This window comes from Dermochelys coriacea, chromosome 1 (assembly GCF_009764565.3).
Source record: "Dermochelys coriacea isolate rDerCor1 chromosome 1, rDerCor1.pri.v4, whole genome shotgun sequence".
NCBI classification, from domain to species: domain Eukaryota; kingdom Metazoa; phylum Chordata; order Testudines; family Dermochelyidae; genus Dermochelys; species Dermochelys coriacea.
Genome location: NC_050068.2, coordinates 154809716 through 154870663, shown reverse-complemented (window position 1 = coordinate 154870663; position 60948 = coordinate 154809716). Strand labels below are relative to the sequence as shown.

Sequence of the window (60948 nt, the reverse complement as noted above, 5' to 3'; positions counted from 1 at the left end):
CCAGATTTGTAAGAGGTGGTGTATTCAAGCAGAAATGTCTTTCTGTTCCTGTAACTCAAACATGACATCAGAAGATTTTCCCCCTCTCCCCCTAGGGGTGCACTTAATACACATGAAGGGCCTGATGCTCACTTCTATTCTGGTTGTTTTACATTGCTCCAGTGGCCTAAAGCAGCTAGAGAACTGGCTTAATTGTCTACAGGTGGATTCCTCTGATGTAAGGGGAATCCTTGAGTAGCATAGAGATGGCACAGCAGCCTTTGAGCTGCTCTAACTTGCACCAGAGACCAGCTGGTCCCAGAACTCAAAGGTTGCAAAAGTTGTGTACAGCTACCCTTTTCCTCCTCGATTTACCCAGGCTGTACTGAGTGCACCTTGGACACAGCTCTGATTTAGGGCCTGAGATGCCAGTCCAGCTCTCCTGCTTCCAACAATTTGCTGCTTTGCACTTACAGTTTCTGTTTGTTCTAATTTTATAGGTAGATATTTTAGATACGCAGGAAGGCTGTGAGAACTAGCTCCCAAGAAGTAGGGAGGCGGGGTCACTGTTCTGGTCATCTGAGCTCTCAGCCTTGCCGGGTTTTTGTGTGTGAGCTGGTAAGATGATATTGTCAATTAGCCAGGACATGGTACTTTTATTTCTGTGTTAGACTCAGCTGTGCTGTGTTTTTATAAAGAAGTGGGTCTGCAAGAACTGTTTAGTCACAGCTGCTGTAGCTGTGACTAGCATATAAAGAACAGGCTCTTTTGAATTCTAGGTGCTGCCTTTTATTATTCAGCTGGACAGCACAGGTTTAGTCAATATTTTTGACCAAGCTGACTATGCTTGAGCTATAATCCAAGGAAATAGGTCCCAAGGTGAGGGTCTGACCATCCAGGTCCAAGCCGAGCAACAGCAATAATTAAATCCATTGCTTCACTTTCAATACTATTCTGAATGGAAGCCACAGTAACACATTATGAGTGAATCAGCTGAGGTCACCGTCTGTATTTTAAGAAAATAAAGGACACCTGTATGAAAACTACAGGCCAAAGCTTATATTTAAGGGAGAGCATCCCACATGCTTTATGCTTGATAAAAATAATATAAAATGCAAAATTATACATCTGCATGCCAGTGTAGTCTCATTTGCATGCTTACTGCTGGGATACTAGACAGAGTGCACCCCATAGCACCAAATAAGGGAATCCCATTAAAACAGAGTATGGGTGGTCATTTTAAGACATGGATGACCTTGTCAATGACTCAGTAAATTGGAGGTTTACCCTGTTTGAAACTACCTGCCAGTATCATCATGTTCTCTTACCCATTAAGAAAAAAACTCCAGCTTTTGATGACCTTTCTCTCTTACTCTGCCTTTGTTAGATGTGGGTAGGAAAACATGAAGTAGAACAGAAACTAGAAGAGAGAAGGGCTATGAATAACAAAGCAGAATGGCGGATACAACCAAAGGCAGGAAAGCCAAGCTAAATAGCATAAAGTTGAGGAGCTGTGTGCAAAAAAACCCACCCACCCACCAACCAATCAACCAACCAAAAAATCACAGGCAGTTACATTCACGTGCCCTTCTTATTTTCCACTAAATTGAAACTTGGCTTTTGCAGGCAGAAGACAATCATTTTTGCATCAAGTATTTACAAAGTCAAAAGCTTGTAATTCTGTACAGCTGAACAGAGGAGAAATGGGGAAAAAATACCACACAAAACCAAAGTTGATTCCTGTTGCTCTCACTTGTATATTTTTGCTGCTGTTATATAGCTTTATTTATTTTGTCCTCTCCTCCAGGATCCAGGTAATGGAAAATGACAGCAGCAACAGAAATACTCCAGACCACACACACTTTATTCCTGGCATGGTTTCCTGGCTGCTACTACTTACATGGTAGTGTCTCGAACATAGGAATCAGGAGCCTTGAGCTCTAGCCTTTGGTCTGCCACTGACCTGCTGGGTGACTTAGGGCAAGTTGCTCCATCTTTGTTTCTTCTTTCTAAATGTGGGTACATCCCCACTATGGCCAGAGGTGTGATTGCAGCATGTGTGGCCGTATGTGAGCTAGTGGTGATCTAGCTAGCACAAGTACCAATAGCAGTGAAGCTGGAGTAGCATAGACTTCAGTGTGGGATAGCCACCCACATAAGTATCCAGGGTCAGGGGTGGGTTTGTCTGAAGTAGAACAGAAACTAGAAGAGAGAAGTGCTATGAATAACAGAGCAGAATGGCAGATACAACCAAAGGCAGGAAAGCCAAGAAGCCCATGCTGAAGCAGCTTCTCTGCTATTGGTACTCATGCTACCTAGATTAAATCTAGTTCATGTGCGTCTGTGCAACCCACACATTTGCATGTGTTGCAATCACGCCTCTGACGTACAGATATGCCCACTGGCATTTTTGAAAGCTCTCCAGGGCAGGGACTGTTTCTCTCAATGTGTTCATACAGTGCCTAGCTCACTGAGGCTCTGAAGTAAAAGGGTTTATGATAAGGATGAATTTGACCCTTTGGGAAGTGTCACCCACCCATCCCAGTTGTTATTATTAAAATATATAAAATAATAAAGTGAAATTAAAAGTTAGAGAGCACAACCTGGAAAACAGTAATAAAATTTGGAAAAATAATAGATAAAAATATTTAAACACAAATAGTTAACAAGATGCTAATAAACAATTCAATACGTTTGTGTTTATCAATCTATAGTATTTGGGGTGAACTTAGCCATATGTCTTTACTGTGCAATGGAAATCAAACAATATAAGATGGATATGATGATTTGGGGAAATCTATGTACAGTTTATGACTTCTGTTTGAGATTACGAATGCTCTGTATATGTCTTTATGAAGCTGCAAACTCCAATTTGATCGTAAGGCTGGTCTTTGCTTTCCTGCATCCTTTATCTCCATCTTGGACTAAAATGCCAAGGTTTGGTGGCACAGGGCTAACAATAGAAGGTCATTCAACTTTGATGATCATCCATTTAAATGGAGTATCTTGGACAAAAAGAGCTGGCTGCCATGCAGGGAAAAGCAATTTTTCAAGTCTCAAGTTGTCTAGGGGTGGTGACTAAGCAACAGGTCCCCTGTTAGGGGATTTTGATTACCTGACAAGGCTGATCAGGGAGTCAGCTGACAAGGGGGCTGGTGGTTATAAAATTATGGGGTTCTCACCAGCCATTTTACTTTTTACAAAAAGCTTGAACAGGCAAGAGATGGAGAAAAGACCAGAGACATGCCGTGTGCTGGAGGAGAAGCCATGTGCAGGAGAGCAGGAAGGATCCTGAACTCTGTAAAAAGAAAAGGAGTACTTGTGGCACCTTAGAGACTAACAACTTTATTTGAGCATAAGCTTTCGTGAACTACAGTTCACTTCATCCACCACATGCATCTGATGAAGTGAGCTGTAGCTCACAAAAGCTTATGCTCAAATAAATTTGTTAGTCGCTAAGGTGCCACAAGTCCTCCTTTTCTTTTTGTGAATACAGACTAACACGGCTGCTACTCTGAACTCTGTAGAGGACTCAAACTGAAGTCCAAAGAATATGTCAGAATGGTGAGGAAACTGAGGCAGGGAAATGCATGTAGGTGTTTTTATGATGTTTGTCTGGCTACTTATATCTTCTGTGCTATTTGAGGAAAGAGTAATGTGTTTAGAAACCTTTGTAAAGCCTATAGGTGTGTCTGCTTGCGTCACATATTATGTGTCCCTGAAGAGCTAAATTGTAATCTTAGACTATCCATAAAGTTGGAGCTGTGGAAAAGGGTGTGCTTAAGCCACTGGGGAATCTGAGGGGTCAGCACGGGTCCAGGGGATTGTGGGGCTCTGCTTCTGTGAAGGGGTTACAGACAGTCCCTGCTTAGGAAATGTGGCAGAGAGATCAAGGAGAGAGAGACAATACTGCAGCCTCCTCAGACCCAGGGAAGCTTATGAGCACATGAGGCTAGTGAATTGATACCCAAACACAGCAGCCTGGTGAGGGTCAAGCAGAGAGCTGTGTGTGACAGGTGGCTATCCCTTGTACAGGGGTGCTGTTTTCCCCTCCAGGCTTTAATTAGGGCTGAATTTTAATTACCGTCTGAGCTCTGTCAGGTGTAACCCAACAACCAGAGGTTCAAACCTCTGAGCACAGGCTAATTTCTGAACCCTTTGTGCCAAATAAAAGTGAAGTTTAGAGCAATAGCTTGGAACTTGGAAGCCATAGGTCCCATGCTGTGCCACAGACTGCCTGTGAGACTTCCAGAAAGTCACTTCGCCTCTTGGGCCTTCGATGCCCCACCTATAAAATGGGGCTAATAGCCCTTTCCTACCCCACAGGGGTGTAGTGAGGATAAATACATTAAAAGTTGTGAGGGTCTCAGGTCCTGTGGTTATGGTCTCTGAGACAGACAATAAAAGAGATGTTAGAGGGCTGCTGCACACATTCTTCTCTTTGTATTGTCTGGATATTTTGACTACTTTTCTTTGTTGTTTGTTTTATGTCATTGATAATATGTAGCTTTTTCTTCTCGCATTTGTTCCCTCAATCTGTGCTTCCTCTGACCTCTGTTTCACTTCAACACATCAAATATCAGTCTTTCCCCTTGAGTTCCCTCCCCCATACTTTTAAATGGGATTTTAACCCTAACTGTTCCCTCTTTGGAGATTTTATTTCCTCCTTTTCTCTCTTTCACTAGCCCTTATTTTCCTGCGGTGAGCCCATAGCATTCCCCACCTTTACAGGAGTCCGGGGGCTTGTTCCATTGTCTGCCACAGGGGGCTGAACCAGGTGGTATGTGGTCCGAGCTAAGCGCTGATGCAGAGGGACACTTGGCCTTTGCGACTGAGGCAGCTCAGTCTTCTACAAAGATAACCCTCATGCCGGCCATTCTGAGGGGTCTAGTGCAGGGCTTAGTGCAGTCGCTCCATGCTGGTAACTTGATACTGTACTTGTCCTTATAGACCGCACACCAGGGGACCATCTGTGAGGACAACTGTTCAGTGTTTCCTTGGGCTTTCCCAGTGGGCTAGAACATTGTCTCCTTTCTTTTAATCAGGACATTATGTCCCTAGAGAACTGCAGGTCACTCCTGTTACCCGTGCATCCCCCGAGTCAGTACAATAACAACCTCATTCCACCCCCTCCTTGTTGCAGTGCTTCCTGGGCCAGGGAGTGTTCTGGGGTGGCCTGAGGGAAAGGCATTGGAGGGAGTGTGGCTGTTATGAGGCCCTGCACTAGCAATGGGATGCAAAGTAGGGCAGCTCTAAGGCTGCTGTAGTCTGTGCTGTGGGACCAGCTAGCACCTGGCAGTCCCTGACTAGAGGAGGCACAATCCATTTCCCTCCTGTTGTCGTACTGATGCTTGCATTAGAGCAGGGATGAATCTGGCTCAATCTGTCCAGGGGTTTGGGCCTGCAAGATGCTGAGCACTCCAGCTAAATCCAGTGTAGACCGTAAGCACATGCTTATCTTTAAGCATCCATTGACTTCCTAGCCTTAAAGTCAAGCATGTGCTTAAGTACATTACTGAAATGGGCCAGGATGCTCAGCAAGAGCCCCCGGTGAGCGGAGAGTTGCACAGGTGGGGCAGTGCAAGGAAGCCCAGTGTTGCTACTGCTTGCCTGTGCTTATCTACTCCTCTTGGCAAACTGACAGCCCTGAAGAGTGAGGGCCTCTTTTGACACATCTTTCATGAGTGTTAAAATCATGTGTCAAAACAGCAACAAGACATAACTTAATATGCATGGCCAACTTCTGCTAAAAGGCTCTCAATGGAAGGAAGTGCTTCCCCTTTTGTTTTAACAGTAGTACTTGAACGATGGGAATGGCTCCATTTGAGCCCAGGCAGAGATGATGATAAACTTCATCCTATTTTATCTTAAAATTGGTTTCAGAAAGAACTTGACTGTTTATATTAAAACCAAATGTTTAAACAGTAAAGTTGTTCTGATTGTCAAAAGGGTATTTTACCAGTTTCCCTTCTGCTTTATAATCTCTGCCAGAACCACAACTGCTGTCCTTTTTCAGCAGCAGCATGGTGCCTCAAGGCAGCAAGAGATTCTAAAATGCCAATTTTAATCAAACACTTTTATTTAAATACCATTTACAGTCTCCACAGTAATGAGGAGCACTTTTCACTGTGCGGTTTTGGAGCATTCACTGGGCGATGTTCAATTATTCAGGACAAATTCAGCTGAATTTTTCCATCACTGTAGCACTGAAGTACATTGCAAGCATTGCCTGTGTTTAGCCGGAAAAAATAGAGAAGAAAAATGTCCACCACTAATAATACTAGTGTCTCTTTGCTTTAGTCCCACTTTAGCTATGGATATTGTTGGATTATTTCCCTTCACTTCCAATATGTGCATAAAAGCTGTCTTAGAAGCAAAACGTAGAAATCAATTTCAAATGAACACAGACAGATGTCCTATATACACAAACAGGTGAATGTATTTGACTGGCTAGATATATAATGTATTAAGTCAGTGAAATATTCAACCCCTGGTGCAACTTAGAGCAGCTCAGGGGTGCTTTAATATGCCTATCTGCAGGGCCATTCCTGCAGCCAGGGATTGCCAAAGTGTGGCACCACTCAGGCCATCTTCCCTTCTCCTGGCCGTGCCCCTGACATGTTGCCCCTGTGAGGCGTGGTGGCATAGGATTTCTTCACTGCTTCTGTACTAACTCTGCATTGCTGGAGGATTCCCCAGTGCATGGGAATCCTCAGCTGGCCATTGCTGGAGTGGTGTAAAGAAGACTTAAAGAGGTGGCCATTTGTCTGGCAAATAACATGGGTAGCTGCTGTTTTTCCTTCGTTGAACTAAGCAGAATTGAATTCCCAAATGCTCCATTTTAAAATACTTTCTGCAGGGAGACTGGCACAAACTCTCTTTGAATAGAAGTTTGGCACTGCCACTGAGAACATAAGAACGGCCATACTGGGTCAGACCAAACGTCCATCTAGCCCAGTATCCTGTCTTCCAACAGTGCCAGGTGCCCCAGAGGGAATGAACAGGTAATCATCAAGTGATCCATCTCCTGTTGCTCATTCCCAGCTTCTGGCAAACAGAGGCTAGGGACACCATCCCTGCCCATCAGCCACTGATGGATCTATCCGCCATAAACTTCTCTAGTTCTTTGAGTATATTAAAAATCCAACATTTCCAAGGGGCTTTCCTGCTGGTATTATTGTGTCCTTCCCCAACAATTAAATTCAAGAGAGAATGTGTGCACATAACAAGTGGGTAAGGAAGTTGAAGATGAAAACTCTCCAGATCATCTTATAAATAATTGCTGGCTTCTGAGAAAATGGTGCAGCCTGAATGATTCTCATGCAGTGGCTTTTAGTGAAGATGTAAATAGTTTGGTGCTCTCTACTGGTTGAAGTACAGTAACTCCTCGCTTAAAGTTATAGTTATGTTCCTGAAAAATGCGACTTTAAGTGAAACAATGTTAAGCGAATCCAATTTCCCCATAAGAATTAATGTAAATGGGGGGGTTAAGTTCCAGGGAAATTTTTTTCACCAGACAAAAGACATATATATACACACACACACACACACAATAAATTTTAAACAAACAATTTAATACTGGTACACAATGATGAAGTTTGCGAAGCTTGGTTGAGGTGGTGAAGTCAGAGGGTGGGATATTTCCCAGGGAATGCCTAACAGCTAAATGATAAACTAGCAATCATCTGAGCCCTCAAGGGTTAACCCATTGTTGTTAATGTAGCCTCACACTTTACAAGGCCACATGAATGGAGACAACATGTGAAGGTGTTTAACCATCAGAGGAGTGAAGTTTTGGAATAGCCTTCCAAGGGAAGCAGTGGGGGCAAAAGATCTATCTGGCTTTAAGATTCTACTCGATAAGTTTATGGAGGAGATGGTATGATGGGATAATGGGATTTTGGTAAGTAATTGATCTTTAAATATTCAGGGTAAATAGGCCAAATCCCCTGAGATGGGATATTAGATGGATGGGATCTGAGTTACTATAGAAAATTCTTTCCTGGGTATCTGGCTGGTGAATCTTGCCCATATGCTCAGGGTTTAGCTGATTGCCATATTTGGGGTCGGGAAGGAATTTTCCTCCAGGGCAGATTGGAGAGGCCCTGGAGGTTTTTAGCCTTCCTCTGTAGCATGGGGCATGGTTGACTTGAGGGAGGCTTCTCTGCTCCTTGAAGTCTTTGAACCATGATTTAAGGACTTCAATAGCTCAGACATGGGTGAGGTTTTTCATAGGACTGGGTGGGTGAGATTCTGTGGCCTGCGCTGTGCGGGAGGTCGGACTAGATGATCAGAATGGTCTCTTCTGACCTTAGTATCTATGAATCTATGACTCTGTGTGTGTGTGTGTGTGTGAGAGAGAGATGCACATTGCCCCTTTAAGTACGCTGACACCACTCTAAGTACACTGCCTTTTAAGTAGATCAGCAAGTTGAGACAGAAGCTGCTGCCAGAAGCTCCCTCTGTCCTGAGCTGTGATGTCGTCCCCCCCGCTCAATGGAAATGGGGTAAGCGGGGTGCAGGAGTAGGGGGAAACCCTGACATTAGCTCCCCTCCCTCCCACCCATGCACAGCTAGCAGGAGGCTCCCGGGAGCAGCTCCAAGGCAGAGGGCAGGAGCAGCACAGGGCAGTGGGGGGAGGGACAGCTGAACTGCCTGGCAATTGATAGCCTGCTGGGCGGCTGCAGCACAGGGAACTTAGGGAGCTGATAGGGGGCTGTCGGCCCACCCTGGTTCCAAGCCCCCACCAGCTAGCTCCAACGGGTTGCTCTTCCTGCAAGCAGTGGACAAAGCAGGTGGCTGCCGAACGACGTTATAAGGGAGCATTGCGCAACTTTAAACGAGCATGTTCCCTAATTGATCAGCAGCGTAACAATGAAACAATGTTAACTGGGATGATGTTAAGTGAGCAGTTACTGTACCTTTCTGCCTGTGGTAGTTGTGATCATCTGAGTGCTGGCACTAACTGTGCCCAGTTTTTATTGGAAGGGGACTGGTGACAAGCTGTCTCAGTGAAAAGTCCTTTGCTTTGCAAGTAGCATCCTGCCTTGGTTCACCAGAGCCTACACTGAGTTTACTCCAGAATGAACTCCATTCATGTGTTCTTTAAGGCACAGAGGGTGAGTAAAGGGAGGGGTTAGGAGAGAGGTCACATGGGTTGAGAAGACTTCTCTTTCTGGGTCTGGTGATTAAGATCAATTGGATGTGTTTCGGTTTTATTGTATGTGATGTATCGCGAGCTTTAACACAGATGCAGATGGCAAAGTCTAAAATAAGCAGAACACTGGGCAAACAAAAAATGATGCAAGTGAAAGAATCTGAAGAAAGCTTTACAAAATGGATCCTTTTATCAAGATTTGAGAACTATTGAAAGGCACATTTCACTACTGTTGAATTACAATGGAATTCCTGGACTTGCATACAATATCCACATTCTTAAAAGCAGTTCATAACAATGGCACATTTTGAAATGTATATATTCCATTTAAGTTAATAACAGTGATTATTTGGTTAATATTTTTGGAGAACACACCACACCAACTATAGCCCAGCACCTGCAGAAAACAAGTTGTAAACACCACATTAATTTAATCAGTAGACACACTCCAGCTTCTCTGAGCTCATCATTTAGCACAAGAGAACTGCAGAAAGCAGTAGAGTGGTTTTAGGCATCTTACTGTAGAAGAAGACAGCCTTGATTCAGTTTTGCCAAGAGCTGCAGATTAATGTTCATTCAGGGCCTGTATCTGTTCCCCTGGATATCAGTGGCTTCCGTGATGTCAGGATCAGGCCTTAAGCACTATTAAATCATTCTGTTTGTATTCTAAATTAACATGCTGAAAAGTGTCTATTTGGAAAACAAACACTCTAAAGTTCCAAGTGCAAGAAGCATTCTTGGAATTAGCAATAAATGGCTCCTGTACAACAGTGGGATGGCCAGAAGCATCCAATTAATGGCATTTACAAGGCAGTAATTCCAGCCCCACATGTATTTCCCCTGAAAGTAAGAAGGCAGTACAGATTATATGTGAAGGGAAACAGCAAATTAATAGGAAGCCAGGAAACTGCTGACTGTGAAAATAATGTCTTTAGTATCCTAGGTCAGTTGGTCTATAACGTTGCTAATTCACTTCTGTCAATTTTAATATTAGGCCAAGCAGCATTACATGTGTATGGGACAGAAGGTAACAGATCCATAATGTGTCCACATAATCCACAGCAAATGGACAACTGAGATACAGATCTCCACCGTTAGACAAGTGTGGCCATTTGTTCGATAACATACAGTCAAAAAGTTCATGTATTCCTTTTTTCTGGCTGTATTGAACTGGGGGGTGGGAGTGGAATGCTAATTATCTTCATTCAGCTCATGGCTAAGTTCTGTATCTCTATGTAAAATTACTCAAATATGTTTTTAATTAATTAATTGTTGCTACTGTAAATCAGATTGGCTTGTCAGTCTTATGTGCAGCAGGGATTTTATAGAAGAGCCCTCCTACCTACTCAGCCTCTGCACAGAGATGGATTTAAAAACAAAGATATATATTAGTTTCACATTAAAAACAAAACAAAACAGCAAATGGAAGAAAATATATTATCCAAGGGCATCTTGCCCTTTGCAAAGTTTCTGCTCTGGATTGTCCTCTTCAGATATTAGGAAATATATGCAATTGATTTTATGCTGTCAATCAAGACAAATTAATGTAGAAGGAAACTAGAAATACCACTTCTTTCACCACAATAGATCTTTTTGTTGTTGAACTGACACTGATTGGAATGGTTTTGGTGTGTTAATGCAGGTGTTCAAAAGAACATCTAAAGAAGGTCTCTTGCCCTTTCCAGCCTTCCGTGTGACTCCTCTCCAAAGATAACCCTTGGATTGGGAAGGGGAAAACAGCACGTGTGCAATTTCTCATGGACACTCTTTAATTTTGAGCTTGCAGCCCCTTTTTGTAGGCAAACAGCCCAATGGCAGTCACTGAAGTGAAGAAAGTGGAAAATCCAATGAGCTTCAGCAGTCCTGGTACAGATGGCAAGTTTCTCTCCCAAAAGGTAGTAGTGATTGGCTGGGCTGGGACATCCTGGATGACAAAACACTCAGTATTAATGCAGGGTCACCTCTGCCATGAGAGGGAGAGTACAGAGCTCACGAATGTATCATAGGCTTCCCTTTCTTTTTAACTAAATGGGGGGCGGGAGGAGGTTTCAAAACACCTTCTGTTGTAACTTGGTCACAATATGGAAAAGGCTGAGAACCACGGATATAAATCAGACAACAGGTTAGGCAAGAAGGGTGGCCTTGTGGTTAAGGACCTAGACTGGGAGTCAGCAGAATCAGGTTCATTTCCTGGCTATTCCAAGACTCCCTGTAGTACCCTGAGCAATGAAATCATTCTCTCTGGGCCTTAGTTCCCCATCTGCAAAATAGCAAACAATATTTCCCTCCCTCACAGGGGTGTTGGGAAGATGAATTCATTCGTAATGTTAGGTGATCAGAAGCACTCATATGGCCCCATCGCTAGAAGAACTTAGCTAGGGCTAGCCACCAGAACACTGTGTTTAGCTATTGCTCTATAAATACATAGTATATAAAGCTTGCCTCTGACTCTGGTTCAGGCATCCAGATTTCACTCTTTGAGATCTTTCCCATCTTGAATAATATCTGGAAGAAAAATGAACATTCATGTTTTATTTAATAATCATAGGCTGGTAATATTAAGTAACGAAGAAAATGAAAAACTTTTTTTTTTCCATAAGCCTAAAGTCAGAGCAACTTGTGCAGCTTTCCCACTCGAGACAGTTGTCATAGGTTTCATCCCACCAGGCGTAGGCAAAAAGGTTACCTGACAATCTATTACCCAACCTGAGAAATATTAAAGGAAGTTTAATCTTGTGTCACTCATGAGATTGAACATCTACTGGCAGTGATGCTGGTTGGATTGCCAATCACAGAGACAGGGGTGTAAATTTGTGCCTCTGAAGGTTCTCAATTGTGGAGTTATCCCTTGGCTTTTTGGGGAGTACAAAAATCAGTGTTTCTAAAACAACAAAAAAATCAAAGGGCTGTAACAAGGGCAGAGGTTTGCAAGGGCATAAAATGTCTGCAGCACAAATAGTTAATGTCTCTGTAGCTACCACTGTTGTGGTGTGTAGAGGGAAAGAGAAGGAGGGGTGATCTGAAACACTTTTGATTATTAAAATAATATACTATCATATCAAATGGAAGCCCTGGACCCAATTCTCAGTCCCACTAAGCCTCCTTTACACTGCTCTGCCAGAGTAAAGGAACAGTGGGGAGTAAAAAATATAATCTGTGCCCACTTGCAGGTCCTTTTACCCTGGGTAAATCCACACTGCTGCTGTAAGCCAGCCTTCCAGTCTGGAGAGACAGACTCATGCTAGCTCTGCTCTAGCTATCACACTAAAAATAGCAGTGAGGACAGTGCGACAGGGATGGTGGCCTGGGCTCACTAGCTGAGCCCAGACCCAGGAGGTCAGGCGGACTGGGGACTCGAGTGGCTAGTCTGTGCTGCCATCCATGCTGCAGCGTCCACACTGCTATTGTTAGTGCGCTAGCTCAAGCAGAGTTAGCATGAGTCCATCTGTCTGGGCTTGGAGCAAGCCTCCCAGCTGCTGTGCAGACATACCCAGTCTGACTGAAAAGCAAGCCCTGTATGTGCTATTTGCTTGCCCCCCCCCCCCTTTTTTTTTTTTTTTTTAAACAGACTGTTCGTTGCTCATGATGGATCGACAGAACTTAGCTACATGCTCTCTGTCAGAGAGAAGCAGAAGGGAGTGATCACTTGTACTAGAAAGGTCAGATTTTAAGGGTCCATAACTGGAAATAATAGCTAGTGCAAGAAATACATAATGAGCTAAAACAAATAATGGACTCTGAGGGAAGTTGCATGGGTAGATCTGAGGACAGAAGTGGGCTTGAAGTGTTTATTTTTTAGGCATAGGATACATTGCACAGGCTTGGATTTAATAGTTCAGTGATGAATTTGATAACATTCAGATTTGTCTGAGACTTCAACGTGTAATGCCTCAAAGGATTCGTTAATATACAGAATATAGTTAAACTTTGGCTCGTGGTGTTTTGGAATCTTGCCACTGTTCATTCCAGGAGCCCTCTTTCATTAGTACAGTTACAGTAGCTAATGCACCCAGGGTATGTCTACACTTTGAGCTGGGCATATGATTCCCAACTCAAGGAAACCCACTTGTGCTAGCTGTGTGAGGGAGTAGGCTAAAAATCAAATGTAGCTGCAACAGTGGGAGTGGTGGGAGGGGCTGCTAGCCCTGAATACGTACCTAGGGTCTCCGAGCGGCACATACTTGGGGCGGCCCTGTCACTCATGCCAGGACAGCTACATTCTATTTTTAGTGATTAGCCCCATGACAGCTAGTGTGGATATGTCTCCTCTGGCTGGGAATCACAGCCCCAGCTCCAAATGCAGACATACTTCACGTCAGATACCAAGATCGAAACCTCCATGAAACATCTGGCCTCTTTTGGTCTTCAATAGCCATGATCAAGGAAAAGCGGTTATCCATACCTCTCTTGCTGCTCTCTCTCCTGCCTGCACAGCCCCCTCCATGTACCCACTCCATTGGGTAGCAGTCTCCGTGCCCGCAAAGTAGATCTTGCCGAGGGGCTGGCGAATGGTCCTTTAAAACAAATGTAAGATGTCAAAGGCCACTAACAGAAGGCTGATGATCATTTTAAAAGCAATTATTGTCCTTGACACTAGAACTTAAGTTTCTCAAGAATTCCTAAAGGGCTGGTATGGAAAGGGAAAGAAATACATTAGGTCTTCCCTTAGGTTAGCATCTTACCTGCTGCTATTTACAACATGTTAACATTAGTCAAGTCACAGAAAATCAGAGAAAATCAAGACACAAACTGATATCTCAGAAGATGTCTCATTTTAGTGCTTGGATAGGGAACAATCCTAAGAGGCACCAGCAATGCACTGTGGTTAAATGGATTTATTTCCCCTGTATGGCTGCTTTGCTTTTATTCTTCCATTACAACTGGATATGAATGATGCCTTTGTGGGGATGGGTTGCTCTTATATTTTGAGATTCAGCAGAACTTTCCCATTTGTATGGCTGCATGCTAAAGGGGAAGAGAGAGAGAAGGGAAAGCTGCATCTCCCCCTTTAGGACCCTGCGCTGCTATAGTTCAGATGCTAGCTGCACAAACTCCATAAGCTTCCTGGGCAACACAGCCACAGCAATTTAATTTCCTTTTCATCGAGGGAGAGTCTCTAGTGGTCACAGAGAAAATACTGGGTTAGACTTTAAACAGCTGCCAGAAACTAGCTCGGCCTCTGGGCAAAGCCATAAACCTCACCCATCACTCCATGGCACTCAGGCTAATAAAATATAGCACCTACATGCTCAGGGGATCCCCAGCATCCTGAAACATGGACAGGATATTCCCCAGACAACTGGCAGCCAGCTTGAGAAAAATCTTAAAAGAGCAACAGTGTGCCCCTGCCAAGGATGTATGGGTTGAGTTGTTCCCATTATGGAAGGAAGGAGTATCATGTTCGCCGCAAGTACTTCAGTAATATAACTAGACTTCTAATCTCTAGTAGCTGAAGTGGGACATATGAACAAAGCAATTTTCCTATGCTCCTAGTTAGGTGTAAGAACTTTATGTCGTTTGTGGGTTTATATATATTATATATAAATAAGAATTTTACTTATTTGTTACTTCCCTATGACTAACTGAATTAGCTCTGCCTGAGCCTGACCTTGCAGGTATTGAGTTAATGGCAACTCTCCCACTGACTTCAGTGGTCACAGCATCACTCTTCTAGAAAGCACTGAAGGAACATATTAAACATTTTAAGCAGCAAAAATGGTCAGTGACCTAGTGGGAGGAGGTCTTGTATTGCTGACATAGGTCCAGAACACAGTGTGTTCTGTTTCACTGAAGATTGTGGGTGAAATCCTGGTTCCACTGTAGTCAACAGCAAAACTCACGTTGACTTCAGTGGGGACAGGATTTCACCCTACGCTGTATGTTCAATGTGTTTTGAATAGAAAGAATATTGTAACAATTACAAAGAAGTTACTTAAAAAAAAAAAGCACAATGTTATCTAGTTTACCTTCCATATTGAGACATAATGCCTGGTGGGAAGTAGGCTGTATAACATCCCCCTGAATACTGTTCTTCACTCCAGTTCTTTTCTTCATAATGCACTGGCTGTAATAGTTAACAAGACATGAAAGAAAGAACAAGCCCTTAGCTAGGATATTGGAAATAAAATAAGTAAATATTTGGCTTTTAGGAAACAAAACTAGATTTTTTTTTTTTTTACAATGCTGATACAGGACTCACACTGCATGCTGTTAATACTATCCAACAGCACAAAATGAGCAGGTTTGTACTTCTATGGAGCATTGATCTCCCATATAATATAGACAACTTTGACAATTCTTATCCTCTTTTCTGGTATAGAGTCAGAGTTCTTGTCTCCCGCTAGTGTTTGGGGTTCACCAGCAGCTGGGGAAGTGGGTATCATATGGCGTAACCTGTATTGCTTTTGAGAACTAAAATGTAAATGTTGTCCTTGCTTCACCATTAGGAAGAAACAAGTAGCACTACTACAATGTAAATGAAAGAACAGGCCATGGTTTCTCACATATAAAGCCTCTTCTGAGCCCATCACTTTGGCATACAGCTCACAGATTTTTCTCTTCCTAAACACAAATATAAACAGCGATCAGAAAACAAGTGAAAGAACCTCATTCTTTGCTGCTGTTCTTAACATTAAAATCTGTTTCAATATACGGGAAAGTTATTTTTGCACGTGCAACAGATTCCAAGTTCATACTCTTAGGCCAAATTTTCAAACACTGATGCCCAAGTACTAAATCCTGATATCACATTTGGGAGGCTCATGTTGGACTGAGTGCCAATAAATTAATGTTTGCACAGTTATCTGAGGATGCAGGGTCAAATTATTCTCAGGTTCACTGGTATAAGTCTGGAATAACTCCAATGAAGTCAATGGAATCACTCCAGGTTTACAACACGGTAGCTGAGAGCTTATTTTGACCTGTAAAATGCTCAATGGTATTTTTTTTATTATGAATAACAAAATAAGCTTCAAACTGGAATCTTTTTTCATATATGGTTGTGGAAATAGTATTGTTGTAGACACGAATGTTTATACATGTATGTAAATAATAATAAGTGTTAGAATATTTTTGTCTGGCCCATAGGGGAAGGACACCAAAGGTTATGTATCTCAGCACTCCCTTCATGTCATTAATGCAAGCATTTTGAAATCTTTGCAGTAACAAGCAGTTGTCGCAGACCAAAACAGTATCCCAGGACTCTCTATGAAAGACAATGTGCTAGTGATAACATGAAAAAGCAGATAGCATGTGGACCCTTTAAAATATCCTTAAAATGGATTCCCTGGGTGCTGTGCCTGCTTACTCAAGCTGAGTTTGGCCCCTGGCGTTTAGGAAATACTATTATCTGTAGTTGCTCTATGGGTATATAAAATTACTTGGTGAAGCATCCTAAAGAACAACTCTTTGAAATTTGTAAGTTCTTACCTCTCTTCTTTGCTGACACGTGCAAGTCTATAGGCCTTTCTTGTAAGGATAAAACTAAAGACAAGAGGACATAAGTATTGTGCAGTGTCAATACACAGACTGATTTACAAAGCACAGGTATAAAGTCTTTGGTTTAGAAGACTTTACCATGAGTGAGGCACACACACTCCTGGTAAATCTCATTCTTTTACAAGATAAATAGCTTAATCATCACAGAATACATTTATCCATATTCAATAGCTTCTTGCATTATATCCAGAAATGATCAGCTTGTACAGAGATCACAGAGCGCAGGAGTAAAGTGCTCCTTGCAGGAAGCTAACAGAACTGATTACCACGTGCTGTGCTAGCTGAAGCTTCCTAATGGGTTGAAGGTGTAGCCCCAGGTACAGCATAGTACAGCAATTCAATCTGAAGGTAACAGAGGCAAGGAGTACTGACAAGGGAGAGTCTGGGGGAGATCTCAGAAAGGGGCCGAGCCCTTTGAAAGCAACTCCATCTACCCCTGCTAGGATCTGCACAGAGGTCAATAGTACCCTATGGTAATTGGTATCAAAGAGAGCTCACAGTTCTAGAAGAATCAATTGACACCCCTATGGTGGAATGTTCAAAATTGCTCAGCATTGGCCCAATTCTCCTCCCACTGAAGTGAGCGGTACAATGCCCATTGACTTCAGTGGGAACAGAATTAGGCAATACCCTGACCTTCCTCCAGTGTGTGGAGATAATCAACCAATACAAGACGTGCAGCCTCTCTTTCCATATCTAGTTCTAAATCCGAATTGGCTAAGATCAAGACCGGAGTTTCCTTGAACTGGGCTTTAGTTTTCTTGTCCCTCTAAATTCCCAGGTAGCTGCCCCTCCTACAAGGCCAATAACATTTTATTAAAAGATCCATGATTAGGTCAGCTGCAGGACAATTGCAGGAGAGTGAGGCTACAGTATACACAACATATATTTTTATGACAAGCAGTTTAGAAGGCTAGTCACATTCCTATCAGTAATTGCTCTAAGATGTTTTCAGCTAGAGTCAAATTGATTCCTGGAATAATTCCATTTACCTCAGATGAATTTGGCTCCTGGAATCCTTCGTAAAGTTGTGCATATTAGCAAAGAGATGATTCCAACATTGATTTTAGTAGCAAGAAAAAATATTTATATTCCTGTTGTTGACAGTAACTTGAGAGGAATGTTAGGGGGTTTCATGGTGTTCAGAACAAGGACATTTAAAAACTTTAGGTCCATAATGTTACACAATTCAATAGGAGTGTTCGGCTCTCTCTGTATGGTACTGTACATGCAATTATTTGGGATATATACACAAGTGTTTTTTCAGCTTGTTTGGAAGGTTCGCCTTGGATTTAAAATGGAAATCTTTAGTAAACTTTTTTTTTAATTTATATTCACTTAATTCACTCTTTTCAAAAGCCACTAAGTGCTGTTACACATATTCCAGCTCTCCTTCCAAAACAAAATGCTAAATACTTGGCAGTTTCTCCGGAATTCCAAATCTGTCACTAAGCAGCTGCGCTTTGACCAAATTACAAGATGCTGTGAGTCCTTCATCTCTCTTCAATGCATTGCAGATTCAAGACAAACAATGGCTTCTGTCAACTGCATTTTCATCATTCAGCATGGCCAAAAGAAAAGCCCCAGTGTAGCCAGAGCAAGATGCTTGGTAAATTTGAGTAAGAGAGGTTTAATTTCTATAGACCCAATTCAGCAAAACCCTTAAATGTGTGCTTAACTTCAAACATAGGAATAGGCACATTGGACAATGTACCTCCCTTCCCACCAGCCTCCTCACAGCTGGTGAAAAGCCTCGCTCCAAGGAATCCAAAGGCTTGAAGGGGCTGCATAACTACTTTATCCTACACAAGAGGATGCCCAAAGACTGCAGCTGGCCCAGTGTGCCTTTCATGCATCCTCACAATGAATGAGTATCACCTATAGTGATTTGCATGCTTTCTAACCCCCTCCGTAAGTCCTTTAAAAAGCATCTAAAAATCTAGGAATATGGACTAGGGGCTCCTTACCCTATAATGGCAGGCACAGATCCATCAGGTTTGGAATCATCTAAGGTTATTGAAATTGGAGCTTCTTCGTCCTCAATAAGCATGCAGCCACAGTAATCTGACAGGAGAAAGGAAACAGATATAATAACTGCTGGGTGTTATTCACTGGTAGTAATGAAAAAAATTCAATAAAAAATAAATGCAGAGCTGTTCTTCATTCACTGATAATACCTAGAAATCTGGAACCTCCTTCTAGCATTCTCTTTCTCCCTGGCAGTACAGTTTCCCAAACTGCGTGTATACACATATCCTAATTTATTTTTAAATGGGGATTTTGTTGCTTTGCATGAATTTATTTGTGACTCACAGAAAATTATGGAGACTTACTCTTATCAAACAACAGAAACTGCAAAAAAAATTCAGACTTAGTAGAAATATATTTTATTTGTTCCTCAAGTAGCTTGCCCAAAACACCACCAGAACCCTATTCTTGGCAAGCCTACTCAGTGGAGACTCAATCTTGTACTCCTTGTGGAATTCTCAATGGGGATTACACAGAAGTAGGGTAGAAACAGCAGGGGTAGGACAGGAAACCCTGTAGTGGACAACAGTGGAATGACTTGGTGGCTAGTTGAAGAGATATAAATCCTCATAACATAAAAAAAAATCCACCTGTTTAATGCAACGGTGGCTGTTCTGATATTGGAAATGAAGTATCCTCACACACAGTTCTGGAAACTTTTTTTTTTTGCCCATTCTCCAGCACTTAAAGATGATAAACCCATGGCTTTAAAGTTAGTGTAGCACTAAACTCCCAAGTTCTTCATTTTTCCCCGGAGTTTATACCCACATACCCATCTTCTTCCAGAAGGCCTCTTTATAGTACATCATGCATTTAATGACAGAACCCATAGGAAGACGGTGAATTAACTGGTTTCTCTCTGATGGTAGTTCTGGGTTGAAATGGATCTTTGTAGTCAGGCCTGGAGGGATGGCACTAATCACATAACTGCCCTGAAACACAAGGAATTGATACAACACACACACATACACACACACATCTTCAATCTTAGATATGAACAGAAATATTATTTTCCTTTATTTAAGATAACCTTTGTGACACTATAATATAAAATAGCACAATAAAACAAAGCAGAGAGAAGGTAGACCTATGTCAGGAGCCACTTAACAATACACTAATATGAGACCCAGTCATAAATAAATCAGTAAAGCAGATTTCAAAGACTTTCAGGGCAGTTTGAGAAGCAGAGACACACAAATGTGTGGTGCTGATTACATTTGGCTAAGAGCTGCAGCGGACATTTCCCCCCCCCACACACACACTCTAAATGCAAATTACTATTATTTTGATTGAATTACCTCATATCTCTCATGATTTAGAGTCTCCACGATGACATTATCACGTGACTGATCAATGCAAACTACAGGCCTCTCCAATTTGACTCTGCCTTTGAGGAGTTCCATTATCCTTTCTGTAATCTGACCAGAACCCCCAACAAACTTCCGCTCCTGGAAAAAAAAAACCCACCAAGAAATCATCTTCAGAGTAGAGTCTATCATAAATTCTGTTAACACATGAGAAGATCAGGGTCAGATTTTCAAGTACACAGAGCGCACAAACAAGGCCAGATTTTCAAGAGTTGTTTTGAGTTAACTAATCAAGTCATACAAGTACACTTTTTACTACACTTATATTTAGTTTGAACTACACTTGCTTTGTATGTTTGAAGGACACTCATACATTCAATAATAAGTGACCATGGAAACCAAAATGGCAACTATTACAACAGCAGCAAAAAAACCTATGTTGAAGGGATGTGAGGAGGGAAGTTAACTAAATTGTCCTGATTTAACTTAAGGCCTAGATTGATTAGATGCCACATTGTTCAGAGCTCCCAGAGATCATAATTTGACACTTTCAAACACATATTGAACTCTTGTACTGTGTAAACTGATTATTCATCTTTTCATTAACTGCAGAGAACTTGTTAAGTTTGTGCAATGGAAAAGGACCACCACACTTGTTCATTATGGTCTCAAGAAAGGAAACATTTATGACATTCTGTACCTGCCCCCCATTGGTTACGGAAAATATCCTGGTTGTCCCCCCACACAGCTTCACGTACCACAGGAACCAGAGAGCAGAGACCTCATGTGGCTCAGAGGTGACATTGATGTTCACAAAGAGAGCAGCAAACTCTCTGGCAGTTCTGTATACAAAACAAAAGCAAAGACAATGGGGTTAGGAAGTAGATATTAGAGCTGGGTAAAAGTTTTTGGATAATTAGTACATTTACCAAAAATGCATTTTTCAGGGCCCTGAAACAAAATCAGGTTGAACTTAAATAGTTTCAGCTGAAAAACACGGGGGAAGTGTTTTTTTTTTTTTCAAATATCAAAATGTTTTGGTTTTGACATTTTGTTTTGAAACTGCACTTTCAAAATGAAATATGATTTCAAAACAATATTTAAAATATTTCACTGCACCTGAACAAAATGTCTGTGTTTTTTTGTTTTGGTGAGAAAAACCATAACGATTCTGTTTTGGTTCAAAACAGGTTTTGTTGTTAGCCATTGAACTTAAATTCAATTAGTCACTAAGCTCTAATAAATATTACTTTGCTGTTGGCTATTATTAGTTTTTCATTATGATCTTTGAACAAGATTATTTCCCGAAAGCGCACAGATCATTTTTGCTCAATTCAATTTTTTTGGCCTGTAGAAAGGACTATTTGAATATGTTTATAAGAACCTCCCTACCATTTACCCATTCTTATTTACCCTGCTTCTTAACTAGTTTCCCAGTTGCCACTACTGCCACAAAACAAATATTTTCCTCAACAGGAGATGCATTTGATAGCCAGTTAGTGGAGGTCTTCTGCCTTTCTCCTCCATGGGGAGCTCATCAAGTACACCACTCCCACGGTTTAATACAACCCCGGTAGCTTAAGGAGTACATTTCCAAGGCCACTTCTTACTCTCCCACATGTCACTGCAATAAATTTTATTGCCTCGTCAAATTTAAGTACTACAATGTACAGCAATGGCAGCAATCATAGTAAATATATATACAGAGGGCCAAATTCCCTGCTGGTGTAACTCCACTGAACACAACAGTGTTACACCACCAGAGAATTAGGCCCAGAGTATTCACTTATATTTCACTTGTGATTTGTTAATTAGCATACTAAGTTAGATCATTTATGAAAGACAGTCAAAGTGGTTCCAGATAAAGTTTCATTAACAGAGAGAATCTCTATTCATCTGCTGAGGTAACCAACTTAGCAAGCTATCTCTGGTGGAATATGTAACTTGTAAACTTTTACAGTCCTATCTTACTTTGGCTCTGAGGGTAGATTTAATTTACTTAGGCATGTGCTTTACTTGCCTTTGCAAGTTATTGGTGTGGCTCTGAAAGTACCCAGCATGCAGAAAGATCAGTTTCCTACTTATAATACTACCATTCTGAGCAGTGGCTCAGAAACTTTGATTGGTTTGAAGGAAATAAAGCAGAGAGAGTTTTGAGTTTTTGAACATATCTCAGCTCAACATCCTTATTAAAATTACAAGAATCAGCAATAGAATCAGTTTTGTTCACATTGCACAGAAGCACTGTAACATACAGTTTATTATAAATCTAATACTGCTTATACATCTGTGAGTTATTGACTTAGAAGAAAGTCCATTTAGTGTAGAAAGGATTTCACAATTATTTTTCACAATTACTTTTATAGACTACAACAGTTATTCTCAATCTATTACCATCGTGGGCTACATAAGCAGCTCTCTATGTGTTATGTGGGCCGCATCCACACGTGTATATATATTACCTGTATGGCCCTGAGCATGTTACATGGGCCACAGCTGTGTGCTGATTGGATTCCAGGTTGATAACCACTGGACTACATGCAAGGGCAGACAAGTGGCTTATAAAATTAATTGTATGGAAAATATCATGCAATAATGATCAGGACAGAAACCTAGTGGCCATATTCTGTAAGACTCAGAGCAGGAGAAGGATTTGGAGAAGCACAATACCTTGAGGGAGAAAGTAGTCTGAAATCTTTGATATAGTGCTAAAAACTAGTAAGAAAGAAAAGGCAAACAGTGCTAAGCTGCCTAAATAAAAGGTACTGTACTAAATATAGAGGTGGAAGCTATTCTAGTACAGTGTAAGGGAATGGCACAGCAAAGTGGGATAGGTTTAATACAGTATACCTGGTTCTGTTTGCCTCATTATAGGGCGGATGCTATGAAATGAGGAAGGAAGAGCAGACCACAACTGGAGCTGTTGACTCCCCATCCAGGCAGTGGTGTTTTTACTCAGATAGCACCTGGAACGTGCATGGCACTTTACAGGCAAGGAAAAGACAATGCCCATTGCCACAAAAGCTTACAATCTAAGACCCTGGTGCTGCCAGGTACCGAACATTGGGAGTTGAGGCGCTCAGCTCCTTGCATGTTCAACTCTCTTAACCTGCCCTCATAGACCAACTGCTGTAAAACCCATATATCATTTTTATTTATTTATGATGTTTGGGCTTGCTCTAATTAGTCAATTTTTTATACACCGCACCACCAAAAACTTCTCTAGTTTTGGTCTCACTAATGCTGAGCAAAAACAAACAAACAATCACTTAACTTGTTTTACATGGGTACTTCTGTTGAGATAATCCAGTATCACATTTGCTGCCTTTGTGACAGCACAGCACTGTTAATGCATTCAATTTATCATCCACTATACCTTTATAACCTTCCCTCTTCCTACTGTCTATCCAATTATCCTCTATTCTTTGCTGGAGCATTCAATTATTCTTCATACATTAGTCACCTTGCCTCTGTCCTTATTGAATCTCATTTCAGTGATTTCAGAAACATCTAATTTGTCAGGCTCATTCTATATTTTTAACTCTCTCCTCATAAGTGATTACAATCCCTTTTCCCTTTGCATCATCTGCAAAATTGAAGTCTGACCTGACCCACTTGAAGTCAATAGGAGCATGATCAAGACCTCAGTAAATGCACTTTACACCCCATCATATAACGTGCCAAGGAAGCTAGAGGATTTTAAAGCAAATAAAATGTTATCTACTTGGTCCAGCAAATTTTGTCGGTGAGCTCTTTCATTGTCATTTTGTCCCATTCTGCAGCATGTGGGGCCGCCCAGGGTGCATCAGCAGGGATCTACAAATGAAGGCAAAATATTAAACTTAGTGCATTGTATATTACTACCTAGTCATATTTAGTTTGCAGTCCCAGGCCTGCTAATATAGTGGGTCAAATTTGCTCCCACCTACTGGTACACTGGTGTAAATCTGGACTCTTCTCTGTTTCATCAATAGATACACTCATGCAAACCCAAAGTAAAACTGAGGGCAGAATCTGGCCTTATGCACACTGTAAAACTGAACTACACATTTAATGCTGATCTGCTGCCTACAAGTCTCAACACAGGAATGCATTACTGATTATTTGAATCGTGTCAAAAAAAAAAAAAAAAGGTATTATCAGAGATTTCTGGGAGAAAGCATGTAGTGTACATACATCATAATGCAAAACCTTACACAAGTGAGTAACTTGTCCTTGTGTGAGTGAAGTTACTGAGACGTGTAAGTCTTTGCCAGATTGGCCCTCAGTTCAGTATCAAAGTTATGGAACAGTTGACAGATACCTGAAAGTTTGGAATCCTCTACAGGGATTTTTTTTGTACAGTGGATGGTCAAGAATGTTAAAAGTTCCATTTCTGAAGCATTTACAAATTTTGGTTTTAAAAATAATGTCACTCTGAACTAGCCTGTAGTCCATCTTACGTAGCTGCCCACGAACATCAATATCATCATAACAGTAAGCGCCCCCGCAACTCCTGTCCTGTCCTTCCTGGATCTTCAGCAGGGGTAAGCAAGTGCTAAGCACATCCGCTGCTTTGCCCCATCCTTGAGCACGTTGGCAGAATCTTGACTTTGCCTCTTTCCCAATACACTGGACAGCACAGCTGCGCCACCACAGGAGGTAACACTCACCTACTGGTCTGGATTAGTATCTTATTGCTATTCTCCCCAAGCAAGGCAGAAATCTTACCTCTGTGAAGTACAGTGCTTTTCCTGGGGCCCTGCAGCTATATCTTTTATAAAGGGTAGACTGTCTAAACACAATCTAGTCCTCCATGGTCCACGGTTTGACATTTTTAAAAGTCCTTTAGTAAAATAGCACATTTTAGGCTCCAATCTTTAGCCATAAAATCATTTCTACCCTTTCAGTGTACGTGCCCTGATATCGTTCAGTGTTTGTGGTTGTTGTCTGACACTCCATATTGGAATTCTGAAAGGGTTTTCTGAACCTTCATATAAAAAAGCCTATTCCCTATGACACCAAGACTGATGGTGTAATCTCATGATAGATTTATACGCAGTCCGCATTTACATCATACCTCTTTCCCCATTTCATTCATTGTCCTCCACAGATTGTTATAATCCAGGTAAATTATGGGATTCCATATGGGAGGGAATGCATCCCGGAATGGGTAGGACTTCCCCTGAAATGCACAAACAAAGATAACCAACTGAGATACAACAGAAAATGGATCAAGGCTTCACGGCAGCACAAATTAAACAGAAACTGCAATTACCAAAGCAATATTATAATTAACTTTCAATCCAAAAAGTCTTTGTAAATGAATCCTGAGCAAATTTCTGCTGTGGGAAATGCTAATCAACAAGTAGGCCAGGTGACAAACTGTTAAGAAAACCAAGTTGTCTTAATAGGATCCAAAAATTCAGTTTTTGTAGCATCTGGTTTTAGATAATAGAGCAGATTTCAGCCATGTCTGAGGGCTTGTATACACAAAAATAATCTGGAATAAGGTAGGGTGTGACTTTAAAATAGATTAGCGATTTCTGATTAACTCCATGTATGGATGCTCTTATTCCAGAATAAGAATGTCTTAATGCACAAAATATCCACACACAGGAAATAGCTATTCTGGAATAACTCCTCAGGAAGACAAGTCCTAAATGTTAAGTATTCCTTGCTGCTAAGCCTGTTACTGATGGTTGAAACTGAGACAATTTGGTGGCTCACACTGAATAAGCAACCAAAAGTTTGGATAAACTCTAAATAAGCGTCAGAACTATCTGAATATCTTTGACTGCAGTTACCGATTATCAGTCACTAGGCATAGAAACTTGGCCATATTCCTTTGTGATATGATGCATCCTGAGACAACACTAGCATCAAAAAAATTCTATACTAAAAACAAACCAATAAAAAAAACTCTCCAGATGTTTTTGGCTTCAGAAAATAATTCTTGTTATGAATACATACAAAAATGGATCTGCCAGGAAACTGCTACAGCTATACAGGCTACTTCCGATGACCTTGGGAAATAATTAAAAAGAAAGTAATCCAATGACATACATTTGAACAGCTGGTTCTCTTGACAGCTCTTATCTGAATGAGGAGCTGGATCAACAGTCAACATTTTTTCCTCACCAAATCATTCTGAACCTGCTCCTATTGAAATCAATGTCAAAATTCCCATTGACTGTGTGTTGTATGTGTGTGCCCTATTAATTCTCTTCTGACTGGCTTTCTACAAAGATCCTAACACCAAAACCCCACAAAAGGGCATTTCACCATCCGAGTTGGTGAGACTAGTAAAGAAGGCAAACCTCAAGATTTAGGGTCAAATTATGGCTGTTCTAGTGCAGATGTGCTGAGATGAGAGGATAAAGGAGGCAGCTATAGTACTGCACCGGGAGGGTGGGTGGCGTCTCCTGGCATAGCCAGTAGTATTTGATCCCTCAGTAAGGTGTAGCCATGATCTTTCTATCTCCACACAATGACCTGAGGCCAAAGGGCTGCTCTGGGATGGGATGGGGAATGTGGGCTATACCTTTGTCCCAATTGTAGCAAGAGCTGGTAGTGAACGTGCTCTCACAGCAAATCTAGGAGGTATAGTGCCAGCTCCTGGCCCAGCTAAGTATAATGCCTTGAGCCACTGTCACCTCCTCCCACTCTCAGTGCAGCTTAGGCTCCCAAAGTCCTTAAGGGTTTTTTTTTTTGTTTGTTTGTTTTTCAAATTATGTTGAGCACTTGAAACAGGGTACTCCCTCTGGGTACTGGGTACTTGTTTGGCTACAAAAGAACTCTGAGCTATTCTCAACCGTCCGGGCCACAGTTTCTCTCCCATCTTTTTTAGGAGATGGTGGGGTGGGAATTGCTGCCCATAATCTCTTCTTCACATCCCTCCAATGTGGCTGCAGTATGTGCACTTGCTGCTACTAGAATAGAATGAATGCTCCCATGAACCAGCTGCAAGGTAGTTATTCAGATCAAGACAAACTGCTTCCTCCTTCACTTTGGGCAGCAGCTCTAAAGTGGAATTTGGAAGAGAACAAGCTGTGCTGTAGGATGGAGCAGATATGAATGGATGGATGTTGAATCATGATATACTGGCTAGCACAGCCGAAGTCCTAGCTTGGTAAACTGATACTATTCATAATGGATAAATGCTATAGGAAGGAGCAAATTATTTGTTTTTTTTTAAATCTTTCTTACTGCTTTGTTTAAAAAAATCATATTCTGTATTTATGGAGCTTAACTATTATCAATCGGGACTCCAGATGCCTCTGAAATATCAGCACACACTCTATCATAAAACAAAGCAAATGCCACTGAAAGACAAAGGGCATGGTCTAAGTTCACCATCTCATTGCCTTAAAGATTAATTATTACTGAGGCTACAAAGCCAGGTGTTGCAATGCAGAGGTGACAGTGAGGGAATGGGCAAAAATAAACTCTCCCTTCAGAATGAATGACAATATGAAAACTTCCCACAGCTCTATCTCCTGCATGAATAGAAGATGGAACAAACCTCACCCAACTGTTAGCTACAGAAAGCCAAGATAGATACAAGGAGGTACTTTCTCTTTCAAAGAAGCTCAGTTTCTTTTTACTGTGTAATAAAGACCCTTCTTCACACAACCTGGCAATATGGATACTGAACTTCCATTGGGAATGGACTAGCTAACACACAACACCTCACATTTTAAGCCTATTTTACTCAATCCCAGAAAGTGTTTATTTTTTTTTAAAAAGTGGCAGAGTCACTTTTGTGAATGTAGGTTCAAAATAAATCCCTCCCATCCCTTCCCTCCCTTATTCAAACCAAGCCACTCCTTTATCAGTGCCCACAGCAAGAACCAGATAATAATAGCTGACAGTAACTCTACAGGCCTTCTTCCAAAGCAGCTCTGCCAATGTTAGCTATTGATTCAATTGAATTAGGCAGCAAAATGCTCAGATACTCCAAAAACTCCACTCTGATTTACTGCAGTTGGAACTCCAAATATGACAGACGGAATCTGCACGCTCTCTAGCCATACAGCCTGCGTCTACACAAGCGTTCTCCTGCACATTTCCCACTGCTGCACTAGCCCCAGTTCAGCTCCACTGCTAATGCAGACCGGCTGCCAATATTTTAACCATTATGTAATCTAAGCCTACTCGGAGCAAGTTTAGAAATGTTTAGTGTGACTTCTGACACTCATTCCTTCTTTTATTATTTACTATTATTGGTATTGCAGTATAGCGCCTAGGAGCCCCAGTCTCAGACCAGGACCCATTGTGCTAGTTACTATACAAACACAGAACAAAAGAGCTTACAATCCAAATATTGAAATTATTGTGCTTTTATTTGTTTTCTTTTGTTAAATTGAGGCAATAGCACTGGCTTGGTATGTAACAGCTTTCGGAAACTGACTGGAATTTTAACGGTATTTGGAGGGCCAAATCCTGGGCCCTAAAAAGACAATGACAAAATTTCTATTGACATTGGTGGACTGAGCATTAGGTCTTGGGTGAGGTGTTCAATCAGCAGCTCTGAAGACTAAATTTCTTCTGCTGACCTACAGCATTGAAAGCCTGAGCAGGGAGGACCAGCTGCACCAGCACAACTAATACCTAGACAGAGCTCTGGCACAGGAGGAATGCTTCCATGCCCTTTCATGCCCCACCCTAGATGTAACAAACTGGCTTTCTAAAGAAAGTAGCAGAAAGGATCACTGGGGTCCCTTTATTTACTTCCTTTCACTTTGCTAAACTCTAGCGATTCTAACCACAGGGCTGGATCTTTCCCTCAGAATTACCACACCTCTGCCTTTCTTTGTGGGGGACAAGGGAGTATGTGTGGTGCTGGTGACTTCTACAACAATAACCTTCTTGGCTAGCCTGGATCCTGTGGAGAGACCTCAGTGAAGTCTGGGATCTGTAAATGGCAAAATGATGTGCTGTGTACAGAAGGGGGAAGAGTCAAGCGGGATGCATCTTTTACTCCCCTCAAACCAATGAATTAGAACAGTGGACAATTAATACAGCGTGAGGCTGCATTAATGTCTATGTAGTTCTTCTGTGCCAGGGAAAGCAACTTCAGGAGGAGTGGGATCCTGGAGGAAGCAGCAACTGGGGAAGTCCTTGACTACATGGCTCCAATGGAGCCACACTGCCAGGGAGATGATGGGGCTGAGATTAGAGGTCCCCAAATCTAGCATGCAGACACAGGACCTCCATGCAGATAGCCTGGGCCTGCTGGAGACCTCAGGAGATCTGTGGAGCATGCGGAGCAGGGAAGCTGCTACTTCAACGCAAAGGACTGATACAAGGAAAGCTCCAAGGGGGAAATCATTGATCTATTTATGCAGATGCTTATCCTGGTGCCCATCATTGTAGTTTCTGACCATCTTCCATCCCCATGCCACCTTCTTGCATGGGTGTTTCCAGGGGAGGGGGAAATCCAGGCCAAGTGGTTATTGGCCCAAGAGTTTATATAACTCTCTTTAAAAATTGCCACATCCCAAGCAGGGCATCAGTGGCGTCTTTGTTCTTTAGAGAGGGGTTCATTGTGGTGACCAAGGGTTGAAGTTATCTCATTTTTATGCTAGTTGTAATGTTCTGGGTGGATTACCTTGAACTACTGTTTCCTTAACTGAAAAGCAAATAACCTCCTGGCTTGGTTCCTGTGCTAATAGCCAGGCTGCATGACCAACCCACAGAGTTTATTTAATTTTTCTTTCCCCAGGGTGTTGAGTACTTTCCTACAGACTTTAATCCTGTTGCCTGCCTGACTTAGTTACCTCACACCAAACAAAAGAAAACAATCTGATGCTCCAAAGCTCAGTGCTTAGCAAAAGCAATTTGGAGAGAAGGCTTCTGTTAGAGCTGCACTGTGCACGTACAGGGCTAAACGGTGGCATTTAGCCCAAGGGAGGATGCACTTCGGAGCCATCCCACCCCAAGCAAAGTTCAGGGAGATGCAATCCCACCCTGAGCTTCAAGATGTGCAAGGGAAGTGCATAGTTGCACCCACCTTGAGGATGGCACAGCCTTCTCCTCTCTGCTGATCTGGGGGAGGGAGGGCAGAGGTGTGTGTGTGTGTGTGTGTGTGTGTGTGTGTGTGTGTGTGTGTGTGTGTGTGTGTGTGTGTGTGTGTGTGTGTGTGTGTGTGTGTGTGTGTGTGTGTGTGTGTGTTGAAACCTGTCTCTTCTCCCAGGCCTCCTTTGGGGCACTGTGCACCACGGTGGTACCTAGAAGAAGCAGCCCCTGTGTTCCCCTGAATGCAGGGACTGAGCTGCCACCCATGATATCCCCAGCTACACTGCTATTTTTCATGTGCTAGCTTGAGCAAAGCTAGTGTGTGTCTGCGTACCTGAGCTGGGAAGCATGCTCCCAGCTGCAGTATAGATGTACCCTTAGTGTGGAAGAAGTCATTCTATATAAGACACCATGCTTTATATGCAAACGATTGCCATTTGCCAGAAGTTCATATGCTTTGAAAATGCTGAGTGAATGCAGCACAACCAAAATTAAAAAAAAAAAGAAAAAAATCCCTGATCTACCTATTGATTTTGTATATCAGTGTGAATGCTGCAGACAGACACAAATAGGCCACACATTTTGTTAGAGGAGCTTCATTTAACGCCACAGCAAGGTACCAACAGCTATGATTTCTAGAGGCTTCTGTTCAACTGACATGAAAGTGAAAATGGAGGATAATGGGACTTTCAATGAAAGTAATATATCAGACAGAAAAAAAACCAAACCCACTGTCAACCAGATCTGTGAAGGAAGAATAAGTCCTCCCTTCCCCCCTCATTCCTAAAACACTCTTACTGGGCGGGGTGGGGGGAATAAATAAAGAACAAAGAACAGTCTTACTGGAGAGATAGCCTAGTAGCTAAGCAAAATCTACATGCCAAAACCAAATATATTTAGTGTTTCAGAATATGAACTAGCTTTTGATTCATGTTGGTTGACATGAACTCCAAGTGGAGTTCTTTTTATAGAAAAAGGGAGACAAAAAATGTGAAAAGACAGACAACAGGTTTGGATTTGGATTTTTTAGGTACACAATGGCTGCAAAGGAAATCCATCTACCAGTGAAAGCTCATGGTTCTTTAAAAGCAGAGCTTTGGAGCTGTGCTCTGGCTCCGCTTCAGCTCCAGGCAAAAACCTGCAGCTCCACTGCTCTGGAGCTGCTCCGTGCTCCAGCTCCAGGCTCCACTCCAAAGCCCTGTTTAGAAGTGCAATTAGTATAATACACTTTAAAAATCCCTTCCCCAGAAAGAAGTTCACAGAATGTCTTGGAGTACTCTAAATCTCTTTAGTTGATTCCTAGCTAAATTCCCTTGCTTCTAAATTAAATGATTCTAAGCGGTATCCTAGAGCAAAGCCTCCTGACTCATGTGGGAAACTGCCGAACAAAAAAATCTCTGTGAATCTGTGGTGGGGAATGAATTGTTGAAACTGTCACAGCGAAGTCTAAAGCTGGCTTGGGCTTCCTGAACAATCTGTCCATTCCCCTCTCTGACCTCAGCACAGTTGGAATGTGAACTTCAGAGACAAGCACTTGGAAATGGAGCTCCCTGTTTTACCACAGCTAAACGAACTATGACAAGCCTTAGCTGAGAGAAATACTATATTATAGTTAAACAGAAATGTTTTAAATCTTGCCCCTGAGTGCTTTCCATTCAAATGTGGACCTTGGTAGCAAATCCACAACTTACAATCAACCTGGTAATTTACATAGTAAATATTTTCCAGATGAATAAAAGAATTTCATGCCCATAATTCCATGCATCAAATAGTCTGCTGACTAACTCTACATTTTCTGGGAAGTACTATTGTTGTTTAGATTTCAGTAGCATCTAGAATGCTAGGCATGCTTCCACCCATGAAGACAACCGCTACCCTGAAGGGCTCATAATTTAAGAAGCCAAGAAACATATGAATGGGAGGGAGAAGGATAAAACATACAAGCAATTTTATACATATTATAGCCTTGAATGCCCCTTAATGTAGTCAATATTAAGTAGCTAACTTCTTGCATGCATCACAGTAGAAATGGATCTTGAGAATGGATTAAAAGGGAGATAGTGTAGTTGCCATCTGAGAACGTGATATAACACAAAATCACAAGGAAAAGAAGAAAGAAAGAGAGTAATGGAGATCCGAGGGAAAGAAAGCAAGCAGTTGAGGGTTGGAATTCGTGGGAGAGAGAGAGAGAAAATAGATCATGCTGTCAGGTTCTGTCCTAGTGTTTATATGCCTCCCATAAAGGGGGATATCTAAGATTGATATGTCTACTCTTGGAGTACGAGGAGGAGACATACCTGCACTAGCAGTCATTGAGCTTGTGCACTAAAAATAGAATGTAACCACCACAGTGCAAGTGGCAGGAGGGCTAGCCACCCCAATTACATACGTGTCAGACACCCCTAGTATGTACTCGTGGTAACTAGCCCATCTTGCTGCTCTCACAGCCATGGCTACGTTCTATAGTTAGCATGCTAGTTTGATCAGAGCTAGCACAAGTATGTCTCCTTGAGCTGGGAATCGCACTCCCAGCTCCAAGTGTAGATGAACCCAATGTTACATGAGACAAAAAGTGATGGGTGGGATCTTTGTGCTATAGTGCAACACGGAATGATGATACACTGAAGAAGGATGAGGAGAAAGGGGAACAGCTGACAGAGAAAGAAGGCAGCTTCTGATTGTTTTGCCTTCCAGCCCCTGGAATAGCAATCCTACTGGAGAAAGAGAGGCATTATTTATTTAGCACTTATGGAAGTCAGCATGTTAAAACCTTAATCTGCTTTCTGTTGCTCTGTTCTGAGATTTCAGAAGCCCCACATACAGAAGAAAGGTAGCTCAGCAGGATTGCAAGGCCAAATCCAGGACTAGTTCACGGCATGTAGGATAGTTGACAAGCTTGTAATTTTGCTTGTTATTCAGGAACACACTTCTACATCAAAGAAAGCTTATGGAAAAAGCACGGTCATTAGCTAAAGCACACATAATGAAACTTGGGACAAAGAAATGTGGATCTACACTATCAAAATGGATTTAGGGTATGAATTCATGTATCCTATTAGAGGCTTTTAGCACACAGGAGAGGCAGAGTCATTTAAGAAGCAAAGGGGCCCATATTTGAGTTTAAATTAAATACAGTACACTAGATGTTCAAATAGTGCAAACCAGCATAGTTTGATTGAAGTCAGTGGAGCTTTAACAATTTACAGAGGCTGAAAATCTAGTTAATTTATTTTGTAAGCACTGTAACAGAAGTAGAGCTGCTATGTAATAACCTAAGAATATTGAGATGTAATACTACTATAAATACTGTAGGAACTGATACCTAATAATCTAAGAATGTTGAGATGACAATTTTAGGAACACGATATGTGATCTGTTCAGTGAGGGGAAGTTATTGTGTAACTGGATTAAGACTTTCCTGTATGAATGTACTGATCTAGCTTAAGTGGGGACTGGGTGAAAAACAAATAGGAAGAAGACAATAGCCCAGATATGGACACCCCAGCACACATTTGCAAGGCAATGGGCAAAATTATCTACTTCAAGGATTTTTAATCCTGTATCCAACAAAACTGCAAGCCTTTTTCTGCCAAGACTAGGAACGAATAGATCAAAGGGCTACAAATTGTTGGGGATTGGTCCTGCTTTGAGCAGGAGGGTGGACTAGATGATCTCTGAGGTCCCTTCCAACCCTGATATTCTATGATTCTATGAAACAGTTAAAAGATGACTTAGTCTCTGGGACACGGGGTGACCACAAAGACTAAGCAGCTTTTAAAGGAGACTCCCCGTGAAGCAGGGGCAAAGAAATGGTTTGTGAGTTAAGAGAACAAATTATGCAAACCCTAGAGGTCTCAGGGGGGCCTTTAGGAAGCTTAGAACCACCAGCGTCCCCATGTGAAAGATGGTAAATGCCTAACAGGCTAGACATACATGCAGTATGTTTTCTAGTTTTTAAGATCTGTTTTCTCTTAAATGCTTTGGTTCTAAATAGGTAATATTTTGCTTTAAGGAATGCCTTGTCATTGTTTACTACTACTACCCGGAGGGAGCAGAACTGCAAGGTCTGAGCCTAAGTCAGGCCTGCTGAATTAATCATGGTGCATCATTGGGGACTGCAGCTGAGGCCTGGTCGAGAATGAAGGAATCACATGATTCCATCCCAAGAGAGAGGTGATGGCTAAAGGCTTGAGACCTGAGAGGAGGTGAGTGCACTGAGATCAGAAGGGGTCAGAGGTGCAGTTAGCCTTGTTACTGTGACAAGTATGTTATATCCGGTATTATCCTTATCCTACATGTTCTTTATAGGATTTTATTTATATAACAATGTTAGGCAAATCATTTACATGCAAGTATTTTCATAAATGGCATATTTTGAGAGTTAGAAAAATAAAACGTGTTTTAAAAATAATTTAAACTACAAACTGTTTTTGTGCTTCTATGATTGGGTCTTCCTGGTATTTTATATCAGAAACTCTGTTTCTCAAGGCCCACTTCCAATTTTCAGCTGTTCAGTGTTTTTCTTCAGCGAGGAAAAAACAACATTCCATAAAACTGCTGTTTGTTCAATGAAAATGGCCACTTGCCCAAGCAGCAGGCAGCTTGCAGAACTGATCAGCTATTATCTTGGTGTCACTTCATTTAAAGGGAAGAATGTATGGAGAATTTTAAAGAAATAAAAAAGCAGGTAGTGTGGTCAAGCAGGCATGGGAACTGTCATTTTATTTAGATGTGGACATAGCTAAAAATGTAAATTGTTGCCAGAGAAGTAGCTCTTTGTTTGGCATTTACTCCTTGTGGCGCTCTTTGGGGCTCAAAACCTATATGGGTGTCCCCCCCCTCACTTTTTACAAGGTTATATTAGAAAATAAAAAAATTAAAGAGCAAAGAACTTTCAAGTAAAGCTGCTTACAGCTTCTATAAATGCTTCTGATTAGAGTCATAGGAGTTTTCGAAAGCAGGATGCAAAAGATTGGTCAGCCATCCAGAAATACTGAAGCTCTACAAAGCATATTTTCAAAAATAATTAGGTACCAAATTTGTGCTGTCTTAAAACTGTAACAGTTTGACTGAATCATGTGTGCTGGAAGGACTGCAAAAGTGGGGAGGAAACACGGGGTCACAATGCCACTCAAATTTGTCCTGGCCACCCCACTATCATGACAATAAAGGAGGGGTGCTGCCGTTACTACACCCATCTTCAGTCAGGAGCCAAAAGGGGTTGGTGGAGCTCCCGAGTCCTTTCTGAGTTCAGGTTCTCAAAAGTGGGGGGGGGCTGGTTCCCCCTTGTTTAAAGGGGGAGGGTGGAATGGCCATTTGCTCCCCCCAGCACCTGTGGACTGAATACATTAAAAAAGAAAATCTTTGTTTCAATTGCCAATAAATCAAAATGGAAAAGCAGTATCTACTACAGATAAATGCATACTGAACTACCAAAGAGGCACTTTACACAGGACTCTCTTCACAAATGCCAGTACTTTTCAAAAGTTCAACATTCTCATTAGCTGTCTGTGCAGAAAAGAAGATTTAAATCTTACCTTCACATAATGGATAAGACGCTCTTCTATATTGACTTTATAGGTCTCTATACCCAGTTCCTTGGCCAATCGGAGGATTCGGTTTTGTGTAGGCCCTATATATGCTCCACCTACATCTACATAATTAACTTGCTTGTTCTGTCAAAAGAAAAATTGCAAGAATCAGAAAGGCTAGAGGATGGCCTGCAGCAGAAAGCTCTAGGAACTGGAAGGTGGTCTTAGATATTGCAAAATCTCTACAACGACCTTGGTCCTACACCCATTGTGGTCAATGACAAAACTCTCATTGACTCAAGCAGGTATAGGGTTGAGTCCTTTAACAACAGAATTCAAGAGGCTCTATTGTCTCACTGTTCATTTCCTGATAGAGCAAAGAAAGTTAGTGCTGGATTCTCCACTGGGGTCTAAGTTACGTAGTTATTTACACTTGTGCAAAACTGGTGCAAAGTGAGTGTCAAACACTGCTAGATGCATCCGATGAAGTGAGCTGTAGCTCATGAAAGCTTATGCTCAAATAAATTTGTTAGTCTCTAAGGTGCCACAAGTACTCCTTTTCTTTTTGCGGAAACAGACTAGCATGGCTGCTACTCTGAAAACTGCTAGATTAGATTTCTCCACGCCTTAACGCAGTCATGCCCAAATGTCAATGAGTAGACGAGGTGCAAAGCAGTGCAGAACCAAGCACACAGTTCTGATAAAGGAGGGTTATGAGAGACATGGAAGACTATTACACATGGTAATACTATCATGACAGTTTGATAATTATTTTCAATATTTCAATATAGTTTTCCCTATTGTCTTTTTAATCATTTGAGGTCCTTAGCATACAAGATGCAATGTTAGAATCTAAATAAATGGCATTTAAAAAAAAAAATCTGTCCCTACCTTTTCAGAATCCATATTGTACTGTGTTTCTGTACTGAAAGAGAGGCCCCCCACAATCCCTGCAGAAGGTTTCCTCTATTAATATTTACAAACTGAAAATAGATCTGGTAGCAAAGCTTGCCATTTCTATCTAGGTACTTATATGGCCCCTAGTTCTGCTGTGTCTGAGCACCTCACTAGGAGTATTTGAAAACAATAATCCCTTCTCCAGCACCATGGGACTGGAATATAATACAGTGTGAACATATAACATTGCTGCATTAGTGCCTGGCAGTGAAGGAGCTCCATGCAGAACTTTGAACAGCATCAGATACACTTGGGAAGAAAGCAAAAAGCAAGAGACATATACTATTGTTAGCAGGCTGATTTCCCAAGACAATAATTATGTTCGATTTTGTTTATAGCAAGTGTTTTAAATCAAGTATTTTTAATGACACAGAAGGATGTTGTTTATGTGCTGGGGTTTGAAGTACAATGGTTGCTACTGAATATTAATATTTATCCCCAGTTACCACAGAGTGGTGTCTGACATAATTAAGCATCTCTCTATATTTAGATTGAGAAATAGCTGCAATATTTGTACATCACAATGTGGTATCTCAGGTAAATGCTTATTTTGTTAATGGCAGCCAATGTAGTTGGAAAACAAAAGTACAGTACGTTATTGTAATAGTTTTGTTACAGACAGCCTTATGGGAAATGGCATTAAAAGAAACCTCTGAGCTGTAATGACAGAGCCTTATGTCATATTAATATTCAAGAGCCTTGATTGCTTCTTGTCACAGATCTGTGAAAGTTTTCAGTCTTCTACTGGATTGTACCCATGTAGAAAGAGTGGCCATTTGTCCTCAAACACCATCTTTGGTCCTTCCAAACATACATCTTTCTACAATATGATCCTGGCGGTGTACGGCATCTATAGCAACCCTGTATTTTCTGACATCATAACAATACCCAAAAAGAACTAGCTATTATCATATTGGTCTGGCAACTTCCTTCCACCGGCACATGTATATAAAGTAATAATGATTTGGACTCTCCTCTGCAATGGACCGAAGTCTAACTTGTATCTGAAGGAGGAAGGGAATAGTTTCAAATACAGTGTCTGATATACGTTAAGCACACTGGCAACCACTGTACATGCCACGTAATCCAAATGAGATATAGTTTTTAATAAGCAACCTTTACATTTATACCCATTTTAAAGATCCACATTATTCAGAACCTCTTCCCATCCTTAGCCCTATGCACCCACAAAATCAAGTGTTACTGCTGTCAAAAAGCACTTACCCTAACTGTGAAAGTCCTTCCTCCAACTCTGTCACGGGCCTCTAGAACCACAACACTAAGCCCAGATTCAGCCAGCAGCTTGGCTGCTGACATACCTACAGGAAAAAGAGAAACCATCATTTTAAAGTGTAAGATTTATACAGAACAAGAAGAGCTTTTTAAAAACAACAACACCGTGTGGTCAGAACTTTCCATGCTGTCTCTAGAAGCCGTGATAAAATTTAACTCCCTATTAAATGTGAAATGCAATTTCACTACAGAATTATCTGGTTAACATTAACTTTGAGTTCTCTGTGTAAAAAACACTGGGACAGATAAAATCCCAAAGACTCAAGCTTCATTCTCCAAGGTTTTAAAACGTATTAAGATTTTAGACAACAAAATATCAGCTATTCAGTGCAGGGACTGTTTCTTTCTATGTGTTTGTACAGTGCCTGAAGAGATAGGCCGCCAGTGTTGATTGTAGCCACTAGGTACTACAAATAATATATGATAATGATATATAGAATGACATCTCAGGAAAGCAGCCTTTCCTATTTCTTCTCTCTCCCATCAACTCTCTGTCTCACTCCCTGCCACTACCCCCGTCCACAGTCAGAAGTACAGTATATTTGATGTAGGGATTTATTTTAATGCAGCAGGGGTTGGCTCCGGCAATCAAATTGGCTGAATGTGGATGCTTCGCAAGATAAATTATTCTCTCTTCCAGATGATCTAATTATGAGAGCGTATGATGGAGATCAGAGACACAGAAAAACCAATAGGATGGCAATCCTCTTTACTTTTATTAATGTGAACCAAGATTGTAAAAAACAATCACAAGTTTGTCATTAACTCATTGTTCCTTAGGCCAATTTGGCATAGAGCAGCTTCTTTGTTTTGTTTTGTTTTGTTTTGTTTTGAAGTATCGGAAAGACAGTCTTAGCTTTCCAATAAGATACCCTGCAGTAAGAAACAGTAATTTAATATTCATGCTGACCATACTCCTTAGAGATGTGATTTAAAAACCACTATTTTCCACACACGCACGCACGCACACACACACACCCCCCAAAAGGCCAGATCATATATCATTCTAATGCTATGGACAGCATAACTGTGTGTTTGCATTTGTTCTGAAGACAAAATGGAGTAATCCCTGTAGCCCTTGTCCAGATGATCCTTTATTACATAGGTAGGAAAAACATTCATAAGAAAAAAAAAATCATTCTCAGAAACCGAGAAAGTTAAAATGCTCTGTTGCACAAATGAAATACGTGATTATGTGCAGCTGTGCTGGTAGAAGCTTGAAATACTGTACTGAAAAAAAGAATTGCTAGTGAGAAGCTTGCAAAAGTGTCTAACTGTTTTGGAGCCTCACTTAGGTGTCTCCAGTTTTTACCTTTACATTCCACTTTCCATTTTCACCACACAGTTTCTCATTACTGCTCATAATTTGGTACATTTGAGAAAATGATGAGAAATGCTAGCCCATTAAAGAGGATACAATAAATGTTGTTGCTCAAATGTATCAAGAAAGTGGTGATATCTGAGTTAAGGAGGAGAAAGAATATTCCCTTCTAGTGCTTCCATTGTATTGTCTCTAAATGTCAGCTGTGCTGTGAGGTTCACTGACCCATAAGGTTCCTTGCTCCCCCTGTCGGTGTCAAAATTATGCAGGTTTAGCTCAGTATAAAGGGAAAGAAAAAAGGGAGACCCTACATAGGTGACAGCTGAATAAAAGGTATCATAGAACTAAACTATACCTTTAATGCACAGCTCTGCAATAGGAGCAGCACAGAGACACTGCCTCAGAGGGAGCACTGAGAGGGATCTCAGAGATACAGATGTCTCCTTGAGCAGCTTGGAGTATGCCTACTGCTAATACCCCTTAACCTGGCATAGCACACTGCACTAGTTCTACACTATCAGCAGGGGGAGGGAGGGGGAAGACCTGTGGGATGCTATGCTTGGCCCTGTATGTAAATTGTGTACACTCTAGCCCATAATGACATTCCAACAAGACAGGGTGCACAATAGGGAAATGGGCACAGTGTTTCAGAGTCTGATTCTCCAAGCCTTATTCACGCTGGGTAGCACCTTCCTTGCACACAAACAGCCTTGTAGACTTCAGTGGAAGCACTCCCATGACTAAGGTACTAGGCTTCCTTCCTTTTGAGCCCTGTAGTAGCTGGTGGCCAGCACTGTGGGAAACACATGCTGCACCTTTTCCAGGAGGATAGTAGTTACTGCATCAGCGTGTTCTCCCACCACCCTTGCAGGGATTCTCTCTGCTTCTCTCCGCCACAAACAGAATGCCTCCAGCAGCTGGTGCTGGAACAGTGCACCACTGCACTCTCTACCCCCGCTAAAGATAGCTGAGACTATCAAAGCCACAACAGACCATAATTTGGACCATGTTTTTCTATACACCACTTTTTGGGGGGTGCCAAGTTTAGAAATTAGTGGTGCATTAGCTGGTCTAGTAAGCCTGCCAAGAACGTGCCTTGTTTATTGTCTCAAGCTGTAGAAGTCCATTTGTTATTAAATCAGGATAAACAAGGCAAGACAATTTGTACAGATTCCACAGGGGTTTCCATGGCAACCTGAAATCAAGCTCCATCCATTTGAAGACACTACAAGAAAACTGTATTCCAGTTGATTTTTGTCATGCTACTGGAGGCCCTAAATGACTTCTGTCACTGTCTTCATTTCAGAAGAAATAGCAATAATATGAACCAAAGCAGTTATCAGATGTGAAACACAAGATGTACAGTGTGCACTAAACAGTAAAAATAGATAAGAGGAAGATAAATTAATGTCAGCCTGCAGAACACAAACCAAGTCTAACTGGTGAAAAATACAGCTGCTTAGAAAGTATACAGCTGTCAAGTAACAGTATTTGGCTTGCAGATAGAAGTCCAGAAAAAGCTATTTGCAAGCACAATAAAATTAACCAGGGCGTTTAGCTCAAAGGGTTGGAAGAATGATCTATTAGATAGGGTATAAGACTCAGACTCAAGAGATCCGAGTTCAATCCTGGCTTAGCAAGAGACTCCCTGTGTGTGTTTGGGCAAGTTGCTTAGTTTACTGCACTTTGTGCTTCCGCTCTCTGTCTGTAAAATGGAGGTAATATTTGGATTGTTGTGATGATAAAAATTCATTAATGACTGCAAAGTGCTCAGATGCTATTCTGATGAGGTCCATGTAAGTAGACTATTCAGTGTAGCTCTCTAAGGAAGTATTCATTTTATCTGAAATTTGTATTAGACTGCCAAAATCAGTATATATTGTGGACATTCCTTTAATAAAAAGAAATGGCGTACTTGTGGCACCTTAGAGACTAACCAATTTATTAGAGCATAAGCTTCAGCCCCACTCCTGCTGAAGCCCCAAGCCCCAGCAGGTGTGCCCTGCAGGACTGAAGCCCCAAGACCCCCTCCCTGCTGGAAAGAAGCCCCTATCCCACCACCCCACTGCAAGGTAGAGGTCCTGAGCTCTCCCCTCTGCCCCAAGTCTGGTAGGTCAAGAAGTGGGGGGTGCATGGGAGGCTTGCAAGTTGCACTTTAATGGTAAAAGAGCTGCATGTGGCTCACGAGCCAGTTTGGCCATCCCTGTAATAGGCTGAGAAGCAAAGTCTTGTCTCAGTCATGAATCTCTTTCTTTCCAATAGCAGTGAAATGGCTTATTGCTGTATGTCCCTGTGTCAGACTATTCGCAGCCTAGCTTCTCTGCAACCTCTATGACTGTGAGATTACATCTTGGGAAATCTTTTTAGAAACATTAAGGCAACGCAAGAAGTTAAACTACTGTACTGGGGTGAGGGGCATATAGTTATAGATGTAAATTTTCAAATAATACTAATGATTTTAGGTGCCAGACTTGAGGAACTTCAAACAAAGTGTGGTTTTCAGAAAATGCTGAGCACCCAACCCTCCCAAATCAGATCCCTTTAAGGCTTCCCAAGCTGGGAACCTAAAAATTAAGACACTCAAAATAAATTTTTTCTACTGCATGCATCCGATGAAGTGAGCTGTAGCTCATGAAAGCTTATGCTCAAATAAATGTGTTAGTCTGTAAAGTGCCACAAGTCCTCCTCGTTCTTTTTGCGGATACAGACTAACACGGCTGCTATTCTGAAACCAAAATCAATAGTCACTTTTCAAAATTAAGGCTATCTTTTTGTTTTTTAAATACACAGAGATCAATATCTTTCACCTGTCACCTCTTTGTCTGTTCATTTGTTTACTATAGGCAACAAAGAGACCAGCTTAAAAAAAAACCACTGTAGGCTATTACTTCTTAAAGTATTATGGCAATTCACATATTCTACAAAAAATTAGCTACTAACCCATTATAGCAGTAGTTTGGCTGAGTCTGAATGAGTAATTAAAGAAAAAAAAAACACTCTTTAGGGGGTTGTCTGCAATTTTTCCTCACCTTAAGGTGTGAATATTTTTCTTTTTTTATTCTCCTAAGATTTATCAGTTAGTAGTAAAGTAAGGCAATTACCAATAAGTCTTTATTACATTAAAGTTCTACTATAACAACATGCTATTGCTGTGATTACTTTTACTGCTTAATGATGGGAAATCTAATTATTTCCACACACAATTGAGAAATTAAATCTGGCAATGGTCACCTGAAACTCAGCTCTCATTAGTCTAACAGAAATCTTTGCCAAGTAAATGTGGATGTGCCAATATGAGCTGCAACACATTTCCACCATATCCTCAGGGAGAAACTCTCTTCTCTCTTCCCACTCCCATTTCCCTTTTAATGGAAATTTGTTAGGTACCACAAATATAAGTTTAAGTGTGTTGTACCTGATTTTCTTCTCAGTTACACTGGTGTAATTTGAGAGTTACTTCACTGACATCAGTGTAGTTACATAGGGTATAAAGGATTGCAAATGAGAGGAGAATCAGGCCTATTTTTCCTTTTCAGACTGTAAAAGGATCCAACTGAGATCACTGAAGAAAAATAACAAACAAGAAAGAAATTAATAAATACATTCATTTCAACCACTACCTTTTTTCACATGACAGCAAAGACATTTAGTAGCTGAAAAAATGCTAACTACCACAACTAGGCTAAGTTCATTTCCTCTTTTCAATCTCCCTTCACCCAGAATGCTACTAGCTTTCTATTTGTATAAAACTTTACTTGTTCTTCCTTATATCCACTGACAGTTTAGGCAATATTAAGGACGAGGGTTCATTTAGTTTGTAATTTTAAGATCACTGGTTTCTATGTTTGTCAGTGTTAGTTTTCTTGATCAACTCATTTCTCTCAATCAAAAAATCCACTCTCTGAAATTGATTCATGGCATAGTTTTCAGAACAATGCAGAATAAGTGATCTCCATTTCAGGATACACTTTAACTGGAGGCACTCTACTCCAATAAGATTCAATAGCACTATTGTCTGAACCATTTAAATAGATGAAGACCCTACTTTGAGTTGGGCAAAGACAGTTTCCCTATGGGCATCATTAGAAAAATCTCATGATGAAAATGAAAATTCTATTCCTACGATGCCTTCTTTCTCACATGCTCATCCACTGTCATTTAAAGTCCAAATCTCCTTACACTAAATACAGTATGTTCCCTCAGTTTATTCATTTCTGTTTGTTTTGGTGCTAATACAAAAAAGTTAGTATGGAGACATGGAGTTGAAATAAAAGTGTTATTAGCTAAAAAATATATTGAATCTCCACAATGTGGCTTGTGGGATCTTCTAGGGTATTTTGTGGATTTTCTAGACACCTTGCTAAATGTCTTTCTGAACACACACAGTCAATTCTGCATATTAAATGCTACCCTTCAGATGAGTATTTATCCAAAAAACTATTATTGCAACATTATGGTTGAGATCTTAGTTGCACAAAAGTCATGCAAGTCAGAATCCAAGCACTCAAAATAATGTGTCCTTGACTGTATGGATTATTCTATGGTATTTGGGGAATATTTCATAAACACTGGATACTTAATATACTGGGTGGGATAAATAATACACAGAGGATTCCTCAGATATATAGTTAACAGGAATATATCTTCCTATGTGGGAATTTAAATAACTTTCAGCTAACACAAAGGTGAAGTCCAAAATCCAGAACTCAGGAACATGACATAGGTTTGTGCAACTCTGTTAGGGACTTTGAGTCCATTAAGCAATAAATCCAGCTCACCCATATGCATAAATTTAAATCAATCATATGACAGATCTAATGGGTGCAATAATCTTCATTTAATAAGTAATCCAAGATATTTCAAGTTACGAATGCTGGTCGTATGTATTCTCTCTTTTACATCATTGTTTTAGAACAGTGGTTCTCAACCTTTCCAAACTAATGTACACCTTTCAGGAGGCTGATTTGTCTTGAGTACCCCCAAGTTGCACCTTGCTTACAAAAATCAGACATAAAAATACAAAAGTGTCACAGCACATTATTGCTTACTCTCTCATTTTTACCATATAATTATAAAATAAATTGATTGGAATATAAATATTGTACTTATATTTCAGTATGGTACTTGAACATGTTTTTCACTTGTGAGCCTTGTCTGAAGCCCAAGCCCCAGATGGTGGGGCTGAAGCATGTAATTTAGCTTCATGAGGCCACCTTTGGTGTGTGGAGCCAAGCAATTGTCCTGCTTGCCACTCCCTAATGCTGGCCCTGCACTTGCGAGCCCCCCCAAACCTATCCCAGGATTGTTGTAAAACCCTGATCTAGATGAGTTGAGTACCCCCTGGAAGACCTCTGCATATCCCTAGTTGAGAAACACTGTTTTAGAACAGTGTGTTAGAGAATGCAATTGAATGAAAACTGCTGTATGAAGAACATTTGGGGACATTTCTTTGTCTCCTGTACAAAAAAAACATATCAATGACATTTTCACCAAGGAGTGTATTTATCCTAACTGAGAAGCACGCCACATGTCACAAAATGCTATAACCAATATGCACCCATTAAATACTATTACTGGGCTTTGCGTAATTTGTGATTACAGCAGTTCTGAATGAGACATGAAAAATGGGAGGCAAATATTAATAGCACTTCTGCCCATACTGAATAGATGCAATATGTTGGGTATATCCATTTGATTCTGCAGTTTCTGCACTATGTTTTTATTTTTCCCATAATGATAATCAGATTGCTAACTGAACACCATCAGAACTAATTTAGGGTGATTATCACCTCTGAACTATGGGCACTTCTTTGGTGTCTAAATACAGATTTAAGTGCCTAACTTTAGGGACCCACATTTTAAAATGTTCACCAGTGACTATCAGGATCTATATTATGTTTAGGAAAAATTTCTAGGAGCATGAGCTGAACTGGACAGCTACAGCAAAGAACACGGTAGATGAAAAAAAAAAAACCCACAGAAGTAGCATGCATCTGGTAATATGAGTTAAATATTATGGGCCAAATTCTGTGTAAATCCAGGAGTAACTCCAAAGAAGTCAGTGAAGTTAATACTCATTTGAACAGGTGTCACCAAGAGCATTTCAAAATGTCTTTATAAATGGAGAAATCAGAACCACAACGTACAAGTTGAGACCATTTTCCTATAGGGAACTAGTGCTTAGAACTATATCAACTTTATAAAGAAAGTCATACCTTCAACTGTACATAATAAGGTTTTTAATTCCATCAAAGGATTCTGGAGATGAGCTAAACTTTGAGAAAGATACTTGAATGGCCCATGTTACCAGAACAACAATCAGGCATTGCATAGGTCAGCCCTGGTTTGTTTGGTTTTTTTTTGCAATCTTTAGTATTTTTGTTTAAGAAATATGCAAACACTTTTTTCCTATTGGAGGACATTGTATGTAATTTCATTTAACAACAATTAAATATTCCTGTGTGTGAATTAATACACCATATTTGGGGTACTTGAAGGAAGCTGGATTATTTTACTACAAACAAAAATTTAATTTTCATGAACGTTTCTCAATTCTGGTTGAAATTGTTACTGTATTTGTACTAATACTGCTGTCACCCCTTCACATAATATCTGAAAACTCAAGTACTTTATTAGGCATATTAGCCAGGCTTAAAGGATTTATGCAAAGCCAACGCAAACATTCTAAAACAGTGTTTAATTCTGATCTCTGGCATTCCTGTGCAGCTCTCACTAAAGTAAATGGGAGTCATTCACAGGTACATGGAGCAAGAATTTTCTTTATTGTATAAAAGTATTTGTTCAGAATACTGTAGCAGGTGAAATGTGAAAAGCCCAGAATTTCTGAGGGACCCAGGTTTCAAGCAAGGACATCTTTTCTCAAAGAAAAAAACCCCCGTTTTAACTGTCACACTGTAATTTGGAAAGATCAATGTTAATCAAGAAAATATAAACTACATCTGTGCTGCAACCATGTAAAAATAATGTTTGTGTCACCGTTGAATGACAGATTGAATTGAACCCATCCTAAACCTTGGCCTACACATGTGAAAACAATAACATTAAACAAGAGCGATCTAGTTCACACATACACCCATTTTCTTACTGGCAAGACAGCAGTAACAAAGTGCAAGAGCAAGATATGCATTAAGAAACATCTGAAATGACAATAAGGACACCTTCTACTTCTCTTGTAACTTCTCAGATGTAAAAGACAAACTCTCCCCATGCCTACGATTCTAGTCTGTTTCAAAAACAAGAAAACCAAGCCAAAACTTTTATCTCCTGGCCCCATTCAGTTTCATTGTACAGTGGCTGATGTGATTAGGCCCTATGATGGTGTCCCCTGAATAGATATGTGGGCACAGTTGGCAACAGGCTTTGTTGCAAGGATAGGTATCAAGTGTTCTTAAAACTACAATACCCACCTGCTGAAGTGAAGAAACAGATTGACTAGCCAGAAGAGTACCCAGAAGTTACCTACTACAGGACAGGCCCAACAAAGAAAATAACAGAACGCTACTAGCCATCACCTTCAGCCCCCAACTAAAACCCCTCCAACGCATCATCGAGAATCTACAACCTATCCTGAAGGATGACCCATCACTCTCACAGATCTTGGGAGACAGGCCAGTCCTTGCTTACAGACAGCCCCCCAACCTGAAGCAAATACTCACCAGCAACCATACACCACACAACAGAACCACTAACCCAGGAACCTATCCTTGCAACAAAGCCCGTTGCCAACTCTGTCCACATATCTATTCAGGGGACACCATCATAGGGCCTAATCACATCAGCCACACTATCAGAGGCTCGTTCACCTGCACATCTACCAATGTGATATCTGCCATCATGTGCCAGCAATGCCCCTCTGCCATATACATTGGTCAAACTGGACAGTCTCTACGTAAAAGAATAAATGGACACAAATCAGACATCAAGAATTATAACATTCAAAAACCAGTCGGAGAACACTTCAATCTCTTTAGTCACTCGATTACAGACCTAAAGGTGGCCATTCTTCAACAAAAAACCTTCAAAAAACAGACTCCAAGGAGAGACTGCTGAATTGGAATTAATTTGCAAACTGGAGACAATTAACTTAGGCTTGAATAAAGACTGGGAGTGGACGGGTCATTACACAAAGTAAAACTATTTCCCCATGTTTATTCCCCCCCCCCCCACCATTCCTCAGACGTTCTTGTCAACTGCTGGAAATGGCCCATCTTGATTACCACTACAAAAGGTTCCCCTGCCCCCGCTCCCCTGCTGGTAATAGCTCACCTTACCTGATCACTCTTGTTACAGTGTGTATGGCAACACCCATTGTTTCATGTTCTCTGTGTATATACACATTTCCCCACTGTATTTTCCACTGAATGCATCCGATGAAGTGAGCTGTAGCTCACAAAAGCTTATGCTCAAATACATTTGTTAGTCTCTAAGGTGCCACAAGTCCTCCTTTTCTTTTTGCGGATACAGAGTAACACGGCTGCTACTCTGAAACCTGTCACATGCACTGTGGCAATCTCCCAAACAGCAGCGTGATAGTAGTGTCAACTGACACTGTTCTGTTTCTGAAGAAAGGGGACAACACGGTTAATGCTGCTGAGAGGGGAATGGTTGAGACTGTAAAGAAGGAACTATGAGCCCAAAATGAGAAGTGGAGAGAAAATGTATAAAGCATCCTGCTCAGACTACCTATTATCGGAGATACTTACGCAAAATAGGTCACAAGAGTGCTTTACCCTACACTCCTTAGAAGATCAGTTAAGTAAAGGGAGGCCTAACCTGGGCTGATTGTTGCAACGGACACCTATGCAATAGATCAGTATCAATAGAGTTCAGGAGGGAAAACATAACTGCAGACATTGCAACAGTTATAGCTGTTGCAGTTTCCTTGCTACCCGACTCGCCGGACTGCGATGGGGCAAGGCTTTGTCACCCCTTGCCTTGGGCTGGGGGGCAGCCCATTTCAGTTGGCGAACAAAACTCAAGACCGCCCGCAGTGCAGCTGCACTTTTTGCTTCTCCGCTGCGCCACGTCTGAATCAGGGTCAAGGGGGCCTGTGATGATTTTGCCTCGGGTTTGCACTTTCGCGGGGGTTCAACAAGGGCACCCCTCAGGCACACAACCCGTTGCCAGCCCCAGGGCGTGGAACTCAGAGGCGGCGGGGGGGGGGGAAATACAGCCCCCCTCCTCTGCAAAGGATGAGCTACAAAGGCAGCGAGCCCCCAGCCGTGACACGCCAGGGGCTGCACTGACCTGAGATGCCGCCCCCCACAACGATCACGTCGCATTTCTCGCTCATGGCGCTGCCTCGGCTCCCGGGCTCGGCGCGGCGCGTCTGAGGCTCCCGGAGCAGCTGCCGCTCGCGCCTCCCTCGCTGCCCGCCGGAGTCTGACAGCGGCGCCCCCGGCCCCGCCCCGCCCCGCCCCGCCAATCAGGGCTCCCGCCGGGGCGCGCGCCCCGCTGCGTGTCAATCCGGTCCTGGGGAAAGCGGGCCCCGCCCCCCCCGGCCTGTCGCGGGAAGGGGGGACGCCGGCGGCCAGTCTCGCGCCCTCTTCTGCCCTGCGGGGCGCGGCTCGGGGCTCCTGGGGAGAAACGTTCCCCCGGGAGCGCCCTCAGAGCAGCAGCAGCGCCTGTGAACTCCTCAGCCCCGCAGGCCGGGCTGCATTACCCAGTGGGCAGACTAAGCCCCTGCTTAGGGCACCAGCAAAGCAGCGAGCACCAAAAAAAAAAAAAAAGATTTTTTTTTTTAAATTTGAAGTTTGATATTTCCAAAAAAAGCATCAAAGTAGCCGTGATGGGAAAAATCAGAACTTTGTTAGACTTCCTTACGCTCCACTCCACCCTCTTCCCCCCTTTTTATGGCTTATCCCCACCTAAACCAGGGGGGCAGCCTACTAACGTAGATCGACATAATGCGAGGAAATCAGATCCTGTCATGTATTGCAATCAATTTATGTGTTATTACTGATATATTCTTCTGAGTATAGCTGAAGACCCATCACAAAAGGGAGAAACTATACAAGAGGCAGAAAACACTGCAAACAAGATGCAAGGACTAGAGTCTGTTGACCATGTGGAATGAAATTTTACAACACTTTTACCACCCAAGTCAAGCTCTCCAAGAAAAAGAATTGGATTTGAAAACATGTGCAGACCTCTGTCAATCATTAGCAGACCACTTACACACTTTGAGAAATGATTTTGAAAGATTTGAAGACGTATCAAACGTTATCTTGCCTGATACAAACTACAAAGAAGCCCAGTCCCGCAAGCGAATCAGGAAAAAACAAGCAAATGACAGCAGTGCAACAGAAACAGCGTTCGCAAAAAGAAAAGGAGGACTTGTGGCACCTTAGAGACTAACAAATTTATTAGAGCATAAGCTTTCGTGAGCTACAGCTCACTTCATCGGGTGCCACAAGTCCTCCTTTTCTTTTTGCGAATACAGACTAACACGGCTGCTACTCAGAAACAGCATTGAATCCTAGAGACAAATTTCATGTATCTACTTACTACACTATGATACACTTGAAGCTCATATGAAGAGGAGAGGTGAAGTGTACAAAGAAGTATCAAGGAGATTTTCTTTTCTAAACAATATGGATTCATCTGATGAACAATATTCACAAGGTTCCCAAAAGCTAGTTGACTCATACCCTGTTGACTTGAACATGAATCTCTGTGGAGAAATACAGCAGTTCCACTATTATATGCACGCAAAATTTAATGAAACAGGAAAAATGAAATTCAGTCGCATTGATCTTCATAACACAATATTGAAAGACAGAATACAATGTGTATTTCCAAAAGTAGAGATCGCGCTATGTATTTTTCTATTGATGATTACAAACTGCTCCGCAGAACACTCTTTCTCAGCTGAAAAGAATAAAAAACCCTCAGAGAACAACAATGTGTCAGGACAGACTTGATTCACTTTCCCTATTGTGTATGGAAGCAGACATGCTTTGTCGAGTCAGCTTCGATGAACTTATCCAGAATTTTGCAATCAGAAAATCTAGAAAGAAGCTATTTTAATTTCAGCATACATGCAAGTTGTGTCATTTCAAAAAATAAAATTTTATTTTACGGTATAGTATTGTTTTTATTTTGAATTACATATGGGGGGCACCATAATCTTTTCTGTGCTTAGGGACCCTAAAGGTCTTAATCTGGTCCTGCTCTCAGGAGATTCCCAATCACTGCATAGCCTAAGGACCTAGACCAGGGGTGGCCAAACTTACTGACTCTCCCAACCGCATATGACAATCTTCAGAAGTTCTAGAGCTGGGAGGCACCTGCCAGGGCTCTGGGCTCACGTGCCGCCACCCCAGATTTTTTCCAAGGTTTGCTGGCCCTGCTTGGTTACGTGGTGCCGCTGAGCCCCCTCCCTGCACAGCAGCTGCTGGAGCCCACAAACTGGAAGCTACAACCATGGGGAGAGGCAGCAGCAAACAGCTGAGAGCTGCAGGGAGAGCTGCCGCTTTTGTTGCTGCCTCTCCCCAGGGAGCTAAGGCAGCAGCAGCACTTCCCTGCAGCTTGCCAGTGCCTCGCCCTGCGGTGCTAACACCTGGGAGCTGGAGGGAGGGGCTGCTGAGGGTAAAGGGGGCATGTCTGGGGGTGGAGGGTGATGCAAGTTGTTGCGGGGCAGCAAACCTTTAAATTGTGCCACCCACCTCTCAGTAGGTACCAGTTGTCTCTGGCAGAAGCACATAGTCCCACCATAGGGTAGAAGCCCCGAGCTTCCCCTCTACCCCCAATTTGCTAAGGGGAGAGGGGAGCGGGGAGGTGTTCTGCAAGCCGCACTTTAACTGTACAAGAGCCACATGTGGCTCACGAGCTGCAGTTTAGCCATCCCTGACCTAGACTAAGAGAGACAGATTCTTTGATGTCTTTTCCCTGATAGGTAACTGGGACCACGCTGCTAATAATCTTGAGGGGAAAGATGGTTCTACCTGGATCCTGCTCACTCTTTCCTTCCCCCCTCCCCCTGCCCACTCAAAAAAAATCTCTGTAATTTGAATGGCCTATCAAAATAGTCCAGTTTTTAAAAAAAATTAGTTCCTGATGTCCTCCTACAGCATCACAAACATCTAGATCCAGTACTGGGAACTTACCTACATCCAGACAAATTCTGGCTCTGATCCTCCAAATTCCACTGTCTAAAGGGAGAACCAATACGGCTACTTTGAGTCCAACAATAGAAACAAAAAAAATCAAGATTCCAGTGCAAAAACACCAGAAAAACCTGGATTATCTCATGGTGTACGAGGGAAGGCCTCTCATGGATTGGTAACTGGTTAAAAGATAGGAAACAAAGTGTAGGAATAAATGGTCAGTTTTCAGAATGGAGAGAGGTAAATAGTGGTGTCCCCCAGGGGTCTGTACTGGGACCAGTCCTATTCAACATATTCATAGACGATCTGGAAAAAGGGGTAAACAGTGATGTGGCAAAATTTGCAGATGATACAAAACTATTCAAGATAGTTAATTCCCAAGTAGACTGCAAAGAGCTACAAAAGGATCTCACAAAACAGAGTGACTGGGCAACTAAATGGCAGATGAAATCAATGTTGATAAATGCAAAGTAATGAACATTGGAAAACAATCTCAATTATACATATAAAATGATGGGGTCTAAATTAGCTGTTACCATTCAAGAAAGAGATCTTGGAGTCATTGTGGATAGTTCTCTGAAAACATCCACTGAATGTGCAGTGGCAGTCAAAAATGTGAACTGAATGTTGGGACTCATTAAGAAAGGGATAGATAATAAGACAGAAAATATCATATTGTCTCTATATAAATCCATGGTATGCCCACATCTTGAATACTGCATGCAGATGTGGTCGCTCCATCTCAAAAAAGATATATTGGAATTGGAAAAGGTTCAGAAAAGGGCAACAAAAATTATTAGGGGTATGGAATGGCTTCCATATGATGAAAGATTAATAAAACTGGGACTTTTCAGCTTGGAAAAGAGACTAAGGGGGGACATGATAGAGGTTTATAAAATCATGACTGATGTGGAGAAAGTAAATAAGGAAATATTATTTACTCCTTCTCATAACACACAAACTAGGGGTCATCAAATGAAATTAAGAGGCTGCAGGTTTAAAACAAACAATAAGAAGTATTTTTTCACACAACACACAGTTAACCTGTGAAACTCCTTGCCAGAGGATGTTGTGAAGGTCAAGACTATAACAGGGCTCAAAAAAGAAATAGATAAATTCATGGAGGATAGGTCCATTAATGGCTATTAGCCAGGATGGGCAGGGCAGTTGTTCCTAGCCTCTGTTTGCCAGAAGCTGGGAGTGTGCGACAGGGGATGGATCACTGGATGATTACCTGTTCTGTTCATTCCCTCTGGGGCACCTGGCATTGGCCACTGTCGGAAGACAGGATACTGGGCTAGATGGACCTTTGGTCTGACCCAGTACAGCTGTTCTTATGTTCTTATGATTCAGCATCTGTTTTTGTTAAAAATAACTGGTTGTTTGTTTTTGTTAGTTTGTTTTTGGAATACGCTGTAATTCAGATTCAGGGCAGAAAAAGGATTTATGCCTTAAATTGAAAAAAAATAGTTAATTGTGTTGGCATTTGCACTGTTGCATAGTAACTTTCTGCATCATGGTCTCCGTAGTAGTAAAATTACAGACCAAGCTTTATTAGCCTTTTTATTTAGCTAACTTTTGTTTTCTGTAAGATGTTATATAAACCAGTTGGTTAGCCTGACCTTTCTAGTGATGTAAGTGCATATGAAAAGGACTCAGCTGGGACTGGGTGAACCAGTGACACACAGATACTGCTCACATCCCCAACAGTGTTCCTCCACATCCACCTAGGGAGCTGGGCGGGGGGAAGCGAGGAGCAACATAAAGTGCTCCGTGCATCCAGGCCATTTTCCCCACCTGTGCTGTGCTGTGAGGGGAGCAGCAGCTCCTGATGCTGAATGCAGGGAGCCCTGAGGTTGCTCTTCACTCTCTCCCTCACAGCCTTCTGGGTGGTGGTGGGGGGGAGGGAGCAATGCCAACGTGCATCCAGGTCAGTTTCCCCCACTTTCATGGAGGGAGGTGGGGGTGCCGGGGTTTTAGATGGATTTGAAGGGATTTACATCTTCAGCAGCTAAACCTGCTGTGTCTTGGAGTTTTGAAGTTCAGACCTAGAAAGCAGCACTTCATTCTCTTCTTCTCCCCACTTCTAAAGGAAAACAAAGTGGTCTCCCCTGCCAGCTGCCAAAACTACCTCAGAACACAGATTGCACCTCCCATAACCTCTCTATGCCTTTTAAAACAAATTCCAATGTGGACTACAACATTTTATCAGATCAGCAAATCTAGTTTGTTGGATTTCAGCATTCAAATCTAACTGGCAAATTCCGAAATCTGATCCTCATTCATGCTTACGCTGGTCTGGCTTCCTGAGAGGGCAACCAGATAAACCATGTGATGGCATTGATTGCTACGAACTCTGACTACTCACAAGTTCCATCCCCAATGTGAGACTACATGCACAATGGCAAGAACTGCACACTTATTGTATGTAACAGGACTGGGGGCCAGCAGCCAGGAAAATGGTCACAGATGGCAAATATCTGTACAGTGCAGTACCACAGCTGCTTGATTAACACACATAAAGGGAGCCCTGGCAATGCCATATCCCATCCACACACACACAGCCAGAATCTATGGAAGCCAGGCAGATGTTTAGAAGGGGTTTGTATGATATAGCCAGATCAAGATAATTAAGTTCAGTCCACAGAATTAGGGAAACCGAGGGTAAGACCTGGAACATTGCTGTAAAGTGTGAAATGCTGTTTGTCTCTCTCTGGTGTTTTTTAACCTATAGCCATAGTGCCATGCCCAGAACTAAACATAATGTACAGCAGGAAGAGGCAGTTTTCTTGGGCCTTTTGAGCACAAAGGAATGTGGTCTGGCCATGTGTCCTTTCAGTGTGGCTACGCGGTCCAGCCTTGGCTCTTTCAGTGGGGCTATGACTCTTTTGGCATTTCTGCATGACCAAAGCATGCAGCTGGTGTGCAACAATGCCCTGCTGCTTTGGAAATGAGAAGCAAAGCAGCACAGAGTTTTGCAGGGAATAGAGCCCAGATCTTCAGATACCCAGTACAGAGTCCTATCCACACTGACTCTCACATTAACAGTTTTTTATTAAGTTTTATGGGCAGAGAATTCTACCTGTTTGTCCCTAAAAGAGAGCATTGTACACAGTTTCTTCTGCTTTATGCAGCATGCAAGAAATGGGACAATCTCAGTTTGAATACTGTGATTTTGAAATTATTCTTAAAAATTATTTGAGCATTCACACTCTGTATTATGACATAACAGCCTTAATTACCCTAATGAAATCCCATGCATATGTAAGGAGGATTAGAAGAAAACTACCATGACAACGTAAATTCACTTTTGCTTACAACTGTAAACAAAAATCTCATAAATCTATCCTTTGGGACAGCGATAGGAATGGTTTGACCAGCTATAGCAGCTGGCTGTAGTTCTGGAGGAAAGGCCTATGTATGTTGTTTCTTACAGGTAGAATTCTCTTCCCATAAAACTAAATAAAAAACTGTTAATGTGAGAGTCAGTGTGGATAGGACGCTGTACTGGGTGTCTGAAGATCTGGGCTCTATTCCTTGCTCTGCCACTTGGACAATCATTTCATTTCTCTGTGCCTTTTCCCTCTTTACCCTGCTTCTAACCACGAGTTGATAGTGTGCTTAGTATAATGGTACCCTAATCTCAACTGGGGCCTTTAAGTGTTACCATTATAAATCATCATGTTGATTGTACTTTTTCCTCTTATTGTCTAAAATACCTTATTAAAGTGCAGTGTATAGCATGGATATAAACAGGAGTTTGTCATAATAAATAACCGTGTGTGTGGTTTAATATGTAGTTCTGTTCTCAGAACCCTGGGAACTCCCATGAATGTGAGCTATTACACCTAACTGGGGCTCTTTTACCTGAAAACCTAGTTCTTGTGCTCATAGAGGTTACAAGATGGGCAGCATTAAATCATCCATTCTGTTCTAAAAGGAGAGTTTTCTCTAAAATACAAAGGAACAGGTTTGCAAAGGTCTATAGGAAGTTAGTATCCAATTATAAAATGATTCCTGGAAAAACATTTCTCTGATGGAGGCAGCTGTCTGTCCTCCAGAAGAGAGTAAGTAAATCAGATTACATGAAAGCACTAAAGATAAAGGCAGATACAGTACTCCTAACTTGCATTTATGGTTAATATCTTTGTCTTTGACTACTCACAGTCAGAGCTATGGGCTTTTCCATGTACCTTTCTCAGAATATTCAGTCATCAGTATGCCTGAATGTTTTTATGCCAGCTGCAACGTTGTTATGGAAGCAAGTTTGGTTTCACCTTAGTAAACACTCTTCTCTAGCTCATGTTTGTTTCTTCAGAGACCTTTTGTCTCTCTGGGGTGTGTAGTTCATATTCTGATCCCTTAGTGAGTAATCTGATTAGAAATAATCCCATTTACTGTATATCCTTCCAACAGAACTCTCCTAGCAATACCCTTTTCCCTCTCTCCCATCCGCCTTCCTAAGGAATAATTTTTTTAAACAAAAATCTCAATTTTCTGTATTGGACCCAGTTAATTATTGTGGTGATTTGGGGAGCTTATGTATAATTTATTAATTCTGGTTTATATTAAGGAGCTGTTACTATGAAAATGCTGAGAATACCTGTATGTGTATATTCACCATAAGCGGGCAGGGCTGTGTCATGCCTCTGCCAGACTAGGCACAAGGGCAGGTCCTTAGAACTCAGTGACCATTGATTCAAGGTAAAGTGCCAGGGGCCAATGGGTTTGCTTGAACTGACAGAAGATACTTCCTCCTCCTGGCTGAAGGGCTCCGGGGGAAGTGGAGAGAGGTAGAAAGTTACCAAGCAAGATAAAGTGACAGGTGTCGAAAGTAAAAAGTTATAAAAGGACTCACATTGGAAGATGCATGGAGATACACACAAGGAGTTTTGGAAGGAGAGATTCCATATCCATGTTTCAGAAGAGCGGTTTTGCAGCTGTGTGGGAAGAATCCTGGATCCCACAGAGCACTGTGATGCAAGCCCAAAGGATGCTCTGGAGTGGTGAAGAAACTGAGGCAGGGAAATGCTAGTTAGTTAGCATCCATTAAGCCTCTGGCACTTAGGGCAGTGACGAAGCCAGCTGTGCCCCAGATTTTTCAGCTCAGCTTCCACAGCTTTTCACCATGTTGTTTTTGGGCAGCCTCATTTTTGCTTGCCTTCAAGTGTCCATCTTATTGCTACTCTGGTGATGGAATCAGTTTCCATCCAAACCACATGGCCAATCCATCTCCAATGCCTCCTGGCAATGATGGTGCTCGTATTTTCTGGGCTACACTGTATGAATAAGTCTTGGTTTGAGATTGTTCTGGGCCAAAAGATACAGAGGATTTTTCTGAGGCAGGTTGTCTGGAATGAAGACAGTTTGGACATGTCATACTTTGTCATTCCACAGCATTCTGCACTATAAAGTAATAGTGAAAGTATGCAGCTCTGATAAATCTTGAGTTTGGTTTTGGTGTTGTATTTTGATGATTTCCAGACTGTATTTAAGCTCCTGATGGTGTTCCTGGCTTTATTGATTCTGTTCTGGATATCCTGGCTTGTTCCACTGTCCTGGCTGATGGTGCTGCCCAAATAAGTGAATGTTTTTACATTGCTGAGAACATGATGCTCTATCCATACTGGTGATGGTGAGGCAATATTAAAAATCATAATATCTGTCTTATTGCGGTTGATTTTCAGACAAATTTGCTGGTTGAATGTGTTGAGTCTGGTTGTTTTTTTCTTGTATATGGTGTTAGGCATGTGATAGGAGAGGAAGATTATCTGCGAAGTCCAGGTCTTCAGGGGATAAGAAGGGTGTTCATCTAATGCCTCTTGGAATATCTTCTGTTGTATGCCACATTACCCAGTCGATGGCAACGCTGAAGAGGATTGCAGACATGATACACCCCTGACACTACATGTAAAGTTGGATTAGAAGCTTTTGATGATGTTGATTATATGGAGTGGGATTCTATATGCCCAGAAAATGCACCATAGGCTGGTCCTGTGAATGCTGTCAAAAGCCTTCTCAAAGTCTATTAAGTTTATGTAGTGTTGCCATTGCCATTCTAAAAATTGTTCTCTTATGTTTCGTAGAGTGAAGATCTGGTTTGTGCATCCACACCCTTTCTGAAAACCAGCTTGCTCTTTTCTGAGAACACTATCTACATACAGGGAAACACATGTAGGGTTTATTATTTTGTATAGATCTGTATATTTCTCACGTGGTTAAGCAAAGGGCAATAATGTGTTAGAATTTCTTGCAGTGTCTCTCTGTTATATCCTACGTGTACCACATGGCTCCTTGAATTAGTAAACCAGATGACCTATGGGTAGAGTTCTGGGAGAGGGTGTGTTTAAGCCAGGGGGACTCTGAGGAGTCAGTACTGGTTCCAGAGTCTGGGCAAAGGAGCAGCATGGTCTAAGCTCTCGGGACAGGGTTGCTAGATAGAGTGCCTGTACCTTGTGAGTGTGCCTAGAGATCCTCAGACTGGGTCAGTGCTTGGGCTCTGTTCAGATTCTGGAGGCTTAAAACACACGTGCTCTTCCCTGACCTGAAGGTGATTTCATGTATATACTGAGTTTAAATGTACATACTGTGTGTGTGAGTGTATTTCTCCCTCTACCTACACACTCATATATATTATAAACTAGAGAATCTTTCTAGACACAAAAAGAAAAGGAGTACTTGTGGCACCTTAGCGATTAACAAATTTATTTGAGCATAAGCTTTCGTGAGTTACAGCTCACTTCATCGGAATGCATCCGATAAAGTGAGCTGTAGCTCACGAAAGCTTATGCTCAAATAAATTTGTTAATCTCTAAGGTGCTACAAGTACTCCTTTTCTTTTTGTGAATACAGACTAACATGGCTGCTACTCTGAAACCTTTCTAGACACAAAGTACCTGTCTATCCTAACAGTTGAAATCAATGGTCACTGCACATACATCAATGGTAGAATAATCAAGCCCCAGAATGTACAGTAATGAGGATTGAGTGGCTGTGGCTTTGAGGAACATTGTAGTACACTGCAGTACTCCAAAATACAAATGATATATGAAGTTGGTATCCTTCTTCTTAACAACAAGCATTCTGTCTCCAAAACTGTTGTACAAATCCATAATACACTGTGAAATGCTAATAAATGTATACATTTACACACAAGTATTTAGTTTATCTTGTATTTTTGTTCTATCGTTCACTGGATCCGCATAATAATATATAAGAGAGAGGCGCTCAAACTAATGTCTATAGTTCCAGGGAGAAAAGGCAATTCACAATACAGTCTCTGGGCTAGATTCTGATCTCATTGTAATATTGCTGTAAATTTGGAATAACTCCAATGACAAAAGGCATTAAAGATACACTGCAGTAAATCTGGAGAAACTGAGATGAGAATCTAGTTTCCTGTGTCACTAGCACCTCCCTGTGGACTTCATCCCATTTTAGTGCTAGATTATGCCTTGTTTACTCACCTTGATTAACTCCTTACTCTGAAGTAATCCTATTGACCCTCAGCCCCTGTAACTCAAAAATAGCATGTTGCTTCCAATCAGGCTGGGGAAAATGTCATTGTCCAGTAGTCAAGGACAACCAAAATATGCTCCAGACAAGTAAAATGAAGATACTGACTCACAGATAAACTGCTGACCTTCAGGGTGTGTTAACTGACTAGTTTATCTGACATCAGTACAAAAATGAAAACCTACTGATTAAACAGATGGTGTTCCAAGAACAATAGATCCTATATACAAACAGATGCTGTTAGTTTATAAGTAGGATAACCACAACTCAAGCCAAATAAGTGTGTATTGTAGTTTATTGTCCTGTTCTAACTAGAGGAGGGCAACTTCATTTGTATAAAGTAAGAATCTGCTGGAGCCTTAGTTGAAAACTCAGACCAAATTAAAACTAAATGTATCGGGCTAGATCTCCACCAGCCGCTGAGGATCCTCTGTGCAGATGATAGGTGGATAAGCAAAGCTGTCCTTTGATCTTCCCTGATGCTGGGGCTGCTTTGCATTGGGCTGGGCTAATGAAGGTCAGAGCAGCCTGAGGAGTTGGTACAGTAGCTGGGAATCCTTAGGGAAGAGGAGAGCCTTGGCCACTCCTTCATCCAGTCGCATCCTCATATCAGCAGTCTGGAGGGATGTGGCATGGGAGCTGCTAGGGTGGCTTTATGCCAGCTGATGATCCCCTACCCAGGGGTGATCCTTGGGGGATAGATCTGCCAGGTTTAGGGCCACTTTTGGCAGGTGGGGTGGTAAAATGCAGCCAGTTATGATGATCCAGCATTGAACCCTTTGTTGTTACTTTTTATTTTTTGTGTACTTCTGTGCTTCCTAGTTATGGTTGAAATTAGAAGGGGAAATGTACTGTGCTGGATGGCAAAAGTGCACCATTTCAAAGACAGATTTTCAGCCTCCGTTTAAGTACCAGATTTACACTTGCCTGCTTCTCAGGCTCCAAGTGATTAAGCTATTTATGTTTGCTTTGGAAATTAGAAATTATTAGGAAAGACATTTTTTGGTTGCTTGCCTGCATTTACAATAAGTATTTTAATGAATCAGGCACATCACCTCTGTTCATGGAAATGAGGAAGAATTTCAGGTCTGGGTACATTTCTTCTGAAGTCTCTGTCACAGCTAACTGCTGCAGGTTTCTGTATTAAGAGGTGCCATAGATGTAATAAAAATTCAGAAATCAGTAACTTCTGAAAAATAAAATCACCTTTTAATGGAATGCTGAGCAGTTGCTCAAATTTTTCTATTTGCAAACTGGATACAATTAACTTAGGCTTGAATAGAGATTGGGAGTGGATGGGTCATTACACAAAGTAAAACTATTTCCCCATGTTTATTCCCCCCCTCCCCGCTGTTCCTCAGACGTTGTTGTCAAATGCTGGAAATGGCCCACCTTGATTATCACTACAAAAGGTTTTCTTCCTCCCCCCCACCCCTTGCTGGTAATAGTTCATCTTAAGTGATCACTCTCCTTATAGTGTGTATGATAACACCCATTGTTTCATGTTCTCTGTGTATATAAATCATCTCCCCAGTGTATTTTCCACTGAATGCATCCAATGAAGTGAGCTGTAGCTCACAAAAGCTTATGCTCAGATAAATTTGTTAGTCTCTAAGGTGCCACAAGTACTCTTTTTCTTTCTCCACCACTGACAATTTTTAAATCAAGATTGGATGTTTTTCTAAAAGATGTGCTCTAGGAATTATTTTGGGAATGTTCTATGGGCTGTGTTATGCAGGAGGTCAGACTAGATAATCCCTGTGGTCCCTTCTGGCATTGGAATCTCTGACTTAGACCAATTCACCATAAAACTGGATAAATGAGTGAAATGTATGTATATGGGTTCATACCCCGAAATGGTTCTACTAAGGACCTGGTAATTTCCCCTACTTAAAGTACACATGTTAGATATCAATTCTTTTGTGGAAATGAAGCTTGTGACTGCCATGTAATTGTTCATCCAGGAACAAAATCTAAGATGAAAGTCACATTACTTAATATGAGGCGTCTGTCACATGTTTACTCCTCCATCCAAGGACAGACTGGCCAGGGTTCATTGAAATCCTGCACAAGGATTTTCAGACCTAATAGCTGACAACTGTTGATTTGCACCATTGCTTAATGAAACCAACTTGGTTGGAATGATATTAGTGGTTTTGATGATTTGCATAACAATAGTGTGTATGGTCAAATGTTATTTATTAATTGTATTGCAGTAGAACCTTTCATGGTCCAA

General features: G+C 41.5%; 1 protein-coding gene across 2 annotated transcripts; it reads right to left on the bottom strand.

Moving 5' to 3' along the window:
• Nucleotides 1-9688: 9688 nt before the first annotated feature.
• LOC119844627 (amine oxidase [flavin-containing] A-like) lies at nt 9689-48402 on the bottom strand. Of its 2 annotated transcripts, none has more exons than XM_038375754.2 (15): nt 48337-48402; nt 37680-37774; nt 35505-35642; nt 25028-25132; nt 23693-23784; nt 20669-20810; nt 19960-20109; nt 19434-19593; nt 18601-18697; nt 16565-16618; nt 15640-15697; nt 15103-15200; nt 13539-13650; nt 11579-11641; nt 9689-11060 (listed from the first exon to the last, which is right to left on the bottom strand). In XM_038375754.2, the coding sequence occupies exons 1-15, from the start codon at nt 48380-48382 to the stop codon at nt 10905-10907; spliced, it is 1566 nt and encodes a 521-aa protein (XP_038231682.1). In that variant the 5' UTR covers nt 48383-48402; the 3' UTR covers nt 9689-10904. The 2 variants fall into 2 exon arrangements, with proteins under 2 accessions (XP_038231682.1, XP_043362176.1); XM_043506241.1 differs by lacking the exon at nt 48337-48402 and adding an exon at nt 47988-48231.
• Between the last annotated feature and the right edge of the window lie 12546 nt (nt 48403-60948).

Bases quoted from the DNA above. Each gene is read 5' to 3' on its own strand.
- LOC119844627 (XM_038375754.2), bottom strand. From the start codon at position 48,382: ATGAGCGAGAAATGCGACGTGATCGTTGTGGGGGGCGGCATCTCAG. The intron at 35,643-37,679 runs GTAAGTGCTTTT...TTCTTTTGACAG, and splicing joins GAAGGACTTTCACAGTTAGG to AACAAGCAAGTTAATTATGT. The intron at 25,133-35,504 runs GTAAGATTTAAA...TGTGCATTTCAG, and splicing joins GTCTTATCCATTATGTGAAG to GGGAAGTCCTACCCATTCCG.